General features: G+C 41.8%; 1 protein-coding gene across 4 annotated transcripts; it reads left to right on the plus strand.

Moving 5' to 3' along the window:
• Positions 1-3,217: 3,217 nt before the first annotated feature.
• On the plus strand, positions 3,218-37,409 carry Ahcyl1 (adenosylhomocysteinase like 1). 4 transcript variants are annotated; one of them, XM_032897509.1, is made up of 17 exons: positions 3,218-3,606; positions 23,090-23,201; positions 25,453-25,596; positions 26,485-26,585; positions 27,051-27,153; positions 28,418-28,512; positions 29,314-29,420; positions 30,245-30,361; positions 30,602-30,665; positions 31,374-31,462; positions 31,824-31,894; positions 32,235-32,329; positions 32,414-32,512; positions 32,760-32,828; positions 33,323-33,401; positions 34,910-35,030; positions 35,433-37,409. In XM_032897509.1, the coding sequence occupies exons 1-17, from the start codon at positions 3,487-3,489 to the stop codon at positions 35,437-35,439; spliced, it is 1,593 nt and encodes a 530-aa protein (XP_032753400.1). In that variant the 5' UTR covers positions 3,218-3,486; the 3' UTR covers positions 35,440-37,409. The 4 variants fall into 4 exon arrangements, with proteins under 4 accessions (XP_032753400.1, XP_032753401.1, XP_032753402.1 ...); XM_032897511.1 differs by lacking the exon at positions 3,218-3,606 and adding an exon at positions 3,665-3,974; XM_032897510.1 differs by lacking the exon at positions 35,433-37,409 and having other exon boundaries at positions 34,910-35,034.
• Positions 37,410-52,515: the final 15,106 nt, after the last annotated feature.

Genomic DNA, 52,515 nt, shown 5'->3' on the forward strand with positions numbered 1-52,515 from the left:
ATTGGTCTTGAAGTCTTGGTAATTCTCCTGCCTCAGCCTCCTGACTATTTGGACTACAGATGTGTGTACCCGTGTGTGACTCCATAATAATCCCATGGAACCACTGTTGTATGTAATATGTGGCATTTGCCAAATCATCATGACTTTGTTTTATAAATAAAGAATAAATTAATTTTGGGGTAGACTAAGTATTTTTGACTAAGCATAGCAAGCCCATGTGAGACATTGCAACACTTTTAGTCATGTGATCTTCTGATTCATCTTTGTCCTTCAGCTACCCCTTTCTAGGGCAGGATTCTCTCTGATCTCCAGACCTTTGGAAAACTTTCTACCACCACTTACAACTAGTAGTATTGTCCTTAGATCCTCCTCTTCACAAACACTGGCCCAGGGATGGTTCTCTAGTCTGGGTGCCTTTGTGGTGTCCTGAGGAATTAGCTTGCTTGATGGCACAGGTAGTGTCAGGTGAGGGAACAGGCAGAGACAAGCCATTTCTTGGCATCCAGAAGTGCCAGTTTCCAGTTGAACCATGTGAGACTGTCTTGGGATTGGGCATGAGGTAGGCAGCATGCAGTGTTTCTCACGGATGATATACTGTCAAACTCTTTGACTGGGTAAGCACTTTGATTTCCAGCTTCCACCTGGGGAGATGATGGCCACCATGGCCTTCTGCAGTAGCTGGTTTTCAGGAATGCCATGACCTTAGGCTGGATTCTATCACAGAGACCTATTGCCTCTCTAGCATCACAGGGGTGCCCTTTTTACCTTTAGACTAAGCATCCTTGTCCATCTCCCCTAAGACCAAATCATCAGCCTCCTGTCCAGTAAGGCACACTGGTAAGTGGAACCACTGGCTGGTCTCTATCTTGGCCTAAGTCATACAATAAAGTTCTATTCTAAGTCTGGTCCCGTGAACCTGAAACTAGGACAATCCTCTATTTCCTGACTCTGAAGGAGCATAAGAGATGTAGTCTTCAATCTCCAGGAAGCTCACAGCCTGGAGACCAAAATGCGCAGAGAAAGTACAAAGTACCTGGAGAAAAAAATTGTTTTAAAAAAATCAAATCCAAAATATAGATATGCCAGTGCTTGAAAAATGATTTGTCTCAAGACACATATATTTTTTTTTTAATTCGGGGGAGAGTTCCTAGCTGATTTCTAAAGACTCAGCTGAATTGAATTCAGGGGCTCCAATAATAGTTTGAACAAAATCAAAAAGATGAAAGCTCCTGAGTGGGCCAGCTGTGGTCCCAGGCCCCAGTTCTAAAGAGAAAGGGCCTGCCTGGCCCTGCATGGCCTGGCCCTGCACGGCTGAGCTTCGTGTTCTGGCTTCATCTCTTTGTCCCCTTTGGCCATAGAATTCCCAAGGAGAGAAATCTGACTGCTCTGAAGAGTGGGCACATGAGAGAATGCTAACATTTTAAGACATCGTGATCCTTCGAGGTACTTCAACAGCCCTCTTCAAACATCCACAAGAATTCAGTGGTTCCAGAAACCTTGAGCACTGGAATATTGGGGGAGGGGTAGTGTCTTTTAAGACCACTTTTTTCTTGATGAAGTTCAGTCTTTAAAACCTGGTAAGGTCAGGAATGGTGGCACAGGGTAAGAGATCAAGGCCAGCCTAGGTTACATAGTGAGACCCTATCACAAACAACCTACAACCCAGTGAGGTGATGGATATAAAAGAATGGACTTAGAGAAGCAATTAGGGGAAAGGTCCTCAGGAAGACTTACTCCCAGCATAGTAGAGAAGAATCTGGCTTCTCTGAGTCCACCCAAGAGAGAAGGGTAAAGCAAAGGAATGAAAAAAGAGTCACAGGAGGCAGCTAGATGTGTAGTGTACTAGAGAGCTTGAGGGAGATTGTGGCCGCTGAGAAATCCCAATGGCGAGATGGCTGAAATCTCTTTTCGGAACATTTCAGAAAATGTAATTGAAGACTGTTTGCTGTGTGATGTAACCTCTCCCTTGCGACCCACAAAACTTCATTAAAAGTTCTGCTACATGTTATAGCCTCATTTTTGTGGTCTAGGGGTGAGAGTTGGAAAGAGAAAGGGGCCGATGTGACTATAAGAGCTAAAGAAACAGTAAGACTGGAATAGTGAATAAAATTTCGGATGAGGCAGCAGACTAGGGCCAAAGGTGACCATGAAAACCTAAGTCCCCTGAGTAATTCACAGAAATCCTGGGGACAGCATTGTACTTTCCACAGGACATAGGAATTGGAGCCAATGTCATCTGAATGACTTTCAAAGGATAAGATACCTCAGTTGACCCCAGCTTACAAACAGGCTTTCCCTTCTCAAATGGATGAGTTCTTGGAAACATAAATATGCCACATACACCTCTATCATCCCAGGGCCTTTAACGGGACACAGTACACAGTAGAACCCAGAGACTGTGCTAGTCCAAACTGAACGCCCTGCACTTGCACACTCACTGCAAGTGGAGCCGGCAGGGAAAGACTACTGCCTAGAGAGTGCGTGGAGCAAGAGAACCAATTTGGCCGTGGCTTTTTCTCAATCTGCCCTGTTCTCTGCCCTCTGATCCACCCATCAACCTTATCTTAATGACCTCTTCACATCAGCACTGCAGCCCTTTGAAGGTCTTGTAAACAGACAAGGCCCAGGAGGAGATGGTGATGGAGGTCATAAAGGGTTGTGTAGAAACCAGACTACTCTCAGCTTGTTCTGCCCCCTGTGAAGTCAAAAAGCAAACACTGTCCCCTGGAAATAGGCTTCTGGTCCAAAGGGCCCAGGGTGTGTGTGGGCCGCGAGTGAGTAGTGAGTAGGTCTCCAACACTGAATTTTCCCATGGAGGGCCGGAAAATGCGTCCTTTAGAATTCTGGCTTATGCTCCTAAGCATCGCTTTTGATATGCCATCTTCCCGATCCCCGACGCCCTTCCACCTCCGCATTCCGAGGTCTCCTGGGGAATTGGCAGTCCCAAGACCCTCAGTCTTGTGGCATCTTTATAGGAACCACACACGGCTCAACAGGGCTGATGGCACCACCTGGCGGCAGACAAGGTACAACTACTCACCCTGGGAAGCTAATCATCCCGGAGCAGGAAAGGAGGGGCGGTTCCTGCGGCCCGGTCTAGCGTGGTGACGTCAGTAGAGCGCGCCATTTCTCCCCGCCTCTTTCCCCACCCTCCTTGGTGCTGCCAGTACTTGACGTGGCGTCTCCGCCCTCTACCCTTACTTTGCGTGCGTGCTTGCGTGTGGCGGAGGTGGCTGCGCGGGCAGGTCGGAGCTGCGTGCTGTTGCTTCTGGTTCTTCTGTGGCCGCCGTCGCTGTCCGGCAGGCTTGGGTTGAGAAGCCGACAAGGCGCGCGGGTCACAGCCCTTCGGAAGCCCAAGCAGCTCGGCGCGGGGCCTGGCGGGAAGGCGGGCGAGCGCGTGGCCCAAGGCGCCGCGCGGACGGGCGGGCGCCCGTGAGGGGAAGAGGCGGGGGCGGCGGGTTAGCCGCGGGCCGGGCCGGCCGGGGGATGTCGATGCCTGACGCGATGCCGCTGCCCGGTGTCGGGGAGGAGCTGAAACAGGCCAAGGAGATCGAGGACGCCGAGAAGTACTCCTTCATGGCCACGGTCACCAAGGCTCCCAAGAAGGTGCGGGGGCTCTGGGTGGCGGCGAGGGCCCTCGCGGAAGGGGCGCGAGCAAGCCCCGGGCCCGGACTCGGGTAGTTCGGGACTTCGGGCTAAGGTTTGGGGTGCTCAGGACCATTGACACGATAAAGGGGGTGGCCGGTGAGCGGCGATGGGCCTATCTAGAGCCAAAGAGGCCGCTCTGACCTCGCTTTTCTTTGTCCCTCGGCCGGAGTCCTCCTGGATCTTTCTGAAGCCTGACAGGGCCAGGCCTTAAATTCGCGACTGACTTTTCCTGGATGGAGGAGGGCCTTGAAGACGAGATTGGGAGGGGGTGAACGACTCAGCTGACCTGTCCAGGGGATGAGGGTGTGCAGGAAATTTCCCCTCAGGTGAGTGGGGGAAATCAGGCAGCGCTTTTTCAAGGCATCTCTTGGGGAAGAATTGGCTGTTTCACCAACAACTGCGTGATAGCTTAGAGGCAAGAGGAAAGAACTATATGAACTGGTTTGTGCAGCTGAAGGTTCTAAAAGCAACAAGAGATTGAAGGGCAAAATGATACTCTCCTCTCAGTCTTCCACTTGTTAGGAAGTATGAGAGAAAGGAAAATTTAGAGGTTGGTGACAGTAGACACTGTCATGGATGCGGGTTGATCCCAGTCATGTGAATAGATCGCTTAGACATCCCTCCAGAAAGAAGCTTGGGTGGGTTGGAGAGGTGGGTGGTAAGAAATGATTGCTCATTCTTTACTGCACTTACTGAAGTAGAACAAGTTCAGCCTATTGTGCTGAGGGTTGAGCTCAAAGGACATCCTTGTACTGCTCTTGGAAAAGGTGATCCAAGGAGGACTGAGTCTAACCAGCTCTCTCAGCGGTGGGATTGGGATCCCCAGTGCTTTCTGTCAAACATTCTCTGACCTTCCTCTAGCCTGGTACCCAATTAGCAGTCTACCAACAGCAAGAGGTGACCTTTCTGAAATATTTCCCTCTTGTTTAAAGTCATTTCAAAGCTCATCCTGCCTATGGTATTTGTGGGGTTCAGGGATGATATAAATTCAGCAGAGCAAGGTTTGCAGAGATAGTTAATCCCCAAGGTTCCTGCACCTGAACTAGTTAGGCTGCTCTCAGTGCCTGAGAGAACTTTATTTTCCTCCAGGAAACTAATTGGTCTCAAAAAAAGAAGTCATCACTGTGTTTTAGCTCTGCTTTCTCACACAATTGAGATTGTTACCAAGAACACCTTTAAAGGGTTTATAGAAGATCCCTTGATCCTAAGGGATCCAGTTGACCTCATTTTTAGTGCTCTCATTCTCCTGACTGCTTTGTTGGAGAAGTGACCTTTTGCAGTCTGCACTATTTGAATACAAAGTTAGAGTTCTTACAAGCAAAATACTTACGTGCAGTACTTCGGATGACTTAAGGGAAAGAATTGGAAACCCTGATAGCCGAATCCCCCTGACTCTTATCTCTTACCATAAGCCCACCTTTTGTCTAACTACTCCAGAGAGTATTGGTCATTTTTATTGTTCCTTTTTTTCTTTCAGTGTAACTATATTCTTGCAAGTCAATATTGATAAGCCAAAATCTGTATTATACATTGTAAACTCATAGAGGCAAGGACTCGTTTACCAGTGTACATATGGGGCCTAGTTCTGTACCTTGCATATAGTACTTAAGCATATAGTACTTAATTGTTAATTGCCAATCTAGATAACCAGTAGCTGAGATGCTAAATGCCAACACCAGTAAATATCTCTTTTTCTTTTCTACTTTCTGAGAGGAATATCACAAATGAGTATTATTGTGAAGCCAAGTACTAATGACTTTAGAGACTCATTTTCCATTAGCTAAAATAAGCAAGTCTGTGCCAGGAGTGTGGGAAGACCCTGTTGTAAATTTCCATTTGCTAGTATATGTGTCCTCATGTTGTTAATCTTGTTCTTTGAGTTTTGTTGTGTGGTACGTACATTGTACTTGTATTAAAATGCATTATGATGACTAATTACCTACCCTTAATGATGGTGATAAGAGGCATTTATTTAGTTAATGGGCCAGTTGAGGACCAGTCAAGGTCATGTAGTAAATTCTGGGTAACTGGTTTTGGTTTTTTATTCCCTCTCAGAATTTCAGCTCCTAGACGTTATGACTTCGGTCACTTTGAACCTCTTCCATGTGTAATGTGATAAAGTATGGAAAAGGTGAGGAGGGTGCAGGAGAACTTGGCATGGTACTGAATAGTGTGAGAAAAGGGTCTCTTTAAAATGGCGTAGTCTTCATCCAAAAGGATCCCAGTTTGACTCTAAACCGGGTAATCTTTGGATCATTCCCATTCCTGGGGCCCCTCTGGAACTGAGGACATTTCCTGGGGCCATAGGTGACTTTAATGCTTCTCAATCGGGTCAGATTCTAGTATGTTTTTCTTGCCAGGTTTTAATTATTGTTTGCTTTGTTTGAGATACAGTATATGCCCATCAAGCAAAAGCATTTCTTATTCTCCAACTATAATGATGCCCAATTTTGTATTCTTGGATGTCTACTCCAGTGCTAAGGATATTACAGGGCTTGCTAGTTTGCTTCAAGACTTGAATATTTGTCAGTCAAGAAGCCAACTACTATTAATCGGTATCCCCTTAAGTGAATAACTCATGTGCCTAAGTTTCTGCATTTGCCTAATTAATGTCTGTTGTTTGGAACTTGAAAGACATTTGAAAGTTAAGATAGCAACAGCAATTGGGTTTTTTGGGGGGGGGGTTGGGTTTTTTTTTTCTTTTTCTTTTTCTTTTTTTCGGAGTTGGGGACCGAACCCAGGGCCTTGCGCTTGCTAGGCAAGTGCTCTACCACTGAACTAAATCCCCAACCCCAACAGCAATTGTTTTAAAGTATATTTTATTCCCTCCTTAAAATTTTTAGTACATTAACTTATGGAGGGAGGATATGTGTGCATGGAGGAGTCAGGATAATTTACATGAGTCTATTCTTTCCTTCTGTCTTGTGGGTCCAGGCGATCAAGCACAGATTGTCAGGCTTGCAGCAACTGTCTTTACCTGCTGAGCATCTTGCTGGCCCTGTCCCCTCTTTTCAGTGAGCATTTGTTGTGACTTGTAGGGGGTCATAAATGCCATATACCGGGAAGATAAAACTTAAGAAATAATGAAAAAATGTTGTTAACCTTGAAGGCTAAGATCATTAGTGATACAGGTTATCATAAGCAATTCCGTAAACATCCTCACACCTAGAGAACATGAAAAGATAGTAGTCTTGTCCCATAGTAGACATGAGAAATAATGGAAGACATTTTTTCCTGACTGAGAATTAAAGAGGCAGCTTTCATGGGACCACATTGATTGCTGTGCTATAACTTACATGATAAAGCTTATTCACACACAACTTATAAGTGCTTTCAGGAAGTATGTTTGTCAGGAAAGCCTGAAGTGAGAAGCACTCCTTTAGTAGTAAGGAGAAGTGTACCACAACTGAAGGAGAACACTGTTAAATGTTGGCAGTTACTCAAAACAAATCTGCTACATTGTTGTAGTGCAGACAGTAACTGTCTTTGGAGCTTCAGAAACTGACAGTGTGTCAGATTGTTGGTTTTCCATAAATAAACCCCCATGTCTAATTTACTGATGAAATCTCCTTTGATGGTTAGGTTTCTCTAAATATCTCTTTCTTTCAGAATTTCTTTCAGAATATTACTCTTTCTCTGAGTTTCTGCCATCTCAGGAGGAAGGACATAGGACTCTGCTGAGTGGCATATTAACATTTAGCCTTTTACTGCTTAGTTGCTATTTAATCAGATTGTTAATGTTATCTTAAAGATGTAGAAGTTTATTTTAAATTTTTTAAATGTAAACCTTCGTCTGTGTTTCTAAGTCTAGAAGAGGTGACTACATACAGAGCATGTGTAGAAGGCAGAGAATTAGAATCGTCTCACTTTGGCCTTTGGTAGTTGCTGCATTAGACTATGCATAATGCATAATCTTTTGAGCCTCAATCTTTGAAGAATTTCATGAAACAATAGTTTCTGTCCTTAGAAAAATTCGGAGGAGCACAAAAATGCATATTTACTGCTAGAGGGTTTAATAGGGCTGCCTGAAACCCATTCATAGATCCTGACTTTAAAACCTTGCTTTAAGTAGACAGCCTCCTAAGCATAGTATCTCTTTTCTTTACAGATCTAGAATCTGCTTTAAAAAAAAAAAATGTTTGTTTCTAGCTTGCACTTTGTGTTTGTGGTGTGGAATAAAGCTGGGGCTGGTGGTATTGTTACCCTCCTCTTTGGGACTCATTATTGCCTTGAGAGTATTACTCAGAAACTTTTATACACAGAAACCAGATTTTCACCAACACTGGGTAAGTGTCTCTGCTCACTTTTCTTCATAGGAAACTGTACTTTTCAAACTATATTTAATACTGAACTGATAAAATATGAACCTTATCATTTGATTTCTCTAGATAGAGCTTATTGAAGTCAAGGACCATGCTTCACACAAATAGTGTCTGACACACAGTACTGTTAATGAATGTTTATTAAGTCAAATACTGGGAAGTGATTGTCCCCAGGAGAAAATAAGTTGGACTCATGTGGTGACTGACTTGCTTTCCTTTTTTATTGCCAGAACTGTTATGAACTTATACCTCCCTTATAATGGATAAGGCAGTAACTAAGGGACTGCAGGAGAGAGCGTAATGAGAGTTTCCACTCATTTAGTACATCTCTTTCTAATGTAGGCAGTGGAAGGGAAGGGAAAGGAAGGGAAGGGAAGGGAAGGGAAGAGAAGAGAAGAATACACACTCCATGGCCGCCTCATTTATTAGCTTAGTAGCATAGAAACATAAAGCAGTCAGCCTAGCGCCATCCTTACATGTAATAAAGGAGGCAATTTGAAATTCTCGCCATTGGAGCAAACATTTTAAGCACTAGGGACCCTCTGCTCAAGGTTGAAACTGGTATCTTGGATTTAAGAAACTTTGTCCCCAGGGAGTTGCAAGTTTGAGAAATAATGAAAAGTTGAACAGCATTTGGAATGTATGGTAGGGCCCTGACAATATTAACAGCCTTGCTAGCAATGCTGAGCAAATTTCCCAGCTTTCATACTGTATAATGCTGGGTGTCCAGTCAGCTGAACCGAAAGCTGAATTTGACGCCCAACAATCTGATGCTCACTTGTCTTTGAAGCATACCTCTAGAATTACAGTCTTCTGGAAATGGGCCAGCGCTGTCCTAACCATGAACTTCTGGTCCTAGTTGGCATTAAATTTTGTGATGTTTACGTAAAATGTGTGACTTTGGCAAGATTTGAGGGAAAGGAAGACTTTCAAAATTCCCTGTTTCGGAAAGTGAAATAAGTGCTTTGTAGAGATGGCAGATACATGCAGTTACTCTGGTAACAGATTCAGTTTTCTGTTCGTGTCCAGGTGGTTCCAGCTTCTAATTCAGTACTTGAGTTTTTAGTGCCAGCATCAGTTCCAGACTTCTTAGCAAGCAAGACAGGAAGATTCCCAGTGTTGGCTTAATATGAAGAGAGTGGCCCAGCTGGCTTGTTGTGCTGGACTTGATGAATTGTGAATCTTAATTACACTGATCAATACAGTGGCCTTGGTAACAGCCTTGTAGCTGCTGTAGAATCTGTTTGCTTCAGGGTTGTAACAGAAAGAGACTTAGTTGATCGGGGACATCATGTTCTCACTGTAATAAGCTGTAGGCTAAGTCCAAGGAAAAACAAATCCTGGAGGGGCTGACCTCACTACACCCCTTCTCCAGTATTTCCCAGGAGGAAACATTACTCTGGAGGTGGTTTCTGTTCTTATTTGCCAGTTGGGAGTAAATCAAGGTTAACAAAAACTTGGTTCTTAGTGTAAGTGGGGTAAAGGATGCTTCCGGGTTCTAAAGGGTACATGGAAAACACTTGGATTGAGAAGTCCCTGTCTGCCGGTTTGTAATTGGGAATGGGTGATTGATAAAACTAATCTTAGCCCTTGCATTTTCCTATTTGGGGAATATGGATTCATAATTGCACATTCTTTTCTGATTCCATAGAGGGGCTTAGCTGAAAACTGGGCATGATTGGAATGAGAGCATATTGCCAGTTTTTGCTAAATTTGAACTAAACCATGTTTAAAAAATAAATAAACAAAAAACCTTCTGTCTTCTTTAGATAGATCCTCATCTTCTCCTAACCCTTTATTAATCTCTCATATGCATGGCCTGTGCTAACAAGTATAGTTGGTATTAAAGGTAGCTTCTCCACTTCCTTTCCCTTGTTTTAATTGAGAGAAAAGCATACTTAACCCACTTATTTACTGCATTTTTTGAGGCACTTTGTCAAGAGCCTGGCAAACTCAGTGTAATTGTTTGCTTTTTTGGGTCCTCCTTAAATTGATTATTAAATCAGTACCTTTCCTGGAGTTGGAATGTGAAAGATAACTGTCACAAAGGGAGTTTTTTCAGAATATTTTATTATCTGGGCTCTAAATTAGACATACTTATTCACAGTAGGAGAGGACATGAAGATAGGGCAGCTGGTGGAGAATGGGTTGGCATTTTGAATGACCAAGCCGCCAAAAATTATTTTGAAATTAAATATTGGGGTAGGATTACAGTCACTATCTATGTAAGTGACCTATCTCCCAAGGAAGAAACCTTGCACACCATATGAGAGATCAGAAAAATAACTTCCTGCTACTTTTCTCACGTATTCGGAGTGAGTCTGAAGCAGAAGTCAAGTTTGAGTAATTCCTGTCATAGGACCTGTGCTAGACACAACTACAGATAAGTCCTATAGAGCTTAGATTCCCATAAGATTATTTAGGTCATTTAAATTTACTACAGATTCCCTTACCCATTGGAGCATTCTTAAAACTGTGTACATATTCCAGAGAGAAAGAAAAATAAAAACAGTAAATGATCTAAATAGAAGGGAAATTCGTTAATTTGAAGCCTGTCCTTGGACCCTGGCTACCTAAGCACCTGGAATGATTGCTTATCTAGAATTAAGGATGTGTTAGGGTCAATGAAAGCCCTTAGCTGTGTTCTTTGGACTTTATCTCCTAAACAGTCTTTATCAAAACAGGAAGGCCATTTACGACAGAGTGCTGGAGGGTATCTATAGGAAAAATAGGGAACACCGGGCCTCTCCCTAAGCTAGTACTATTTCTCGAGTCTAAATTTTTTTTTGAAATACTAAGTAGAATTCTAACACATTGTACATACACTTACCTCTAGTTTCTGGGTAGTCAAGTTAAGAGTTTAAACTTGTTGGTTTATATTATAAACTCTTAGACTGAAAATAATAGTATTTTAAAGATTTTGAGAAACATCTTGGTGAAATTCTGACTTCAGAAGAAAAGCACAGATTGGTATAGTTAAGGATTGCAGAGTTGTGGGTTTAAAGAATGGATGGAAGCATGTGCTGGGGAGGGAAGACAGGCCTTAGAAAGTTGATAAGCTCATGAGCTATGGTACCATCCAATGCCGGTGTTAATGTGGCTCTGGTGTTTGACGGGAAAGAATGGCCAGGCCTCCTCCTCAGGATAAGTGCTGCAAGAACAGGGGTGGAACTCCTTTGGGGTACTGAAAAAGAACTCAGTAGGTAGACATGTCCATTTGAGGCTGGATCCTAAGCTGACCTTAGGATCACCATAGCCCAAATGTTCCTTTACTTGAAGGAAATTCTTAGAGGATTATTATTTAAGCTTTTGAGAACTTTCCATGCCCATACTGAAAGACTGCCAAATAAGGGGTATTAGAAGAGTGTTCCAAGCTAACTTTGTATGTAGACTTGGCTCCCATTAACAGAACCTCATCCCTTCCTAGAGAGTCAGGAGGCTCTACCTGGTTCCAGTTCTAACTGCTTTCTTGTGGGAAAACAGGAAGCATGCAGTTAACAAAAGGATATTTCATGGTTTGCTTAGTAATGCTTTAAAACTTCAGAGATTTAATCATATGCCTGTTGTCTTCACTTACTGGTTGGAGTAGTGGCTTAGCAGTTATGAGCATTCACTCCCTGCCTTCCCAGAGGACTGGAGTCTCATTCCCAGTGCCTAAGTCAGGCAGCTCACAACTGCCAGTAACTCCAGCTCCAAGGGATCCAAGGCCCACAACTGTTCATACACAGGAGAATAAAAATAAATATAAATATTTGTAAATAACCAAAGGAACTTTAAACCTCACTTTCGGGGCTTTTAAAATCTATTTTACAGTTCTATTCAACCTGTAACCTAATACTCCAGGTTTTTTTCTTCATTTATTTCAGCTTTCTAAAGATATAATGGGCAAAATTAAATGTACTCAAAGAGTACAATGTTATATACTGTGGTGTTTGTTCACGCTATCAAAAGATGACTGTGATCAAGCCAGTTAACATAACTATTTCCTCAGTTACCTTTTGTAAAAAATTCAGCACACTGCTAGCCACGCTGTTGCGCATCCCTGCAGCTCTTCAGAAAGTATTCCCCCCTAAGCAGCAGTTTTCAACCTCTGGGTCCAACAGCTGCATATCAGATATTGACACTAAGAGTTGTAACAGTAGCAAAATTAGTTATGACATAGCAGTGAAAATAATTTTATGGTTGGAGGTCACCGCAACATGAGGAAATGTATTAAAGTGTTGCAGCATTAGGGAGGTTAAGAATAGACCTATTAGGTCTGTTCATTTTAGGACATCAGAATTGTGTCTTTTTGTTCTCTCAACCCTGGGACCTAACTACCTTTTCCCCCATATGAGTTTGGCTTTTTAGGTTCTACATATAAGATCACTTAATAAATACTTAACATGCCAAACATAGTAATGAAACTAAAATTTATTAATCACATATCCTGTTATTTAAAAGTAGATGATTTCAATAAAAGTAATAGCCTTATAATAACTTTGTAGATACGGTTCTGTAGCATTGTGATATTAGGAAGTAAGAATTCATTAGTGACAACTGCATTTATTTTAACCTTAACCAAATTAAATATAATTCTTAAAGATTTATTTATTCATGTATTTTATGTTTAAAAGTCCTTTGTCTCCACACACACCTAGAATGGGAATCCAGTCCCATTACAGATCGTTGTGAGCCATCATGTAGTTTCTGGTAATCGAACTTGAGGTCTCTATGAGACAGGGTCTCATTATGTAATTCTGACTGGAACTTGATTTGTAGTCCAGACTGTCCTGTGACTCACAAAGATCTGCCTGCTTCTGCCTTCCCAGTGATTAAAGGTCTATGCCAGCATGGCCAACAGTGTAACTTTTTATATTGTGAAGATTTAACTTTGCTGGGTCTTTCTAACATATTCCGCGATTGAAAGTGACTTGCACAGGGTGCTTTTTGAGTGTTTTACTACAAACATAAAAGGAATCTTTTCAATTTCAGGGACTGCTCTCTATACTAAATGTTAGCATTTTAGAGAAAATTTTCCTTGTCACCATTTAGCAGTAAATTTTTTTAAAATGGATTTAAAATACACTTCTGCTGCTTATTTTAAAGTATGGTACCTCCTGAAAATACTCAGTGAGTTTCTCAGGTAAACCCTCTTCCCATAAACATACAAATCAATAGTCAGTTTTAACCACACCGAATTGGAATCTTCCCTATACTAATACAGATAGTTGAGATATAAATAGGAAATTATTTAGTAAGTGGTCAGCATTGGATTACCCATACATTGTCTACACTGTAACAAGGAAGCAAGACTCAGAGGAGAGCTTTAACCTGTGGGGCTTGAATTTAAACCCTGCCCTTCTGCACATTAGCATCTCAATAATATCAGGGCATTAGCAACATAAAACAACTTCCTTCCTTTTTTCCTTTCTTCCTTCCTTCCTTTCCCCTGTCTTTCACTTATTGTAAAAATGTATGTTCTGTTGGGGATTTAGCTCAGTGGTAGAGCGCTTACCTAGGAAGCGCAAGGTCCTGGGTTCGGTCCCCAGCTCCAAAAAAAAAAACCAAAAAAAAAAAAAAAAAAAAATGTATGTTCTGAAAGAACTGGTTGCTTTCCCCCGGAACTCACAATTGTTCTGGAATTATTCTCAGCCTTTCTGTAACCACAGTCTTGAGTAGACTAACCCTTGAAACAGTTGGGGACTGCTTTCCCCACATAGCTCCAAAAGAAGAAATGCTACTGAGCTTGTGGCTTGTTTGGGATTTTTGTTTTTAGTTTTTGCTATTTTACATTTCAGTGTCAAGTTGCCTTAGCAAATCATGTAACCCCAACTACTTCCCATCCTGTTTTTGTATCTGTGAACATGCAACCCTTAGATAATGCTGTTTTTTAAAAATAACAAATTGTTTTGTAAACCATAGCCATTAATCTGAGACAGACAATGAAAGTAAAAATGTCAAGGAAATCTGGGCATTTAGGATCTTATTACTTATTGGATTTTATTTCTATGTATGTATGTATGTATGTATGTATGTATGTATGTATGTATGTATGTATGTGAGTGGGTGGATATGCATGTAGAAGTCAGAGGACTGCTTGTAGGAGGAGTTGGTTCTCTCCACCATATTTGTCCCAGGATTGAACTTTGCTCTGTCAGACTTGTTAGCATTCACTATTTCCTGCTGAGCCCTATCACCACCCTGATATTAATAATTTTATTGTTTAATGCAGTAATACATGTTGCTTTTAAACTTCTTTTCTCATCAACTTTAAGTAAAAATTCAAATCTAGTACTCCCTGTGTTGTGAGGCTGGTTCTTTGTATATCGGGAGTTTTTTAAAAATTGAAAATTGCTTAGATTACTGATATCCCAACAGTGTTACTTATTGAGAAAATAGCTCTTAAACAAAATTCAATGTGTATTTCGATTTGCTGTGCAGTATTAGCAAGAAAACTTGATCTTTGTGCTCCTGTGCATACCACTGGTTAGAAAACAACAAAAGACAGGGACTCAGGAAAACCCGAATTTACACATGCTGGTCCGTCTGGACTGTAGATGTGTGGCATATTTAGCATTATTCATCCTAGAGTTATCAGTAGGGCTTTCACTCTATCATTTCAAGTTAAAAACATAGCCCAGCTATAGGATAACATTGTGAAAGGTCCCATCGGCTCCTTTAGAAGTAATTGCTACATAGTTATTAGGTAACTTGGGCTCCTGGAAGTCAGGTTTATTTCATATTTTGACAGCTTGAGTCTATAAGTTTATGAGAAGCAACTAATGGATGGCAACTTTAAAAAAAAAAAGTGATGTAGGTCCTGTCTTGTTAGCCCTCAATACATGAATTCTCATCAACGTGATGGCTACATATCGGTAGCTGCTTACAGTTCTGCCACCTAAACACTGGTTGGCAGACTCTGTTTCCTCATCTCAGGTAGACAGACGGAGTCTAGCTTTCCCAGATGCTGCGCTGACTCAGCATGATCCACTGACTCACTGAACAAATGCATGAATTTAAAATGTAATTGGTTTTTAAACCTCACATAAGCTGTACTTCAGGCCAAGGAAGAAAAATTTGCTTTTAACTATTACCTTCCTCTTGTTAGGTTAAGATATTACCCAATGGGGCCAGAGAACCAAGTGGGCAGGCATCTCTTTAGGTCTATCCACTATTTGTTTGCTTCCTGTTAAGTTTTCCTCCCATAGACATTTGTGTGAAGCGTACAGATAGGCCTGTTTGTAAGCAATTGACAAGTTTTCCTCTTAAAAAAAAAAAAAGAGCATGTCCACCTAGCTTGCAGTAGGATATGTCTGTTTAATGTAAAGGTGCTATTTAGCATGTCATTGGCATAGAGGGAAAGGTGAATATAGTAAACTAGCTTGGTCTTTCCCAGGCTAGCCTGGAATTTGTGATCCTCCTGCCTCAGCTGGAATGGATCATAGGTGTGTGCTACTGGCCTGACTTTTGATACAAGCTCTATGAATCTAAACAAAGTGACTTCCAACAAGGAACAGAATGTGCAGAATATTTTAGCTTGATACCTTTTGATAAAGTAAGAGAAGGAAAATGAGAATGTATACATGTATTTGCTGGAAGAAAGCCAACGTAAATACCTACAGAAACCACTGAAAATAGAGTAGAGGGAAGTGAGATTCTGGATACAAGTGTAAAGCTTAAATCATTTCTATTTTATAGCCAAGGTAAGATTTAATAGATGAGGGGAAAATGAAATGTTAAAAATCTTTAAAAACACAAATGAGTTCAACCAGCACAGGAAATCTAAGCTAATGTATCAAATTGGTTGTGCAGGCTTCCAGGAAACAGGACTTAGACTGTATATCCTTCCTGAAATGTGTATTTCCATGTGTACATACCGTGGCACAGTGTGGAGGTCACAGGACAGCCATGGGTGTCTGTCCTCACTTTCCACTTTGCTTGAGACAGTTTTATTTGTTCACTGCTTCCTGTGCCTGTGAGCCTATCGTGCCCCTAACTCACATAAAGGTGAAAGGACAAGACTCACAAACAAACATCACAACAGTAAAACAGCTCAGTGTGTTTCTTTGATGTCCACTGTACTCTATGGCATACGCATGCCGGGCATCATTCACAGTAGTGAGAAATAAAATGTTTTCAAATGTGAAAAGTGACTAGTTTTTTTGTTTTTGTTTTTGTGTTTTTGAGACACAGTCTCACTATATAGCTCTGGCTCTTGTGGAACCCGCTATGTACACCAGACAGGTCCCAAACCCACAGAGATTTATCCACCTCTGTCTCCCAAGTGCTGAGATTAAAGACGTGCACCTCTACACCCAACCTATTCTTAAATTTTATAATGATATTGAGATTTGGTAGGAGAGTATCTTAATTCTTTATTCTAGATGAATTCCAAAGAATTTATTAGAATTTTCATGTTTGTACCCTTTTTTGCCTCTATTATATGAAAGTATGCACACACACACACAGACAGATATATATATGTATATATATATGTATATATGTGTGTATATATATATATCTATCTGTGTATGTGTATACCACAAAGATCCATTCTAAATCAAGAGTATATACATATTTACTGTACTGTTCTTTTGAAGTTTTTTTTCAAGTTTGGGGAGATGAAAGCCCCAGCAGTGGTGCTGGGTGAGTGGGACTAAAGTAAGGATATGTTCTATGGAACAGGAGTCTGCAGTCACTAGTGCTAGTTTTCTCTTAAAATCTAGAGCTGCCAGTAGTTGCATGTTAGGAGAGGGTAGGCTAGCATGGTATGAGGGTAAGGTAGTTAGGCTAAGAAGACATGGAAAGTTGGTCTGAATGTGTTTTACATTATGTTGTAAATTGTGTTTTTTAGAAGATTAGGAAGGACACCTCTGTGCTACTTCAACACCTCCTTCAAAGCACAGAATAAAAAGTCACTAACTTGCTATTTTTACCTTTGGTTGGCGACTGCTTGGTTGACTGCAGCTCTTAGGGAGACAGTAGAGACCAGTGAAGTTATCTCTTGAAGAAAACGTGTAGAGGCTGATGATAAAAAAGCACTTTTGCTTTGGGAAGCTTTCAAGTGTTGTCTCATGGTTTCAGTAACTCAGCTATATGGGCCTGAGAGTACCTCATTCTTCACAGTAACCTGCCTTGACACAGTATCACATTGAGTCTCATTTTGAAAGGCATAATTTGTCTGTGGAATTGGATTCTAGTAGTGTGTGTTATTGGTGACATACAAAAGGGTACAGTGGAGGAAGGATGTGTGTGTTGTGATTAGTCAGCCTGCCCACCCACTCCCTCCTGGAAACTCAGGCCCCATCTGGGGAGACTGAGAACTTAAGAAACTTGAGACAGAAGGAAGACAGGGAACAGCCAAAACCAGCTAGGTCTCAGAAAACGTTTCTGTACCAGAAAATGAAAGAAGCTGAAGGTACCTAGTTTGTTTCTGTAGCTCAAAAATGATCCTTTTTCAATTCGTATTCTCTGATGTATGTGTTTGAGGGCAAGTTATTGGAAAGAAAAGGACCCTCCCATTTTATGTATATAAATGTTCTGTTTTCTTGCACACTAGAAAAGGGAATCAGATTCCATTACAGATGGTTGTGAGTCACCATAAGGATGCTAGGAATTGATCTCAGGACCTCTGCTCTTAACCACTGAGCCATCTCTCCAGCCTTCCTTTAGGAAACTTTTTTATCTAACTGAAGTGAAAAATAGTAAACTTGGGTATTTCTTATTTCACAATATTGTTTGATGTTTATTGGGGTTTTTTTGGATATATTTAAAATGGGAGTCAGACTGGTCTCTGCTAAGAATCAAAAAAAGATGCTACACTGGGGAGGGGTACCTGACTGTTCCGACTTCTTGTCTATGCTCTGAGAAGGCATTGGCTGGTGGTAGAGTCTTAAGGAAATGATCAGCTGGAAGATGTATGAAGAAGGGTTAGAAAAGATGGAGGAGCCTTAGCGTTTTAATATACATCTTAGTAATTGTTGTTGTTAAATTGTCTAGTTTCTGATAGTCTTTTTGGCTCAGTGCTGTTACCTAAGAAATATGCTACCCATAATTTCTAAACTGCAAAATTCTGTGTACAGTATGCTAGAAAAGCAATGGGACAGAATATATATGTTTTTAAATACCTCAGAGAACGAGAAGAGTGATACTGGGCCCTCAGATAATCGCAGTAGTTAGAAAGGCTAGTCCTTCCATGTATGTCTAAGGTATGCTTTCTTAATGATTTGTTTTCCTAGTGCTTGCTGTTTACCTTTGAGTCTAGTTCTTCACCCTTAGGAGAAAACCTTCCTGAGGAAATTAAAGGCTATTAGATAGGTATGTGAAATAACAAAGTTAATAAGTTGTCTGACCTAACCTAATTTTTAGAGGACCCACATTAAACAATATCTGGATAAGGCACAGATGAAAGGCATCATATCTACTTAACTATTTGAAAAGCTGCTTTAAAATAGCACATTAAAATGGCCTGAAATTTAGATTTTAAAGATACAACAAGTAGACTTCCATGTTTGTGTGTGTGGTTATAGTAGCCAGCATGTTCCTAGTGGAGTAGTGAAAGTTCATGGCAAAGCCATCTGTTACTACTATATGGGGAGCCAGAGCACATACCCAGATTTTAGAGAGCCTTATTTCTTCCAGCATCTTCCGTAGGATGAAGTGGGTACTTAGTGCCAAGCGAATGTGTTGACTAAAGAATATACTGCAACATTGACTAGAACAATATAATAAACCGTTGTCTATAGTCCTGATCAGTGTCATTTAACCATAGGGTCATAGTAGTGCTCTGGTAGCTCAGTGTCACTTAACCATAGGATCATAGTAGTGTTCTGGTAGCTTTTAATTTCCTGTAATTGAAGAGAGAGAAGGGAATTTTGAATTAGGTGTGGGAAGGAGGGAGGGCAGCTAGGGTATTTACTTCTGAGTGTGTAGACCATACATTTTCAGAAGGAAACTCAACTTTGGGTAGTAAAAATGAGTAAGATCAATAAACAAGTAATTATAATTGTTTTTCTTTTGAAGTTTATAACTTTTTTGGGTTGTCTGTGTTGTCTTTGTCTTAGTAAGTACTATACCATCTTATAGATCACTCCCTATACCCACCATAATGAACCCAAATTATTAGGTTAAGCTTTTCTTAGTGAGCCTCAGTGTTACAGAGAAGTCAGTCTAACCATCATAAGTTGTGCTTTAAAATAGCACACAATACTGATATGTATTATACTGCTGTATACTGAAATAGCACACTATACTGATATGTACTATACTGCTGTATACTGAAATAGCACACTATACTGATAAGTACTATACTGCTGTATACTGAAATAGCACACTATACTGATAAGTACTATACTGCTGTATACTGAAATAGCACACTATACTGATATGTATTATACTGCTGTATACTGAAATAGCACACTATACTGATAAGTACTATACTGCTGTATACTGAAATAGCACACTATACTGATATGTACTATACTGCTGTATACTGAAGTAGCACACTATACTGATAAGTACTATACTGCTGTATACTGGCCTGAAGATGCAGCAAGTAGACATCTGTTTGGATGTGCTCATTGGAGAATGGTTGATGTAGCCTGTCCTTTCTCAGATATGCTGTTAGTCTGAGAGTGGAGATGAGTGATACTTTGGAAATTTTGTCTACTTTTTCCTTCTTTCTTCCCTGAGCTTACTACCTGATGCAAAGCACCCCAGTGAAAACCTTATGGTTGGAGGAAATCATAACAATAAGAAATAATACAAACCATGCTTTTGCAATTGTTTTGGGTTTTCTTTTATCCAAATTACCATATTTTCCCACCTAACTACTCTGAGTTTAACCCAAATAGAAAGCTGCTATTAGATCTGGTTTCACTAGAAACTAGAAGTTGGTTTTGGCAGTGGTATCCTTATTTACAGCATAAAGGTGAACAGCATGCAAAGATTCCTTCCACCGAGGGAGAAACAGCTGCTAGCTGGAAAGATCCTGTAGAGTTAGACTCCTGGAAGAATCTGGCAGACCACTGCACTCTGTAGCAGCTGCTGTGAGACAAGTCTCTGCAGCTTGTAGTCAGGGTAGCAGAGAGGACAAGGACATCAAGCATCTGTGTGCTGCTGTACCACCTTACAGACAGCTACCCGCTGTGCCATCACTTGAGTTAACACTGCCTACTTGAAATGTGAACAGATGATACCCATTATCTGAGAGATGGGTGTTAGGAGCACTGCACAGAGTAGTAAGCTACTTGCCATAGCCTACTATTTTTAGATGGGAAAGATTTTGCTAAGCTTTAGACCGCTGATAAGCTTTATTAATACAAGGAGAGGTTATGCCTATTAATCTCAGGTTGCCGAAGAAATATTTCTAGCTTGCTACAACTGCTTCTCTGTTTTTTATCTAAAAATCTGCAAGTGTTACTGAAGTTCCTTCCCCCACCTCACCACAACGTGGGTGGTATCTGGAATCATGCCCAGAACCTTTTGGGAAAAAAAAAAAAAAAAAAAGATGGAGAGGAGAGGAAATCTTAACAGCCAGAAGGGAACAGGCTGCCCGTGCCAGCAGCAGGGAGCCTAGCCTGGCGGAGGAAGTGCTGCTCTGGAAGCTGTTAAGGCCACAGTGGGCTCTTGACCATACTTTCTTTACTGCCAAAGTAATTGCATATTAGGTTGAAATTCATTACTTTGGTCATCTCTTCTTGATTTACATCCTGCTGACTGAAGAAGGAGTGAACATGTAATTGGAAATCCTATTTAGAAGGATTTAATTTTTTGCTTGTTTTTCTTTTTGAAAAGCAGTTATGAATTTGAATTTAAGGTACTTAGAGTTTTAATACTTAAAGTAAAACAAATGTCTTGGGCTTCCTGAAGATATTTGTTAATCAAATTCTGAAGTGATATATGTGACCCAGCTTGATTGGTGATGGTCACTTATCTTGAAGTTTGACATAATATTGACAGGAAAGGAGTTTCAAAGGATCACTTATTCTGAGATGTTTATTAAATACCTTCCTGCATGTGTGAGGCCTGACTTGCTATGGGGATATGTAGTTCTTTATGCCTTCAGTATCTGTTTTCAGACTTAATAAAACAAACTCTCCATTTCTGTGTCAGAGTTGCCTGAAGAAAAAGCTTGCACAGTTAGATGGTGAACCAAGATGAGTTCTAAACACCCAGATTTCTGTCTCTGGTCTGCTGTTTGATTCTGTCCTCTGCATTCATTCTTAGTGGGAACCATGCTAGTTAAAATTTCAAAAGGCAAACCAGTGTCCCCTGGTTTGCTACTCTATGACTGTAGAGTCCTACCAGTTCTGGTTTTCGTTTGTTCATACTAACTGCCTACACCAAAGCTAAAGACTAAAGCTGGTTCTTACACTGCAGTGCTACCCCAGAAGAGAAAGATTGTGCGGCTTTAGCTAATGCAGAGTTTACTTTTAAAAATTTATCATTTTGTGTATGCCTTTCCTGTCTGCATGTATGTGCACAACATGAGTTCAGTTCAGTACCTTCAAATGCCAGGAGTCGGGTCATCTTAGGCTGCAGTCACAGACAGTTGCGATCTGCCATGTGGGTGCTTTGGATAGAATCCAGGTCCTCTGAAAAAGCATCCAGTGCTTTTAACCACTGAACTCTTGCTCCAGTTCCTGGTTTACTCTTTTTAGCTTGAAAGTGTTGATGCTCGTACCATTTGTATTGCACAGAAAAACTTTTCACCTATGATAGTGTACAGTTCCAGAGATAACTATTTGCTACCAACATCTTTTAATAGTTTCTCCATAGGAACCTTTTCAGATTTCTGAATCTGAATCCGGATTTTCAGTTTATACAAAATTTCAGGAATGTGGGTTTTATCTCAAATATTGTAAAAAGGGGTCATCAGATTTTATGTGAGCATTCAAAAGGAAAGGTTTAAGCCAGTGGTTCTCAACCTGTGCATTGAGACCTATTTGTCAAACTTATGTCTCCAGAATTACTTACATAACATAATTTCATGCTTGGAGGTCACCACAAATGAGGAACTATATTATAGAGTCAAAAATGTAGGAAGATTCAGAACCACGGTTTAAACCATATAATTCCATATTTTCACATATTACTTTGTTTATAAATAATAATGGTTGCAAACTATTTTCAATTTATTAAAGCCAGTGGTCCAAGCACTGAGGTGTAGATTAGTGGCACATACATTTAGCCCCAACACTCAAGCTAATGGACTGATACAGGAGAAGTATGAATTCTGAGCCAGCCTGGGTCTCTTAAAAGACCTTGAACTTAAAAATTAAAAAATTATTCTGCAAATATCTAGTTCTGATTTATTCTACCTACAAAGACCTTTAAAACTTGTCATTATTTTCTCTTCTTTTAAAACTTCTCTTTCATCCATACACTCTGATATTTTAAATCTTTACTGGCACTACAAAACTCTAGGGACACTACATTGGTTTTATAAACTACAGATGGCATAGCTGGACTGTAAAGTGTTTTGACATTGCTAGATATTCTATTCAAAAGCAAGGCCTCTGCCAAATTCAGAAGAAGAATATGCTACAAGAGCATATACTAGAAGAGAATACAACACCAGATTATGAGATTATACCTGTTTTCTGATAGAATTGAGTGAAAGGATAAAGAGTTTAGTGTTAGTGTGTAAAGTTATATAAAGGGGAATGGAGAAACTTAAATGAAATGAAGAAAATTTAATAAAATTGGATAGTTACTAAGATAATAAATGGCCTTTGAGAATTACTACTCTCTTTCTTCCCTCTGCAGCCTAGGTCTTCCTGAAATAACTGGAAAGGGACAGTAGTTTAAAAGAGTTCAGAAAGCAGCCTCTCCCCACCCTTCTAATGAGAGTTACCACCATAGTAAGAACCACATAGTACTGCTGAATTTTAGGAAAGTTAGTGTACGGCCTCGGAAAATGAAATGTTTTGGGCCTGTAAGATGGCTCTGAGGGTGAAGCTGCCTGTCTTCAAGGCTGATAGCTTATGTTCTGTCCTCTGAAAAGAGAGAACAGACTCCCACAGTTTGCCCTCTGACTGTGTGTGTGCCTTGGTGCGTGCCCGTGCACGTGCACATGATAAGATCCACACAATTCCCTGGTACTGAGGTTTCAGCTTTTGACCTTTCTCTTATAGCAAATCCAGTTTGCTGATGACATGCAAGAGTTCACCAAATTTCCTACTAAGACTGGCCGGAGATCCTTGTCTCGCTCCATCTCACAGTCCTCCACAGACAGCTACAGTTCAGGTAGGTGTGACTGTCATGTTCCCTCTGTCCCTTCTTATTCACTAGTGCTCTTCACTAATACTTAGAATGTGAAAATCATTCTCAGCAAGAGTTAGAGCTGAGGAAGCTTTTGTTGAGATTTTCTTTCCCAGGCTGTCTTCTGTGTGGTCTGTAACCATTGTCTAGTTAGTGGTACTGGGACGTTCCTATATCCCAGAGAATCAGTGGTAATTTTGCTTTCAGAACTGGCATTTAAAAAGAAGTGTACTTTTAAACATAAGTTATTTGTGTAAAATATACCTTTCCACCTGTGTTTTTCTTTTGTTGCTAAGACAGCTTGAATTATGACAATAAAATCTATATTTTTATCTCCTTTTATTTACAAAATTACCCTTCATGTTGACATGTCTTTTCTTGTTAATTTCTGGAAGGGGAAGGTATAAAGTATTGTAATGTGACTCCAGCTGTTTTCCTACCCTCCTGTCTTAGCCATCTGTAGTAAGTCAAGTCTTTATTCTGATTTGAATTGTGCCTTTCTCAGCCACAGAGAAGATATTAGAAAATAACTGGAAAGGCCTTTTAGAGGCCGGGGTGACTCAGTGCATAAGGACGCGAGTTCAATCCACATAAAAAGTTTGGTAGGGCGATACATTCTTGTAATCCCAGTACTGGGAAGACAAGCAGATTTCGAGGTTGACTGACTGGCCAGCTGCCCGTCCTAACCTAATGAGTGAGCGCCAGTTCCCAGTGAGGGACCCTATGGCACCTGAGATGAACTGAGGTTGACTTCCATATGCATAGACATACATTCACAAAAGCTTCTGAATCATAGAAAACGAACAGAAGAAAACATTTAGAAGCATCTAATATACTCCTTCATCATTCAACAAAAGAAATAGTTAAAAGATTAAAAGAGTCCAGATCGCTATTAACATTAATGAGGATTTGTATGAAAAGCCCTTCATTGTTTCTTACCAGTATTGTTTACATTGTTTTATTAACCTATAGGGCTGGTTGTGAGGTTTAAAGAATGTTAAAAAAAAAAATATATCAAATAAAATTGTATCTCTTCTCTGTAACACTGATAACCCAGCCAATACAGGCAGGATGGCAAACAAGAACAGACGTAGGTATGCAGGGTAAGCTGAAATAAATGGTTGTATGGATTCTGTGGGGCTGAAGCATGCAAGAAACAATCCCAAACAGGATGCCTATCAAAAATGAAGAGATATCGGAAGTGACAGACTAGATTAGTGTGAGAGGCAGAGCACTTACAGGTAAACAGAAAGGGGAATTTCATATGGGAAGATTGAGTTCTGGAAGGAAAACAGATGGAGGAAGTAAAGTTCTCAAAGGTCCCCATGGCCATCTTATAGAAACCCATTAAAATGTGTAAGCCTAGAATAGAGCTGAATGGATAGAGTGGAGAAGATGACCTTTCCTAGTGTTTGTGTTAATTGCACTCTGTCCTTTGGGCAGACATATCTGTGGGAGTCAGTAAGAGAACCTTAGTGCGGTGACCAGGGAATACCCAGTTCAGAGAGGAACGAGAGGCTGGGAAAGTAACGGGTGGCTGTAGATCCCATTGCACGACCATCTGAAGAACGGACTTAAATTTTATGTGAAGTTTTTAATCTCAGATTTATCGTCTTGACAGATTTTTTTCCCCATAGCTGTGAGAAAGATCTGCTTGTTTTCTGTCCTTTTCTGTATTCTTTGAGCACAACCTGGTATAAAATCCCTTAGGAATTATTTTTATCCATATTAGTGGTTCTCAGAAGCAGTACCTGGGAACTTGTTGAAAATGCCACCTTGGACACCTCCTGAGGTTTGCCAAATGCGAACTTTGGCCAGGGACTTAGCAATCTGTACTTTAACAAGCAGATCATTCTGATAGATGTATACATTGAGAACCAGTGATCTATAGAAGTGGCATTCCTTATCACTGTTACTCCATTCTTATAGAGTCTGGTTACAGTCCAGAGGAGCCAAGTAACTGTTATGGAGGGTCACCACGGGTGGGACAGTTCTCTGTCACACACACTGGTGGCAAAGTATCATTAGGGTGAGTGAAAGAGCTTACTTTGGTGCTGAGAAATAGTTTCACTCACACCAGCTGTTAGAGCCTGGAGGAGCAGAACCGAGGACTGATGACGTAAAAGGGACCTGCAATTAAAAGTGTTAGCTTCACTTAAATAACAGTCTCATGGGGACTGCACTCAATGGAGTTGGGCCAATGAGGTTTTTCTCTCTGTTTCTTTGCTGTCTCTAGCTGCATCCTATACAGATAGCTCTGATGATGAGGTTTCCCCCCGAGAGAAGCAGCAAACCAACTCAAAGGGCAGCAGCAATTTCTGCGTGAAGAACATCAAGCAGGCAGAGTTTGGACGCCGGGAGATTGAGATTGCAGAGCAAGGTAAAGGAGGGAATGAGCAGAGGGCCAGAGCACCCTTTGCACTGCTTATCAAGACCTGGGCAATTTAAGTGTCCTGGAAAAGTTTCTCACACTTTGGATAAACACTTCTCTCTATATGGAAACTGATAGGATTTCTGTGTATGTTTTCTTTTCTTTTTTTATTCCCCGCTCCCCGTATATGGTAATTACAGAGTGGTTTCTGTTCTCATCATGACACCATACTCACAGGTCTACAGTGCATAGTCAGCAAGTGTTGGATCCTAACATAGTGATTAGTAGTGTGGGATATTTTTGTAGCTGCCAATACCAGAGACCCAAGTTTCCCAGAAGCAGCTGATATGATAGGTTTCTTACCTAAGGTTGTAATAGCCTGGGGTCTCATTAAGTCCTAGACACCGTCCCCTGGAATGGAGTACAGGTGACTGACAGTCAAGTGCATCCTAGTTTCTCTCTTCCTCTACTACTCCAGGGTCTCTGCTCTTCTGTCTTTTGGGGTTTTTTTGTTTTGTTTTGTTTTGTTTTTCATGTTGAAGGTGTGTTTCATACTCCAAGCTTGACAGGCTCAGTTAAGATAACAGAAAAATAGAAACATCTTTCACTGTCCTGATGAAGACATAGGGAATTCTGTCCACTTCAACAAGTTTTGAAACTTTAATTCATTCTCTGCTCATATATTCTGTTTATATAAAGCAGAAGCAAGACCGGCCTGTGCTTACACCATAACTTCCAGTTACTTCATTGGTGAAACTTGTAGTCATGAGGGAAGTGCATTTGGCATGTTCTACCCCATCTCACCATGGGTCAGCAGACCTGACCCTGCTTGTGGCTGGGCAGGAGCGAATGGTGTTGGTAGTGTGGACCTGGCTCAGATCCTCTGTTCTTCCACAGACATGTCTGCTCTGATTTCACTCAGGAAACGTGCTCAGGGAGAGAAGCCTTTGGCTGGTGCTAAAATAGTGGGCTGTACACACATCACAGCCCAGACAGCGGTGAGTTTGTTGGAAGAAAACAGAGGGACTTCTGATATAAGGGGAAGAAAAAATGTTTTATTAAAAATAAATATGCCATCCCAGGTGGTGGTGGCAAAGAAGCAAACGGATCTCAGTGAGTTGGAGGCCAACCTGGTCTACAGAGTGAGTTCAAGTACAGCCAGGGCTACACAGAGAAACCCTGTCTTGAAAAACCATAGACAGACAGATAGAACCAACATGCCTTTCCTTCCTACCTAGCTGACTTAGGAGGATGTAAAATGATTGTTATAAAAACGTTTGAGACTTATAGGAACATGTCTGACAGGCATAGTTAAGTAACTGCCACACAATAGACTTGTACCTTTATGTACTTCTCCAGTGCAGGGTCAGCTCTGATGTTACAGATACTGTCCTCTTGTGATATTTGTCCCTTGGTCCTGAGTAGCCCCACTTTTCCTCACACATCTTTCTGTACATCCATAGGTATTGATTGAGACACTTTGTGCCCTGGGGGCTCAGTGCCGCTGGTCTGCCTGCAACATCTATTCAACTCAGAATGAGGTAGCTGCAGCACTGGCTGAGGCTGGTAAGTTCCATTTTACCAACTTTACAACAAAATTGTCATTATACCATAAATATATATATATATATATATATATATATATATATATATATATACATACACACACACACACACACACACACACACACACACACACACACACACATATATACATACTATAAATTTGGGCAGTCTTAAAACAACAGAGCCTGAATATCAAGCTTAGTGCTGAAGTATTTCCCTGGTATGCAGCACAGCAGTGAATTTGATCCCCATTGTCATGATGGGGGGTGAAGAGAACAGGAAAAGTTCTACTAAAGCCAAGGTACACTTTAAAACAGAAACACAATCAAACAGCACCTAAGGAAATACTCGATTCTAGTGTTAAGTGGATGAAGGAGGAATAGTAAATGTGAGCTCAGCGGTCTCTTCTCCCCAAAAGTTTTACCAACTTTGACAGAACACTGTGAGTGGTCTCTTTTATATTGATGGTTAATGGGTTATTTGGTGTTTTGTAGTACACTAAAACATATGTGCTATATAAGTTTTAATTAAAATTAATTTTTATTGTCAAAATGTTCAAATATACATCACCTTGAAGTTGGTCTGAGGACCTTCCACCTTCTAGGATTTTCTAATAATTGTTTGTTGTAGAAGATTTAAGAAATTTTTTTTTAAAAAATTGACAAACTTTTCTTTATACATTACGTTGGTAAAACAAACCTTAGTAGGTACACATTTTTTATAACCAAAACATTACATTTTCAGAAGTAATTTCTCATATCACTGACAGGTGACTGCCTCATTCATTCATAGACCACATGATTTTACTTCATTTTCCTAGAATTGCATATTTAAATTATTCTGAGGCATCTGTTGCTGTTCAGTGCTCTTGAAGCAGCTTTGTTTTGCACACTTCACTTTGCCTCCTTAAGATGCAGTATAAAGAGTAAAATTGACCTAAAGACAATAATATTTTATGACTCCAAAATATTTTTAAAACAGAAATCTCGGGGTTGGGGATTTAGCTCAGTGGTAGAGCGCTTGCCTAGGAAGCGCAAGGCCCTGGGTTTGGTCCCCAGCTCCGAAAAAAAGAACCAAAAAAAAAACAGAAATCTCTTAATTTCTTAAGTACAGTAATTTCTGAACTAAAAAGTACCATTTTGACTTTTTAAGTTTTCCCTCTTCTGAATTTTTCTTTTCCCTTTCATTCTTCATGTGGATCTCAGAGCTGGTATTGATGTGCACATCAGAAGCAGCATTAACTAATTTATTTCTGTCTCCATAGGAGTTGCAGTGTTTGCTTGGAAGGGCGAGTCAGAAGATGATTTCTGGTGGTGCATTGACCGCTGTGTCAACATGGATGGGTGGCAGGCTAACATGGTAATCATTCATGTCCATCCCATAATTTTTACTATGGATTTATTTCCTTTTCTCTTTTAAAGCATGGTTCCCTAAATATATTTTTGTGTGTTTGGTCTTATTTACTGACTATATTGCTAAAGTGTTCATAACACAATACCTACTCGGTATGGATCTAAGATGCACAAGTCCCTGGGTTCAATCTCCAGCACCAAAAAGAAAGAAAGGAAAGGAAGGAAGGAAAGAAAGAAAGGAATGGAAAAAAGCTCTGCGAAGTGAATAGAAAGGTGGGGGAAGGGTAAGCTGAGGTGGACACAGGGCTCAAACACAGCAGAATAAACAGAAGGAAATGATGTGGTTGGTCCCTCTTTGGAGTAGGAGTCTTATTTCTTTCCTTCCTGCTCCACTTCTCCTTTTGCATTCAAAGGAGCTGTATATGTCAACTAGACTGAAAATGAGCCCATGATTTGTAACACTTACTTACTGTAGCTGAGCATGGCGCTTGCCTGTATTCCCAGCATTTGAGAGGCTGAAGCAGGAATCTTCGACCTCAGGAATTTTAGAGTAGCCTGAGCAACAAGCAAGATCCAGTCTCAAAAGAGAACTTTCTGCTGTAGCCTAGAACTCATTGAGGAATTCTCTTAATCACTTTACACCAACAGATTTAACTATATTTCCACTGTCTAAGCCTATTCTGCTGAGCGTTAAGACGTGCTCTTCCAAAATATCCAGGGCTCTCTCACTAGTGTAGAAAATGGGCTCAAAGTTCCCCCTAGCTCTAGCAGCCTGAATGCCCATAGAAGTCTTCTGGCTGTTCTGTAGATCCTGGATGATGGGGGAGACTTAACCCACTGGGTTTATAAGAAGTATCCAAACGTGTTTAAGAAGATCCGAGGCATTGTGGAAGAGAGCGTGACTGGTGTTCACAGGTAACAGATTCTGGAGTAGCTGCCCCTTGTGTCCTTGCCTCATCAAATTCTTCTGGTCTCTCCTAGACTTTAGGGCTGTGTTTCAGACTTTAAATAACTAAGTGGGAGTGTCTTCATTAGATAATACTGAGTTTTTACTTTTGCAAAATCAAAATGACCATAGAAGGAATTTTGAAGGAAGTTTTTCAAATTCTAATTCACATGCTTTTATCTCTCCCATTTACTCCACTGAGTAATTAACAGTTATTTGGGAGTAGGGGTGTAGGGAAGAGTGTGTCTTGTAAAACTTGTGCTTAATGTTGTATTATAATTTTTATATCTTAAATATGGAAGGAAAAGTATTTTAAAAAAAAAAGCTACATGTGATGCAACAAAAAGTAAAACTGGAGATATACTCTTGGCTTGGTGGAAATAACTAAATGGTATCTAGGAGCACTGCTCTACCAGGGCACAGTGTACGTGATTGCTCTCACAGACACAGTGAACCACATCAAAACACTTGTCATCTTTGTTGACATGAAGTAAACACGAGTACTGAAAGTTAGAACAATGCTGGCCTAAGGTTATAATGTTCCATTTGTGGAAGAGCAGTAAATTACTTCAACTGAAAATTTTTTACTTTTCTTCCCCAAAAGTAAAGGATAAAGGTAGAAGGAAATGAGTTGAGGAGAAATGACAAGAAAATAGTCGTGTTTCCGAAGAATTTCTGGGCATAAATAAGAATAAGGAGGGCAGCATGACTTGAAGAGACAGAAGCAGACTGCTGTTTACTGTTTGTCACTAACTGGTTGTGTGTTTGTTTTGTGGCTTCTTCTCCCTTTTAGGCTGTATCAGCTCTCCAAAGCTGGGAAGCTCTGTGTTCCAGCCATGAATGTCAATGATTCTGTTACCAAACAGAAGTTTGATAACTTGTACTGCTGCCGAGAATCCATTTTGGATGGGTATGTTGAAATGTATACATTCAGACTTGCAGGGATTAGTGGTATTTGTTTGACATGTTAGTCTGATACCTGTAGCTTGCCCCTGTAGTCTCCCACCTTTACATGTAACTAAAGGGGCCCACTTCACACTCAGCCAGCTTTCAAATGAATTTCTCCTGGGCGTTGCCCTACACTTGAGTTTGGTACAAAGGGACCAAGTTGTAAATGATGTTTGAGATGAGTCCTTGTCTGTTTCCACAGCCTGAAGAGGACCACAGATGTGATGTTTGGTGGGAAACAGGTGGTGGTGTGTGGCTATGGTGAGGTAAATAGTTGGGCCCCCGTGTCTCTATCTATTCTTATTAGAAGGGCTTTAGAGAAACACTGGAGGAAGGAGACAATCTACAAACACTGACACATGGTTTTCCATACTGTGCTTGAAAATAGTGGCAGAAGTCCTTCTTTTCATATTCATGAATTAAAGGCAGAGTGTATTGAATTTTCATATTTTAGCACTTTATCTTATTGATTAATGTCAACATTACTGTCTCCCACTTTATAACCTTTTATGAAATAAAATTCAAGCGAATAAGTAGCATTTTTATCCCCATCTTATGACTTGCATTATAATGGAGAAACCGAAGTGGCATTATAGTTGAATGTCTCTAAAGTGGACTAGGTCCTAGGAAGTTTCATCGTCTTCAGCAGTGGTTCACTGAAGTTCTTGGGCTGCTGGGTATTGAGTAGACACATTGGAAGAGAGCTTTACCAGGTTTTTATGGAGTAAATCAGTTGTTCTTGTTTGGTCTTATTTTCATATTTCCCCAACTCTTGCTGTGACTTGTCTGCTAAATTATCTCTAATTGAGGTTTACAGCCTAGATTGGGTTTCTTTCTGCTCCAACTGGGGTTGGAATGTTCCCTGGATGATGACTGATTTAAAGAAGACTAATTCCTATCTCCTCAAAAGCTTGTCTGCCCCGGTGATCATGTCTTACTAGACCTGGCAACTTGGGCTTTCCTATATTCCGCAGGTAGGAAAGGGCTGCTGTGCTGCTCTCAAGGCCCTTGGAGCAATTGTCTACATCACAGAAATTGACCCCATCTGTGCTCTGCAGGCCTGGTAAGGGTGGGGTGCCGTAACACTGTCAGGTTTGCTGTTCGTGTTTTGTATTTCTTCGAGCTGGTGATTCATTTACTTCACTGTTTTCGTAGAAATCTCCCAGGGAAAGAGAGTAAGATGCTTTGTTCCCTTCACTCTAAGCCTTTTATGGGGCCTCTTGGCATTTTCTCCTGTGTAGACTCTGGGGCTCCACAGCAGCCAGTCTGTAGCTCACTGTAGCTCATCATTTGCCATTGCTGGGATGGAACATTGGCTTTTACTTCAGAAGGGGATTTTGTTGTCTAATTTTGCGGCCATTTCAGAACATTTTGTCAACATGAGACACACGCTTTGCTTATAGTGTTGCTGTCTTTTCTTCCAGCATGGATGGGTTCCGGGTGGTGAAGCTGAATGAAGTCATCCGGCAGGTGGACGTTGTAATAACTTGCACAGGTGAGTATCAGTGCCTTGGTGCATGGAGAGCAGTGCTAACTCTCAGGCTAAATCTCAAAAGTGACCCAGAAGGTAAGACCTGTGTTCAGTGTGAAGTGTCAGAGTGAGTTCTCAGAACTTTTAGCATTTTCCAAAGGCACTTTTTTACCATGGCGATTTTTTTCAGATTACTTGGTCTTAAAGCCAAATAATTGAGCTCAAGCATTTTGTGTGCACATCTCTCTCAAAATGTGCACAAGCTGCTTAGTGGTTAGCAGACACCTCCCAGGCTCCAGCTGGAAACAGTTGGCATTCTTGTTGCCCAGCTTCTCCTTCTTCAGCCACTCTTCTTTACTTTTAGGAAATAAGAATGTAGTGACCCGGGAGCACTTGGACCGAATGAAAAATAGTTGCATTGTATGTAATATGGGCCATTCCAACACAGAAATTGATGTGGTAAGGTTTCTCTCCATTACAGTTAGGCCTTCCTCTGCATTTATTTCACTCAAGCCACAACCAGCTGTCTCTTCTTCCCTCCAGACCAGCCTCCGCACTCCAGAGCTAACATGGGAGCGCGTACGTTCTCAGGTGGACCATGTCATCTGGCCTGATGGCAAGCGGGTCGTCCTTCTAGCAGAGGTAATGCACACCTCCGAATTGTCTGTCCCCTAAAAGAGAAGCACACCAAGAAAACTCCTTTTTGCTAAGTACATGCGCTGTTTCCAGCCCTCAGCCAATTTACTGATTTGCAAAGAGGGTAAAGCCCAGAGCCCTGATCTGAGTGGAGTGCAGAGAGGTGTAGAGTATTCCCTGTCTGTTTGACGTTGGTGCCATTAGAACCTAGGAAAAGGCAGCGAGCGGCTCATCCTGTCTTTTCTCTTCCCAGGGTCGTTTACTCAATTTGAGCTGCTCCACAGTTCCTACCTTTGTCCTTTCCATCACGGCTACAACACAGGTATGTGGCAAGATGGCTGGTTTTCCTCCACTGAAATGGGAGCTGCGAACATGGACAGATAAGGGCCCTGATGAGTGTCCTAAATGTTCTTACTGACCTATTACCCTTTCCATGCCTTAAGTTGTTGAAGGTCACAGTTTTCCTTTGAGGAGGTATTTGTGATTGTGTCTGAATTGCTGCTCAGCTGAAATTATAGTGTTCCAGCCTAGTTATATTTAGTTTGTTCTTTTGTTAGAAACTAAACAGAAACATCACTTTTTCTCATATCAGCCAGCCTTTATCTCAGGGCAGACCAATCACTGTCATGCTTATCCTAAAGTGCTTTTTTTTTCTTTTTTGGAGCTGGGGACTGAACCCAGGGCCTTGCGTTTGCTAGGCAAGCGCTCTACCACTGAGCTAAATCCCCAAGCCCCCTAAAGTGCTTTTAAACCTAGTTTTATTTTATGTTCTTGTCTAAGAAGTGCTTTGTTCTCCTGCCCTCTGTCCCACCTTAGGCTTTGGCACTGATAGAACTTTATAATGCACCAGAAGGACGCTACAAACAGGATGTGTACTTGCTTCCTAAGAAAATGGGTGAGTGAAAGCTGAAGCCAGCACTGACCGTAGTGGCTGCATGGTTTTATAAAATGGCTTTCCTAAAGCACTAGCTGTAGAGTCAGGGTTCTGATTGTTCTCCTAGTGCCTGGCCTCAGGAGACATTCTATTAGCAATGTGAGCCTCCATTTTTGTGAGAAGTAAGGTAAGAATAGTACTATGTAGTTTACAGGATTGTAGTAAGAATCCAGGCTAAATATGGACAATGTTCTTGTTCTTAAGTACCCTTCCAAAGCTCACCAGACTTCCCAGTGCAACTAACTATAGCTTAGACCAAAGTGAGAGAAACAGAAACAAGGCGTATTATCCATCTGTTGTCTTGATTGGCAAATCTCCTCTAACCCAACCTATGCGCCTCATGACCACTTACACTTTGCTCATGTGGCATAAACTCTGTCTTGTCCTTTGCTTTTCTCTATACTGACGCCCGCCCCATACTTACAGCCAGTCTACATGCCTGACTTTACACTTAAAAAACTTGCATATTGGGGAGATGCTAGTGGTTAAGAACACTTGCTACCCAGGCTCAGGTCCCAGCACCCATTTAATGTCTCACAACTATTTTGTGCTGGGTAAGAGACTCAGTGCCTTCTTCTGGGTTCAGTGAGCAGCAGGCACAGATGTGGTCCAAATATATACATACAGGAAAACATGCATACACATAAATTTTTCTTAACTTATTTTATATTGCTTTTGGATATTCTGTTGTTGTTGTTGTTGCTGTTGTTGTTGTTGTATATTTTTTATGTGTATGGGTGTTTTGGCTACATGTATATGTGACCACAGGCATGCCTGTTGCCTGTCAAAGCCAGAAGAGGGTATCAAATACCTGGAACTGGATTTATAGATGGTTTAAGCTGACATACGGGTCCTGGAAATCAAACCCAGGTCTTCTAAAAGAACAGCTGCTGAATTATGTCTCTACTGTGTAGTGTTTTTTTTTTTTTTTTTTTGTTGTTGTTTTAAGAAATCATATTCATAAAAGTTAGGGAACGATACTTAATATGTGCCTTAGAAATCTATCAGTCTAAAATATGTGGCTATAGGGAGCCTGTCTTAAATAAATGTCAGTGACAGGAGGCTCTTTTAAGCGTATTAGATACATCTTTATGGTTCATGATTTGATGATGGTTTAATATAGTTAAGGAGGTTGCCACAGGAAGCTGGGTGTAGTGTGTGACATGGTTACCCATGGTACCTACTCAAGTGACGCCAAACTCTGAGGAGGAAGTACAAGACACCCATTCGCCAATCGGGTGCATGACCATCTGCTTGCCCAGTATATGTGCTTGAAAGACATCATTTCCTATATATATACAGCTTGGAAAGCTTTCTTAATTAAACACATATTTCAGGTTGTGGATTCATTCAGGGCTGTTCCACTGCTCTTCCTGAGTAGTTTTAGGAAATGAAGATAGGAGGGAGGCTGTGCCCTAACGGCATGTCTGACAAGAAGCCTCCTGCCCTTACTGCTCTTCTCTTCCCAGATGAGTATGTTGCCAGCTTGCACCTGCCATCGTTTGATGCCCACCTCACAGAGCTGACAGATGACCAAGCAAAATATCTGGGACTCAACAAAAATGGGCCATTCAAACCTAATTATTACAGGTAACTTGGAAGAAAGCAATGAAAAGTTCTTCCCCAATATTGGACCAGCCAGTCTAGCCAGGTTTCTTCAGTAAAGATACGTGTCATGTGTGATACTTAAGAGTATAAGGCCACCACTGCAGGTTAGCAGGCAATGACTGGGTTATTCAGGATTGAGTGCTTGCCTAGTATAATGAGGTTCAGTCCCCACCTCTACAGAAAACCAAATTAGCAAGGTAGTCAGAGAAAATGTGAGTCCACCAATAAATGTAAGGAGCTAAGTGTCTTAAGGTCTTAGAAGGTGAGCGTCACCTCAGGAGGAGCCCACGCAGGAATGCCCCCAGTCTGGGCTGGGAGGAAGCTTGGGAAGATGCTGTGTTGATCTCAGAAAGTACGTTAACAGGCCCATCTCTCTCTTTTCAGATACTAATGGACGTATTACAATGACCAGTCCACACGAACCACGCAACTCTAATAGAGTATTTTTTAAGATAACTTTTATTTTCTTCTTATTACTTTCCTTTTGATTTTTTTTCTATAATTTCATTTTTTTCTCATCTCATCATTTGAGTTTTGCAGACTACACAGGAACTTGCTCCATGGCTGTTTAGGTGAAACTGAGGTCAAAGGTTTCTCACCCTTAGTCACTAAAAGGGGTTAATTCTGCAGCCCAGAAAGTCAATTCTTTAACCATTTCTGGGGACTTTGATCGCATTTAGTTACCATATTAACAGAAAATGCTAAAGCATCTTCTGTGTGGAACAATCTACAGTGTCTAAATTGCCTTAAAAGAGACTGTTCCCAGCTGCTGGAACTAGTGCTCTTTACTTCTTCAGAGGAGCCAGGATGGTACTTGCAGCCAGGTAGGTTAGACGTAGGTGGTGCATGTCAACTTCCCGTAGACGCTCTAAGCCATTTCCTGTCCAAGATGGCGTGTCTGCAGAGATGTGTGCTGTTAAACTCCGTAGGCTCACTGGATTTGTAGTTCAGCCCTTCCACCAGTCTCCCTCATTGTTCTAGTTTTAACTAAACTGCATTCTATCAAGTTGAATTTTGTCCCTTAGCATTTATTTGTTTTGTTTCTTTTAATTAAGGAAAAATTTTAGTGTTACTCCTGAGGAACAGCTCAGGTGGTTAGTTACCAATATCTCTTTTGAACCTTTGAAGCAGAGTGTGAAGAGTTGAGGCTGGGAAAATGCTAGCCCCGGACTCTGATGTTTCCAGCTCACAGTTTATAGTGTCAGCGAGCTGGAGCCATACGCAAAACTTCTCAGCTCTGCCTCACGCAGCTTATGCTGACGGCGATTTCTTGAGCCATTACTCAGTATAAAACACTGAGCCCTGTCCTTAGGGTTTATCCTTTCAGAGCAAACTGTGGGCAGCTGTGCTTCTGCAACCTAAACTGTTTGAAGGGAAGTTTGTATAGATGGAAGAAAGAATGACAAATTGGGCCAAGGTGAAACAAATACAACTGTAATCTGTTCAGAGCTGGGGACCTTGTCTGGGTTAGTTTTATAGACATGGTGCCACTTTTGATTGACACTTGCCACAAAAATAGAAAATAAAAATCGTAAACTGAGATCTTAAAGACTTGGTGGAGAAAGTACATCCTGATTCATGCTCTCAGAGAATTCCAAGAGACCCTCTAAAACCAGAGAGACTTATTCCCAGGCCACGCACCCGCTTGCCAGCATCTCTGCATGGTCAAACGAGCTTCAGGCTCAAGCTTTAGGTATATAATTATCCGGGATTTTAAGTCCTCAGCGTGTTCTAGCTTGTGATCCTTCAAAGATGGGTTATGTGTTAATGATAGGTACTGGAAATGTTTACTTCTCTCTTTCACTGATCAGAGAAACAGGCATTAAAAACAGAAATACAAGAAAGGAAAGCTTTTACCCTGCACCTTCCTTGCAGGGAACAATTATCTTGCCAAAACTTTTTTCCCTTTCATCTCCCATTTCTCTGTACCCGGCCCCTTCCTGCTCCTTGCCAATGTGATCATGCTTTCTTCTCTATAGATGCAAACATTTGAAGACCCCTTTCCTAAGGCACTTAACCATCCAGTCAGAACACCACACTCAGTAGGGCCTTATCTTGGCTAACAGCAGTGTATTCATCTGGTCAGCTCTACTGGAGGGAAGGGGCCAAGTTCCTGCTGCCCTCTAATCTGCCCTCTGGTCCTATCTATTACTGTGTCCATAGGAATAATAGGTAAGGGCTAGTCTCTGTCAAGCCATGTAAAAAAGGACACTGGAAAATGTCTGGCATCAGAGGGAACATTTGGAGACCAACTTGGGAGGAAAATATTCATTTTGTATTGAATGATTTTTAATGAATGCAATATTAATCCTTGCAGATGAGCAATAATCATTAAAGTCAATTAAAAGTGATAAGACATAATGGTAGTCCTGTGTCTTTTTTGGTTAAATAGCAAAACTTCATTAGACTGTTTCCTAGGTTGAGATAAGCCATTTGAAGACAAGGTCTGTCTTATGTAAGCTGGCCTCAGACTTCTTGGATCAAGTCATCCTGTCTCAATCTTCCCAGTAGCTGGAACTATAGCATTACACCAGTGCACCCAACTATCATTAATGTCTCGAGTTGCAATCTGTGTGTAGGACTGAGGTCACTGTTGAGTGGCACTGGAGCCTTTAGGAGATAGGACCTAATGAAAGGTGCTTAGGTCACTGGAAGTGTGACCTTGAAAGGAATGGTATGCCATCGCCCACTGTTGTTTTTATGTCCTAGCAGTGAGGTGAGCAGTTTTGTTTCCACCTTGAATTTTTGTCTTACTGTTCTGCCTGACATAGACCCAAAGCAATGTGGCCAGTCAGTCATGAACTGAAACCTGCCTTCAGCACCATAAGCCAAAATATTTTTATCTTTATGAGTTAATTATTTTGGTATTCACCATCGTGATGGACAGCTGACCAATGCATATGGATGTTGATCTGAATTCTTGCTGCTGTAAAAGAGCAGGTGATGTCTCAACTGATAAAAGTTCTTGCCTTGTAAATATGAGGACGTAAATTTCCTTCCCAGAACCCAAGTAAAAAATGTGGGGTGTGTTGGCACATACTTGTACATATGTCCCAGCTCAGGGGGGACAGACAGGAGGCTTGCTGGCACTCACTAGCTAGGCAGTGCAGCCTAATTGGTGAGCTCCAGGCCAGTGAGCTGCCCTGTCTTGAAGGAGGAGAATTCTGCACCTAGGATTATTCTCTGGCCAACAGATGCACACGTATTCATGTAGGTAAACCTGCATGCATGCACACACATAAAACAATTTGTGAAACTGGGCATTCTATAGAGGATAGAAATTTACTCTCAACATGGAGGCTGAAATGTCCAGGATGAAGTAATCAGCAGACTGATGATTACAGGCTGTTCTCTGCTTCCAAGACTGGCATGATCACAATAAGAATCCATCAAGACCTAACACTTACCCCTATTCCATTCAAATGATGTAATAATTTGTAATATCACATTGGTGAATCATTTTCAACTAATGAATTGAAAGGAGTACATTCAGGCCACAGCATTCTGCCCCAGCCTCCAAAATCCATGGGTTGTTTGTTTGATTGGTTAGTTGGTTGTTTTTTTCTTTTTTTAGATTTAATTATATGAGTACATTGTAGCTCTTCAGACACACCAGAAGAGAGCATCAGATCTCATTACAGATGGTTGTGAGCCACCATGTGGTTGCTGGGATTTGAACTCTGGACCTCTGGAAGGGCAGACAGTGAGTGCTCTTAACCACTGAGCCATCTCTCCAGCTCAGTTGGTTGCTTTTTAATCTAGAAAATAGTAGTTCCAAGAGTTTTAATTTCAGCACCAGCTCTAAGGTTTAAATCCAGAGGCTCATCAAAATCAGATATGTAATCACATGGTGGCTCACAATGATCTGTATAATAGAATCTGATGCCCTCTTCTGGAATGCAAGAGTACGTGCAGAGAGAACACTCACACAGAACAAAACCTGAAGGCTTGCTCTGATCAGCTCTACTCTAAATGGAAGTGTATCCCATCCTTGTTGCTCCCACTATTGTGAATCTCTCTTAAGGGCTCACAGGTAAAAACTGGTCCTGTCGCCCTAGGAAGACTTCTCTTCAAAAGGAACTATAGAAGCCAATTATCAGATAAGTAGTATGATTAAAGGCTTCTTCCTGGGAGTCCTCTTGGTTTTCTAGTTTTTCTTAACTGGCTTTTCTGTTGCAAGTCACCCTAGCTCACATCACCCTGAATTAACCTCTTTCTAAATAAGGTTATCCCAGTTCTCCCTAACACAAATGATGAAATAATACTGTCTACATCCTCCTCACCTGTTACAGTTTGGACTTTCCCCACAGGCTTGTGTGTCTGAACACTGGCTCTCCAGCTGGTAGCACTATGTTGGGAGATGGCGAAACCTTTGGGGCATGAGCTCTAGTTACTGTCAGTGAGTGGCTGTAGACAAGCCTTTGGGGTAATTTGCCAAGATAGCAGGCACTTCTCTGTCATGTGTTCTGACAAGGTGCCAAGGTGTTGGACTGAAGCCATGAGTGGAGATCAGTCTTTCCTTATGTTGCTTCTGCCTGGTGTCTTGTCACAGAATGGAGAGAGAAATAAAATGATGTTGATGTGATGATGGTGATGGTGATGGTGATGATGATAATAAATAATGCTTCCCAGAAGCCTCAGACAGAAGTCTGGCTAGTTGCTGGGTTTGCCACCAGCATCCACGTCTGGCTCTTTGTTCTTAAAATCCCTGTGAACATGGAAGTGGTCTCTTGAGACATTTTTTCCCATGCAAAGCTTACCTACCCTAACCCTACAGTGCCCCTAGCCGGCTAAACAAGAGATTTTTGTTCATTTCTATTCCAGCTCTATGGTCTGGCTTACTAGCATAGTCACAGACATTTAAGTCAAAGACTTTATTTGAAGGGACTCATGCTATGAGAATGACCCCAGGAGACCCCAGACCATTTTCTCAGGTACTTAGGGATGCAATTTTATTTGCTATTATAACCAATCCTCTGGAATAAAAACAAACAAGACCAGCGTCCTCCAACTCTGCTGCTTCCTTCACAAGGCCTCGGTTGTGTGCAGCCTCCTGTTAGCCTGTTCTCGATCAAAACATCTGTCAACTGGATGTGATGGCACATTCCTTTACTCCCCAGCACAGGCAGGCGGATCTCTGAGTTTGAGGCCAGTCTGGTCTTAAATGAGTTCCAAGACATCCAGGGCTACACAGAGAAACCCTGTCTGGTAAAAACAAAGTCTGTCAGGGTAAGCTGAATGGCCACCAAGTCTGATAGCTTGAGTTGCTGGAACCCTTATGATAGATGGAAAGAACCAACTCCCCTAAGTTGTCATCTGACCTCCATAAGAATGCTATTACACACACTATGCATGTGTTATTTTTAAAACATTTTGAAACCATAGCAGGCAAGTACAGGTGATCACCAGATAAGAGCACAAAGCCCCAAAGAAGCATACTCTCAGATATCCTGGATGGGGCTTTCTCCTCTCCATATCATTACTCTCTTAAAACCCTACCTTAAGAAAATCCTAATGTAAACCAGAGAATAATCTCCTTTTCCTTAGGCCTTGCCTGTTGTTTCTTGCCCAATTCCAGGATTAGGGTTAGTTAGGCCATGTGTCAATTGGAATCAAATGGCAGAACATTCACCTCAAACAAAACCATAACTGTTTCTAACCATGCCTTTCCCCTGAACACTACTTTTTCATTCTCTAACCATCATTGAATGATTGCCAGAGGAACTGTATTATTATGAAAGCCATTAGTTTACCACTAGTATTTGGTCCCTGTGTTCTTAACCTTATGTCCTAGTTTTCTTTCTCTTGTGATAAAATGACCAAAAGTAACCTGGGTAGGAAAAGGTCAATGTAGCTTATATATATCCTGATGACAGTCCATCACTGAAGGAAGACCCAGCAAGAACTGAGGCTGGAGCCATGGAGGACTGCTGTTTAACTGGTTTGTTCCTCTGGCTTGCTTGCCTGTTTTCTCCAGCCCAGGACCACCCAGCCAGGGGTAGCACTGCCCACATTGGGCTGGGCCCTCTCACACCAGTCATTAAACAAACAAACATGCTGTTCGGACTTGCCCACAGGCCAACCTGAGCCAGGCATTTTCTCGACTGAGATTCCCCCTTCCCAGATGACTCTCGTGTCAGACTAACAAAAACCAACCAGCCTTGTAATGTTGGTGTCTTAGGCTCAGCATTTTCATGCTAAAATAAAGATTTGGTCAAGTTTTTAAGTTGTCTCAACTTGAAAACCCCCTGTGATACTTCTGGCTAACCTAAATTGAACAACCAGAGATTTCTACCCTCAAACAAGCAGTCAGCTGCCTTGACTTCAGCACAAGGAAGTCCTGAACGCCAGATGTCTGCCCTTCTACAACCTTTAAATCTGAAGAGGTGGAGGTCTCTGAAGCAGTGGTTCTCAGCCTGGGCCTCAAAACACTGCTTCATAGAGGTCGCCTAAGACCATCAGAAAACACAGATACTTACATTACCATTCTTAACAGCAAAATTACAGTTGTATGAAAATAATTTTATGGTTGGGGTCACCGCAGCATGAGGAAGTAACTGTGTGAAGGGGTTGCAGCAGTAGGAAGGTTGAGCGGCTCTGAAGCGAGATGAGGCAGTTAAGATAGCAAAACAACTTCAAGATGTCTAAAGCTGTGCAACCACAGAGCGCACTACATCAGGGCACTGCGGTCAACAGGCAAGTTCTAACTGTTCTTTGCCTTGTTAAAATGGCATATCCATGTTATTAGCACTGTGGTTTTGACTAGCCCCATCATATATCTGATCCCATGACACATATAAAAAAACATATAAGAAACAGAAAGGGGGAGCAAATCATATTCTGGGAAAATTGCAGCCCATCTGGAAACTCCATCTTAGTCCATGAATAATCCTTCCCTCCATCATCCATAAAATGTACTGTCTGGGGGTTGAAGAGACAACTTGGTGGTTAAGAGCGTTTATTGCTCTTGAGGACCTGGCTTTGATTCCCAGCACCTACATGTTCTCTCCCAACTGCTCTAACTCCAGTGCTGGAAGAGCTAATGCCTCTTTTGACCTCCACACACTCCTACACACATAATCCAGTCAGGAACATACTCATGTGCATAAAATCGATATTCTAGAATGTACTGTCTAGGGACAACAGCAAGATTACTAAAGCGCACCTTGAGGGTGTGCTTTTAACTGCTGGTTTGGGGGGGCGGCGTTCGGTTGATTGGTTTTTGTGGTGCTGGGAATTGAACCTAAGACTTCACACAAGCTGAGCAAGTGTGTGATCTATTTTGTATCAGGGTAACTAAAATACTTGGCACAAACAACTTTAGAAAGAAGAAACCTATTTTGGCTGACAGTTCAGAGCTGTTGCAGTCAACCCTAGGGGAAGGCTGAAATGGTTCAGTCCAGAGCAGTGGGAGTAGCTGGTGACAGCTGCTCACGCTGGAAGTGAACCAGGGGATGGAATGAGCAACCAGAGCCAGGGACCGCGGTGTAGATTGGCAGTAGAGTTCTTGCCTAAAATGCACAAGATCTTGTGCTTGAGTCTCAGCACCATGAAAATGAAATTAAATGAACTACTAGAACCCAGGTCTCCTGAAACAAATTCCTCTCTCTCTCTCTCTCTCTCTCTCTCTCTCTCTCTCTCTCTCTCTCTCTCTCTCTCTCTCTTTTGTTTTTGTTTTTGTTTTTTTGAGACATGTCTACTCTATGTAGCGCTGGCTGTACTGGAACTCACTCTGTAGACCAGGCTGGCCTCCAACCTCCTGATTACTGGGATTAAAGGTGTATGCCACCACAGTTGGGTGTCTGAAACACAAAGACATGAAATTTTTACAGACAGTATCTCTCCAGATCAAACATGCATTTGATAGGAGGAGCTAGAACTTAGCCCCTAGACTTTGGGCCCCCTGCCCCCGGCCTTTCATACATATGCTGTTTTGTATTTGTGAAACTGTTCCCTACTCTCTTTGATATGACTGTGTCCTGTATTGACAGTTTGGGTACCTAATGTGAAGCCCCAAGAACAATCAGCATTCACCAGAGGAGTCACCCAGATACTAGCATGAGTGTTTGCCCAAGCATCCATCCATGTCACCTCGACATAAGAATGCTTCTCTCGGGGTTGGGGATTTAGCTCAGTGGTAGAGCACTTGCCTAGCAAGCGCAAGGCCCTGGGTTCAGTCCCCAGCTCCGAAAAAAAAGAAAAAAAAAATGCTTCTCTCATATGGTTGCTGACAACCTGGCATTTGCCTCAGAACATTTGTTTACTTCAGTGCCTTTTGGTCTGGACATTTCTTTGATAGTGTTGGCCTCTTTTTTTTTTTTTTTTTTTTTTTTGGTTTTCCTCATGCGAGCCTGCAATATCTAACTACATGGTTTTCCTGCATCCTTTCATACTCATTAAAAATGCCTCTTAGTTTAGAAGTTCTACGAGTGAAGAATCATGAAGAGGAGCATGCTGAGAGGTAGAGGTAGGGTGAAGGTGTCAGGGGGAGCTCCTCAGGACATGCAGTGGCTGTGTAGGGAACTCCAAGACCGCATACCTATTCCATTTACATTGAAAGAAACCTTATTTCCTCACCTTGGAAGATAGAAGAGTTGCTTACCCAGTGTCCTGACCTTTTGTGTTCTCAGAACTGTGTGGAATAAATCCAAAATGCAACAGGAGAAACCAACCTTGCAGTGACCCTGATGGGAGTTACATAAGCAGTATATAAATGTGATCCAAAACACGGATCTTAGCTAACACAGAAGGCTGCGATTTTCAGGACAAAAGAGAAAAGAGAAAAACATTAAAATAGGGACTGGAGAGATGGCTCAGTGGTTAAGAGCACTGACTGCTCTTCCAGAGGTCCTGAGTTCAATTCCCAGCAACCACGTGGTGACTCACAACCATCTGTAATGGGATCTGATGCCCTCTTCGGGTGTGTCTGAAGACAGGGACAGTGTACTCACATACATTAAATAAATAAATAAATAAATAAATAAATAAATAAATAAATAAATAAATCTTTTTAAAAAATTACACTAGAAAACCAAAATTCAGGGAAGAATGAAATGTTTGGAGAATAACTGCCATTTGGTTTCCCAGGTTTTTTTTATTCCTAATAACTATGATAATTTAACTTGTAAGTATTTTTTAAAAGTTGGGAACATTCCCAGATAGTGTATGTGTACACATGTGCATGCATGTGTGTGTATGTACGTGTGTATGCATATGTGTATGTGTGTGTGTATGTATTCACACACCCTTGCACTAAGCTAGATGTCCTGAGCAATAGAATTAAATACTGTAGAAGAGTAGTCTACTTCAGTTGCATGTAAGAAAAAAGTAATAAAGTTTCTGATTTTCAAGGAACTTTGAGAGTCAGAGAGAAGAGTCTTGCCATGTGTTCCAGGGCCTCAGAGACTGCATGCTGTGGCCTTCCCTCACAAAATACAAAACGAACAGAGGCTAATTTGGAGATCGTGGCAAGTGTTTTGAAGAGATCTGTTAAAGAAAAGCAAATTCATTTATAAATTTAGAGAGTGTGTCAGAACCAAAACTGAATTCTGAGCAACCTAAGTTACTCTCATCTCCTTCAGTCTTGCCCTCCTCTCCTCCTGCTCTCTGCTCCTGGGGAGAAACGCTGGGTCAGAGTGCACAGCTGTGGGGCTGGAGAAATGGCTTTGCCAGTAAAGGCTCCTCGATCAAGCCTGATGACCTCAGTCCAGTTCCCAGGGCCCACATGGTGGAAGGCAAGATCTCACTTCTACATGCACACCATGACATGTGCATGTTCCATTCACACATGCAATCGTTAAACAAACAAACAAACATCATTTTTAAAAGAGAAGGATATTGGTGTAGCCTTTTTTATAGTTCAGTCATGAAGGGGCTAGAGAAATGACTCGTTGGTTAAGAGCATCACTGCTCTTGCAAGGAACTCAGGTTCAATTCCCAGCACCCACTCGATTCCCTGTAACCAGATCCAGAGTATCAGTCTTCTGGCCTCTGTGAATACCAGGCACACGCATGGTACTCACACATACATGACACATGCATGTAGGCAAAGTGCCTGTCTCAGGGTTACTATACTGTGCTGAAGCATCATGACCAAGAGCTTGCTGGGGAGAAAGACTTTATTTTGCTCACACTTCTGGGTAACAATTGCTTGTGGGTAATCAGGACAAGAACTCAAATGGGGCAGGAACTCGGAGGCATTTCTGCTAAATTACATAAGTATGGAACTCATTTTGCTGGGCAAAAGAAAAAAATTGGGGCTATTGTACAATATTCTTGTTGTGTCCACAGTGATCTTTAGTCCTCTAGATTGGTGGTTAAGTGAACATATCGTAGTTTAAAAAATCAGTTGCTCTGTGCCATGGCTGGTTGACATCCATGGGAGGCCTGCCCTTTTCTGAAGAGAAATGGAGGAGAAGTGGAGAGGTGGGGGAGGCAGGAGAAAAACCTGTGGTAAGGATGTTAAAAAAAAAAAAATCAGTTGCTAAAATTAATTAAAGCTCTCGTCTTCCTTAGCCAAAAACGCCCATTAATTCTAAATCTAATAATTACTTCTTTTGGAAAACATCAATTATCTCCTTGTAAAATAATTAATGCATGTACTGGTTAGTTTTTATTGTCAATTTGACATGAGGTAAAAAACACCTGGAGGAGGTGTTCATTCTCAAATGAAGAATTACATGGATCAGAATGGCCTGTGGATTGGTCTATGGAATATTTTCCTGCTAGCTGATGGATGTAGGAAAGCCCATCCCTACACTTTAGGTGGCACCATCCCTAGGCACTTAGTTTTAACAAGTATTCAGCCAGTCAGCAGCAGTCCTCTGTGGTTTCTGCTTCAGTGCCTGTCCGAACCTCCCTGGTTGTAATCTGGAAGCGTAAGATGAAATAAATCCTTTTCTATCTGAAGTTGCTTTTGGTCATGGTGTTTATCCATAGAAACAGAAACTATTGCCCAAAGGGAACCATTGCACATTAGAAGGGACTGCTAAAATAATACCTATGGGCTGGAGAAATGGCTCAGCAGTTAAGAGTCCTGGGTGGTCTTCCAGAGGTCCTGAGTGATTCCCATCAACCACATGGTGGCTGATGACCAACTATAACAGGTCCAGTGTACTCTTCTGGCAGATAGATAGATAGATAGATAGATAGATAGATAGATAGATAGATAGATAGATAGAGTTTTATGTGTATGGATGTGTGCCTGTGCACCATGTACTTGTATGCCTTTGAAGGCTATAATTGTATTGGATATCCTGGAACTGGAGTTACAGGAAGTTGTGAACCACCATGTGGATATTAGAAATGGAACCCAGGTCCTCCAGAAGGGCATCAATTGCTCTTAGTCACTGAGCCATCTCTTTAGCCTTCTAGAGTGCCTGTATTTTAACTGGCACTCCTAGAACCAAAAATAAACTTCTCTCTCCACACCTCTGCAGAAAAACAAAAAACAAAACAAAAACCCTTACAAACAGAAAAGAATATTAGCTAGATCTGATCAGTTGGATCATTATGCTAGTATTGATTTGGGAAATGTTAAGATACAACAAACTCTTATTGGTCGGTGTGTTATAGCTGCCTGTATTTCCTGTCACAGCATGATCTATCCTGATTACCACCTGCATGATAAATGTGGCTACACCCGCCACGGTCTGGGTGCTAACCTTACCTATCAAACACACAAGCTCTAATTTATATGAGTGACTTAGTGACCTCAAATCCTAGATGCTATACAGGTCTGGATGCGAATCAGGACTGGAATGTTGAGGAAGCCCTCTGGCATATTAAGACTCTGTGTTGGTTCAGATGCCTGCTTCCTTCATCTGCTACTTTTATTCCCTTAGCTCATGGAACATTCCTGATTATTTAACTTCAGATATAATAGTTCCTATCATATATCCATGTACACGTTATGTTGGATACAAAGGACAGAAAATGAGACCCAGATCACAGCAATTAACTATGTTAAAACAATTCATCAACTTCTTCCACAAGGCTTTAACGGCTGTTTCCCTTCCTAAAGACTGCCTTCTTGCCCATCTGTGTGATTTTTATGACAGCCTAGGAATGAGCCATTCCAGCTCTGCAAAGTGTAAAAAAAAAAACCAAAACCAACAAACAACAAAACCCCAATGCTTTTGCAGGTACAAGATGTGAAGCAACACCAAAAACTGACTAACCAGCCCTCCCCCACAACTTCTCCAACTCCCAAAGCAGGAACTATGTTAAAAATTCCACAAGGTAGACTGGCTGATTAGAACTTTGTTACAGATAGCGAAAATGTTACAGAGCCAATTTGTCTTGAACTACTTTTAGTTCCCTAAGCTTTGATGTAACTCTCAACATTCAGGTGCAGCCTATCAGATGAAACCTGTAACAAATACCTTAACAGACCGCTGACTTGCACCAACCCAAAAGCTAACAACATCATCAGGTAGCATCTGAGCCCATTCCTAGCACCTATGTCAGACCGCCCACAGCTGCATGTAACTCAGCTCCAGGGCGTTCAAGGCCCCCTTCTGGACTTAGCAGGCTCCCCCTCCCATGTGCAATGCCTTGCCTCTCCCGGCCAGCCCCTCTCTCCTAATTTAAAACAATGTTCATGTAGCTACTTTCACCATGGAGCGAGTAGAATCTCATATTTGGCTGAGAATAAACTACCTCTTCTTCCCTTTGGGGTGATAGCTGTGTTTTCGCTATATTCAGAATTGAGCCAGCACACAACACACACACACACTCTCTCTCTCTCTCTCTCTCTCTCTCTCTCTCTCTCTCTCTCTCTCTCTCTCTCTCGCTCTCTCTCTGGAAGTGCAACAGTTTTTGTCACCTCTTGCTACTATCCTTAATGTCTTCCTTGTGGTTGTAACACAAATGTCAGCATGCCTTTCATCAAGGAGGTTGAGTTGGAGGCATCCAAAGAAGACATGGGCAGATTCTGGACTAATAGAAACTATGAGGTAACGTCTGTTGTTTTAAACACTTACTTTTTATCTGACTTCTTACACCAAAAGCTAGGGTGCTGCCCAGGGTATGCTGGGTGGTGGGCACACAGTCGAGTTTCTCTCCAGCACTGCCGTTGCACACTGCCGTGAGTATCTAGCAGTCTTTCTCCAGTTTTTGCCTGTAGTAAAGAAGCTACCTGACCCCTCCTCCAAGGACTTCTGCCAAGCACTAGTCCATGCAGGAGTATAAAGGCCCCCCACTTAGCTTCTGTTGTGGGCAGATCTGAGGGTTATTTCATTGCAACTGTCATGGTTTTGACACATCTTTCCTCCACCGTTAAATCTTTCTCACTTCCCTGGGTACTACTACCAAGGACAATCCCAACACACCAGCTAAACACAGATGACTGCCTGTGAGCCTCTGTGAGCTCTCTCTGGGAAACGTGGCCCAAGTCGGCATCGGAACAATGAACAAATACTCTGGGGACTCTGTTACTTCTGTCTACAAAAGGAGAAGTGCCTTTGTTGTAAAGACTAAGTGAATTTAGGTCCTTGACAGCGTGCCTGCCAGACTGACAGCCCACATCAATATTTACCATTGTTATTAGTAATATTAGTCAAGCCTTCCTGGACAGCCATCCCCTAAAAGACAGTATGTGTAACCCAGTAAGAATGGCCTGGGAAAGAGTGGTTATGGCCCAAGGAGCACACTGAGAGAGCTGACAAATGCCAGCAGAGCCTGTGAGACCAGCAGATCCGCTGAGATCACTGGGAGAGTGATTGGCAGATTAGATACAAAGGGGGAAGAACAGAGAAGTTAAGGAGGCAGTAGGCTTGGGTTTAAGAAAAATAGGTTATTTGGCAACATTATTTGTTGAAATAAGGAAGGGAAGGTTTGATATGTGAGGTAGAGCTCACTTAGTAACAAGCCACATTTGAAATATCCATGACATCTGAGACACCAAGTCAGCCACTGGATGTGTATGTTGGTCCTCTTGACTACTTCATGTTGCATAAAAAAGTTGGGAGGCTATGACGCAGTCTGACCCAAGTTAGGGAGTTAGCTGAGTGGATAGAGTGCTTACTTAGCATGCCAGAAGCGCTGATTCAACTCTCAGTACTGCATAAGACAGGTATGGTGGCATACGTCTTTAATCCCAGCACTTGTGAGGTAGAGGAAGGGAGGTCAAAAGTTCAAGGCCAGCCTCAGCTGTATAGCAGATTTATCTAATTAAAATAGTATTACTCTTTTATTCTTCTCATAGCTACTACTGTAATGGATTGCATGTACCACCATGAGAGTACGGGGCCAGATCCATAGGTTCTCCATGGCTCGTGACTTGTATTGAGCATTTCAGTGAGCACAAACATCTTAGCCAGGGCATAGGAAGGAAACTGCCACAAACAAGCTTACTCTGTCCATGAACTCAGGCATCGGTGGCTTCAGAGCACATTGTCCAGCACCTGATACCCCATACATACATAGCCCAGGCCAATGTCCTTCTACAGAGCTCAAATGGGACAAACACTGAGTTTGCACAGCTTCCAAGATGCTATGAGGGTTCAGCTATCAACTTTTGCCTCCACCAGAATCCTGGACCGGGATTCCCAGGAGGTAGGAAAGCTTTCTGTCTTAGGCAGTCTTTCTTCAGAATAGTCATCACTCTCCCCTTTACAAACAATGTCAGCCAGTTTTAGAATGACTCCTTAGATCTGTCTGGTTTGGTCCATAGCTTCAGAAGGTGTGTGTGTGACTGCCCTCACTCTTCAGACCAGGCAGAAAGAGAAATACCTGGAGATACCTCTGCAGCTCCTGTTCTCCTCTAGGTCGGCCCTTCCTGGAAGCTTCCTTAGAAGTTTGCGACATGAGCTCTACAGCTGTACTGCGACTCCTGGCTGGAATTCTTAGGCCATTTGTATTAGTCTCTTTTCTGATGCTAAAAGCACCGCTGGCTAAGTTATAAAGAAAATGAGTGAGCTTGTCTCATGGGTCTTTCTGGCTGGGTACCCCATGGCAAGAAACATGTTACCAAAGCACCATCCAAGAGCTGAGTAGGGTAGTTGATGCCTATAATCCTAGCACTTGGGAGGCTGAGGCAGGAGGATTAACACAATGCCAAAGCTAGCCTGGCCTACATGGTGTGTTCTGGGCCAGCCTGGAGTAAGAACCAGTTTAAAACAAACAAGCATTCATGTTAATATTAAATTCAAATGCTAGAAGCTTCTTTGTACTCTAGCTTGCATATGCTTCATTTGGCTACTTTATTTCTATTTCTCAAATTAGTTCTGCCCTTACTCTGTGGCATGGAGAATATCCTGCCTACAACATACCATGCACATATCCTCATCAAAATCTCCAATCTTCTTAGGCTCCGTATTAGTAAGAAGAGAATTATTGAACCAGAATCTAAGTACACGACAGTAGTGTCACAGAGTAGATTCAGAATCTGCTGTTCTGACTGATAACTGAAACACTCAAGCACATTTCAAGGTTTAAGATGTTTTTTCCAATTGATAGAATTTATGGCAGCTTGGTCTTAGAAGCTGACCAAGAAAGTGAGGTCATTTGTGTGATTTACTGCATCTGTCTGTCTGTCTGTCTGTCTATCTATCCAGTGAGAAGTCTCCAGATCAGTGGTTCTCGATCTTACTAATACTGTGATGAGCCTATAGTACAGAGTCAGGGACAGCCCGCCACCTCCTCCCCCCATTTAGGATTCGAACAAGAGCAGCAAGCTACCCAGCCATAACATATATGTAGAGGACCTAGGTCAGACCCATACAAGTGCCCTGATCTTGGCAGCCCCCTTGAGTCCCATTCAGTTGGCTCTGTGGCTGTGTTCTGGTATCCCTGATGCCTGGCTCCTCTGATCCTTCCTCCACTTCCCCTTCGGCAGGACTCCCCAAGCTCCCCCTAATGTTTGGCTGTAGAACTCTGCATCTACTATTAGTTGCTGAAGTCTCTGGTCTCTCTGATGACATTTGCTCAGCGCCAGCCTCAGAACACTGCAGGTAGGACAGACTGCGGCTCGAAGGTTTGTGTCTGGGTTGGTGTTCCGATCCTCCGCTTGAGGCCCATTGCAGAAGGTGGCTGACCCGTTTAGGCCTCGACATCACAGGAACTTTAAGAGACTTCAGCCTGCCGTGAGGAGCAGCAGAGACGTAGCACTGGAGAGACAAAGACGGATAAGGTCCTGTGAGGGTTTTACTGCATAGCAACAGGTGACAGCAACCGGTAAATATCAGCCAGTTCCTCTAGACTTGTAATGGCCACCTCAGTGTGACTTTCCCCTGAACCTGTTCTTTCTCTTCTGCCTCCCTTACTTGTTAAAGTGATACGACCATCCACCCAGCTGCTTCGAGCAGACACCTAGGACTTCTATTCTATTGGCAAATCCGGCCAACTCTGTTGTCATAGTTTCCCTTCTGTTGCTGTGATAAAGCACCTGACAAAGACACCTTCAAGGGGACATCAAGTTTATTTGGGTCACAGCTCTAAGCTATAATCCATTATTTCAAGGAAGTCGAGGAAGGAATGTAAAACCACTAGCCCACCTCAATCTCAAACAGAGAAAGAACCAGTGTATGCATGTGTTACCTGGCTCCCTTTCAAGTCTTACACAGTTCATGACTCAGACCCAGGGAATGCTGTCAACTGTTTTTAAGTCAGGTCAGTCCTCCCATAGACTTACCCGTGGGTCAGTTTTGATCTAGACAATTTCTAATTGAAAAATCTCTTCCCAAGGTGATTCTAAATTGTGTCAAGTTGACAATTAAAGCTAACCACGGTATTACCTACACAAGATAGAAATAACCATTTCAAGCCAGCATTCCATCCTGGTGCAATTGCCCTCACCCTCACCTCCACCATGTCCTACCATCACCCACTCCTGAAATGCCTCTGGTTCTTTTTCCCAAAGCAGCCAGATTGAGTTGCAAGCATCAGACCATGATGTTGGCTTAGTTAACACTTAGAATAAAATGAAAGGCCAGCCCTTGAAGGCCATGTATTTGTAGTTTCTATATTTCTGAGTTCCATGAGAACCTCAGAGCTACTGAGCTTAGCTGGTCCCTCTATACATGTTCCCTTCCTGGATCTTGGCAGAGCTCTCCTATAATCTTGCAGAATGCCTCCAAAATTTCATGCTTGGGCCTGCCTTCCCTGGGCAGACTACCCTGATCCATAGCCACACAGTGCTATCTTCTGATCCCTTACACTTCTTTTTTTTTTCTGATTAAAAAAACCTCTCTCCATGGGGCCTAGGAGATGGCTCAGCAGTTAAGAGCACTGTCTGCTCTTCCAGAGGTCCTGAGTTCAATTCCCAGCAACCACATGGTGGCTCACAACCATCTGTAATAGGATCTGATACACTCTTCTGGTGCACAGGAGTGCATGCAGACACACCATTCATATACATAAAACAATTCTTTTAAAAAAATCTCTCTCCTTTAAGCAAAACTTTATTCAGTGTGATAGTTAATCTTAGTTGTCAACCTGACTACATCTGGAATCAACTAAAACCCAA

The sequence above is a fragment of the Rattus rattus genome, chromosome 3 (assembly GCF_011064425.1).
Source record: "Rattus rattus isolate New Zealand chromosome 3, Rrattus_CSIRO_v1, whole genome shotgun sequence".
NCBI classification, from domain to species: Eukaryota; Metazoa; Chordata; class Mammalia; order Rodentia; family Muridae; genus Rattus; species Rattus rattus.

Coding starts and splice junctions, on each gene's coding strand:
- Ahcyl1 (XM_032897509.1), top strand. CDS start 3,487: ATGTCGATGCCTGACGCGATGCCGCTGCCCGGTGTCGGGGAGGAGCTG. Junction 25,597..26,484: donor GATTGAGATTGCAGAGCAAG/GTAAAGGAGGGA, acceptor GTTCTTCCACAG/ACATGTCTGCTCTGATTTCA. Junction 28,513..29,313: donor ATGGGTGGCAGGCTAACATG/GTAATCATTCAT, acceptor GCTGTTCTGTAG/ATCCTGGATGATGGGGGAGA.